Consider the following 70003-nt stretch of genomic DNA (forward strand, 5'->3'; position numbering starts at 1 on the left):
AGTGCACTCATTTACTATTTAGTTATTCTAGAAATCACATTTTGGATTTCTAAAAGTATACTAATTCCCTACGAGAATACTTTGGGAATCATTGTCATTATTAATTCTACCAAGACTCCTAATCCCCTATAAATACTGGAGGTTGTCAATGGATCAAATACTTCATATTTGAATGAAAATGAATTGCATCTTCTCTTTTCTAGTCTCTTTCTCTAATCTCTAATTTGACTCCTCTCTTTCTCTCTAATATGATTCCTCTCTTTCTTTCGTCTTTAATCTCTTATCTCACACTTCTTTCTTTCTCTTCGCCTCTCTTTCCTACTCTGTTCTACATCACATACTCAAACCTGAGCCATGATCATTCTCATCTTGAGAAATTTGAGTAAATCCTGCAAATTAAGTACTACATTCAACTGCCCCACAGGGAGTATGACTCTTTCATGTTGGTCTTGGAGCATTAAAATTCAGGAGTTTTAGTGAGACAGTCCAAAATAGTTGAATCGGGAAGGCTAAATCTAGAACTTAACTAAACCCAGATGAAAAGCCAGATGACAAGGATCACACCTAAATAACAATGGGGGAGATCATCCATCAGCAAGATACAGCTGAAGTGAAAAAATAGCAAGTACATAAGCACCCTTGAAATGTATTAGATAAAACTACGCATCTCCAAGTAGGTAACTGCTAACAACCTCTTGGAAGATATATACAACTGAAGATTACCATACATGAGTTTGGATCCCAATATCGATGATATTGTGGACTGGAAAGCAAACCACAATCAAAATTCCAAGAAAGGTGGTGTGGTCCTGGTAAGTATGGTTGTAACACATAAGCACAAAATTTTCATGCTCACAATGATTCCCAATCCAAAGGATATCTCATTTAACTGATAAATACCAACTCATGGCTCATCAGTTGTTACACTGTTGGTGCAAATAAATAAACAAAAGAATAATCTTTTATCATAATGAAATAGTCAAAGGTTGACAAATGTGTGAATCCTTGTACTTGATCAACTATGTACCAACACATCAATACAGGCATAGAATGCGAGGATTAAGGAAACGTAATTATAACCGACAAGTGATCTGCAACTTGGTACCTCATTTAACTAGAAGGACTCTTATTATGGTTGAACACATAACCTACAAATAAAACATACTATTACAGACTTAAAAAACTCCAACGCAGACCAGAGAAGAAATCATAAACAAAACATGAAGAAGCAGAGTGATGCAAGTTTCCGATCTAAAGATCGAGATTTGCCCAAAAGAAGTAATCATCCCAGCTTATCATTCCAGGTGTAATTATCTACAAAAAAACATGGAGATAAAAAAGAAAAGTCTCCTAAAACTGGCATCAAACAATAAACTGAGGCATAAAGCGAATTCGATAAGCCAGGAAATAAAGACCTAATAATCCGAACTAGCACCATCTTCGATAGATGAAAAATTAGAACAGAAAAGTAAAGATTAAACCCCTAAAAATTCAATACTACCAAGAAGATGATAATATGGAATCCCAAACAAATTCGACTGCAGACCGAACCAACCGATCAATCCAACAAACAGAGCAACGATGAGATACCTAGCAAAAGGCAAAATTAGGGATCGAGGGATCGAAATCTGAGGAAATAATTCCTACAAATGTCGACCTGTTGGTGAGAGATCGACCCGAAGAGGAGACTCCCGACTGGGGGAGACCAATTTGTCGATGCAAGGCAGGGAGAAAGAAGGGGACGAGGAGAGGCAGAGGCCGCGGAGTTCGAGGCTTCGAGCGGGGCGCCAATTTATAGTGTAGTGTTTTTACAAATCTATCCTTGTATTTCAAAAATAACTATTTTTGTCCCTCTTAAAATATATAAAATTATAAATTACCTATATATATATATTCGAATATTCTAAACTAATATTTAGAGGAATGTGTATGTAAATTACTGATTTTCGAGGAATATATATATATATATATATATTTATTTATATTTATATTTATATTATATGAATCTAGATTTCGTGACGAAGATTTTATTTGATTTGGTTCGACTAGATGTTGCTTGGGTCGAAAAAAAATGATTTTGGCTTACAGAGATAATCTCTTATGAATCGAACGAAAATCAAAGATCGTAAGCTCGGTTCGATTCATCAAAATTTACGATCTATTTCATCTCTATTATGTCACAATGACTTTGGAATATGAAATGTCAAGTGTTACGCTGAATCTACTAACGAAAATTAAAAATATGATAATTATATTTAGTTATTTATTTAATAATTACATGAGCTAATTTTACTGCCATCTTTGAAGTATGTTTCCTCCGAGCAAGAAGGAAGTATGATCTCATTAAAATCTAGCAATAATCTTATTATATTGAGGGTGCATTTTGGTTGGATGATTGGAACATGTAGTATAGATTATACTATACTGCCAACAAGAAAGAGTTTAACTTGTAAAAAGCAAATCAACAAGTAAAAAATATTAAGGGGTTCTGAATCTCATGGAATCCCATTGGAAACTTGAAATTGTGTTATTTATATTTTTTATTTTTTTCATATAATAGTTTTTACTATGCAATATAAGGATTGGTAATACATTTGCAGGCAATGAATTATGATTTCTCCCTTCATAGGACTTCATACCATACAATGCATAAGCTTAGTTAAACTAATCATCATATATAACTTGAATCAAATTGGATTTTAGATGGGTTCGGATCAGATTCAATTTAGTAACAACCATATTCCTTACATTGAATTGATAATTGGCATCCATAAAGACCCAAAAAAATTGTATGCAAAATGTTTCTAAATAGACCAAAATCAATGAAATGAATATTTAATTAAATTAGATCATATTTTCTTCGCATGAGTGTTATGTGCACAGTTGGTATCGTGTCAATTTGATGAAAATACGAAGCATAGCCGAATTCTAATTGCAAGGATAAGCTTACCTTTATTATGGAATGCAGGGCTTAATTATAAGGGATTAAGCTTGTCTTCTTAGTATACGAGAGAGAGAGAGAGAGAGAGAGTATGCATTACACATATGGGTTTCAGTCAAGGCATAGAGTTGCGAGAATCATTTTGAAGAGGGCAATCACGATGAGATCTCGCTTGTCTTGTGAACCCTTCTCTTCTTTGCAAGACTGTGGTCATCGTTTTGCTGATCTCTCCACCTGAACAGCTGCTCCATCTCTTCAGTTCCGACCACGATCAGTTCCGGCTCCGACGACCAGTGCCTCCTTTTGCATGGTGCCGACCTCCTCGTCTTCTTCGGCGCAGGCGGGCAGATCCGCGGGAAGACCGGCAGCCTACTCTCTTCAGACGTCGGTGTGTGGCATTCCTCGTCGTCCTCGCCGCCCTCCATCGAAGCGTCAGTCGAAACAGGAGTTAGCTTTGGGGAGGCCAACTGAACCCTAAGGTTTACTAAAGAAGGTGGAGCTCTTGTGAAGGATGTTGTTGGTTGGTGTCCGTTGGCCTTCTTATCTCTTCCACTCATTCCAAGCTGATGTCCTCAAAACTTTTACTTTCTCAAAGGTTTCCTTTAGGATGTCTTTATCTTCTACTCTCTCTTTTTCTGCTTGTCATCATCTACCAACCGACCTTCACCTGAGAAGCATGCAGCACACAATAACCAGGTTGGGAATGGGCACTTCAGGTAGAGCTTCAGTGAGCATGAAAAGTTAGAGTACTCCTAGAACATGTTGTTTTCTCCGACAGGTTTCATAGGATACCTTGCGGATCATGAGCCAGCATATCCCTCGAGGGTAGGGAAATTAGTACTCACAGGTAATCGAGTGGAGAAAGAGGACCACCCTGTTTCTGCGTCTTCGGCCTTCCATGGAAGGGAACGCATCCATGCACGTGGAGTTGGCGAGCTCTGCCAAAGGGTGTCAGCAAAGCAATGGCGACTTCTGCAGTGGGTTGTCAGGGAAGTGTCTTCCCTGACATGATTAACAAATCATTCGTAGCTGCTGAGCTTTTTGGTGCTGTCATGGATGTCACTGAAACGCTTGGTTTCTCGCATTGCGTTTGGCTGATTTGATCTCTTTATGCACCATGCATGTTGTACAATTGGAAAACAAAGATAAAGAGTTTACTGATAATAATTTATATTGATCCTATTGATCCCAAAATTTAGCTATTAGAAGGAGATCCAATGTATCATAAACTCCATCACACCTCTCAATAATCGTATTTCACAATAGACTCGTGACTTAGGACAGGGATACCAGGTAGGGCAAGTCAACGTCAACGGGTTTTGGATGGATGACTATAGGCGGCGGGCAACTTCCTGGAGTCGACGAAGTTCTTGCGCTGGGGCTCGCAGGAGGACATGTAGTCCAGGAAAGCGGCGAAATCCGTGTCCACGTACATCCTGGGGTTCCCTTCGTTGACGAGCTCCGGCGACGGCCGTACGACGCTGTCGAACGGGAGGCTGTGGAGGGAGGCCACGGACAACCGCGACCTGGAGGAGTTGACCAGCACCCGGTGCAGCACGCTACTGTATCTTCCATTGCTAAATATCTGAAATATCATCGATTTGGTGCATCCAGATTCCTATTAGGTTCATCCTTTTGATTGGTACAGATACATATAATTGTTGGATTGAAAAATGTTTTATGATTTTTAGAGTCAATATCTCAAGAGTACAAGGAATCATAGTAAATATGAGAGAATAAGATCTAACTTTCTGTGAGGGAAAAAGAAGATATGAGTAATACTTTGGGTGCTATCATGTTTCTAATAAATATGAAAGAAAATGTTTAAATTTTTTGTGGTTAATTTATTGATATCTGAATTCTTTTTATTTTAAATCTTTCTCTCTTTTCCAAAAATAACATACTAAAACATTTTGGATTCTCTCCATCTGTCATGTGTTAGAGCGATTCTGAATTTTATATATATATATATATATATATATATATATATATAATTCTTTGATCCAATTTAAGACCTACGTAAATGCATGGGAGCATGCAGCTTCCTCATTGTTTGGCAAACTGATGCAACAGGTGGTTCAGTTTGAGCTGAGACCTCGGCATGATGCGATAGATTTTGGTTGCGTACTGACCTCAAGGTGATCGCCGACGTTGACGACAAAGGCGTTCGGGACGGGCTCGACGGTGATCCATTCGTCGCGGTGCAGCACCTGGAGGCCCTCGACCTCGTCCTGGAGGACGAACGTGAGGAAGCCGTAGTCGGAGTGGGCCGGCATCCCGAGGGTAAGATCAGGCTGTGGGCACGCTGGGTAGCAATTCAGCACCATGAGTTGTGATCCGGCGTCGAACTCGTCGAGAGCGGAGGTTCCCACACCGAGGCTCTCGAGGACGGCCGCCATGACGACCAAGAACAAGGACTTGACGTGCTTGGCATATGAAGCTGCTTCCTCCCTGTAAGAGCAGTGACACGACATTAGTAGCTGCATGCCATTAATACAAATGAGGATATATATGTTCTCGTCACCTCAAATCCGTGGGAGAAGAAGGCCAGTGTGGAAGAACAGTGTCGTGAGGATGGCAGCTCAGCTTCAAGAAGTCCCTCCAACAGAACACTCGATCCTTGGTCTGGTTGAAGCTGGTCCCGTACCTCACTGCGCTCCTCACGTCGGTCGTCATGTACCTCTCTCTCTCCTCGAACGGAAGCTCGAAGAATCTCTTCCCAACGTCGATCATTCTCCGAATAGCCTCACCATCTACGTCATGATTCACCACCTACAGCAAAAGACCATGTAGATCATTACATCAACGTGTCAACCTACAGAATGAACCCTTCACGAGTGCAGTTAACGCACCTGGAAGAAGCCATACTCCTTGCAAGCTCTGTCTAATGTCTCGAGGACGCTGGCGCGGTCGGGTGAAAGCAGCTGGCCGATGTCGACGACGGGAAGCTGGAGATTGGGTTTACGAACGGCCGGCGCGAGCTGGGGCCGATCGGAGAGGGGCAAGACGTACCTGGGAGGGATCCTTGTGATGCCATTTTCACAGAGGTACCTCACTCCCTTCATGGCTCTTTTCTCCACCGTTACGTCCATTGGCACTGCCTTGGCTCAACGGAGATAAGTCGATAAAGTGGAGAAATGTGTTGAAGGGATGGGGAAGACGGTGAAGAACTTGTGAGGTTGATATACACAACGCAGAAGGCTTGCGTTGGAGGTCGGCAGACTGCATGTCCATTGACTCGATGGTTGGTAATGGTGGCCGACAACCGGCGATCTGGAAAGTCTTCAGCTGAATGGGCGATGGCGCCTGCAATTTGATCTCTTCAAATCTCAATGAGAGAGAGAGAAAGAGAGCTTTCGACGAAAAAGCAAGCATGAGACAAAACCCAACAACTCAGCTGGTTCAGATACAGAACAAAATGTCTAACAGATGGTTCTAATTTAGAGAAACTATGGAACCTAATAAAATTATAATTACATAATTATCATCATAAAGATAATTTTTATTTTTGTTCGTAATTAATATGATAAATATTTCAAGTTAATTAAAAAACTCGATATGCATAGTCAAATCACATGAGCTAAAAGAAGAATGTAAAGTTTTATTCTTATTTCTTCCGTTGGTTGTAGTTGACTGGAGAATATTCGGATGCTGATTTTATATGTGATATTTTGAAAAATACTTTTGACCTTTTTTTTTAATTGATTAGATCTACAATGGATTGGAATAAAATCTTCCAAATAATATAATATTAGATGCTTACGTGCCTTTAGTGTCAACATCTTTACGACGTGGCCTCGGGGCTAATACGATTGGGTTCGGATCTGAATGATTGAAGATCTTTCTGAACGACCCTTGAGACTACTGAGGTAGCCGATCGCGATCGTCCGATCTCGACGGGGTCACTGTTTTCTCCGGAGGGGGACCCCTTGCTTGGGCCTTCGGTGGGAGGCACTCCGTCTTCGTCCTTGTACACAGGTTGGGTCGGGAGAGCTCGGCCCGACCCCTCTAACGATCAAGTCAGTCGATAGTCTCAGGAGGTTTTTCTTATTTTTCTCCCTCCCTCTTCGTTCCGAACATGAGGGTTTTTATAGGGAAAGTCATCGTTTCTTGATGTGTCCGCTTGCAAGGAGCAGAGTCGTATCTTGGATAACGTCTGACACCGGCATTTGCGTTGCGTGAAGGACCGAGCTCCTACAGGATGGTGATGTGCCTCGATCGACGTTTTGGTCTGCTTCGGCCAGACGTTGTCAGGTCAGACCGAGGCAGGCGACCCCCGCAACTCTTCGATCTGCATGACCTAGGAGACGTCACCCGGGAGCAGATGACATTAGTTCGTGTCTCATCATTATTATTACCCTTTATCACCTCCCAGCTTGTCCTTTTTTTCTTTAAATAGATGCAGCCAAGTAACGAAGGATCTCCTCAAAACTTTTACTTTCTCAAAGGTTTCCTATAGGATGTCTTTTATCTTCTACTCTCTCTGTTTCTGCTTGTCATCATCTACCAACCGACCTTCACTTGAGAAGCATGCAGCACACAATAACCAGGTTGGGAATGGGCACTTCAGGTAGAGCTTCATAGAGCATGAAAAGTTAATAGTACTCCTAGAACATGTTATTTTCTCCGACTTTTAAATTCCAAGCTGATGTGAGTACTAATTTCCCTTCCATGGAAGGCCGAAGACGCAGAAACAGGGTGGTCCTCTTTCTCCATTCGATTACCTGTGAGTACTAATTTCCCTACCCTCGAGGGATATGCTGGCTCATGATCCGCAAGGTATCCTATGAATCCTGTCGGAGAAAATAACATATGTTCTAGGAGTACTCTAACTTTTCATGCTCTCTGAAGCTGTACCTGAAGTGCCCATTCCCAACCTGGTTATTGTGTGCTGCATGCTTCTCGGGTGAAGGTCGGTTGGTAGATGATGACAAGCAGAAAAAGAGAGAGTAGAAGATAAAGACATCCTAAGTTTTGAGGACATCAACTTGGAATTTTGAATACAAGTATAATGACATTGAAACTCATACTAATATTAATTCATACCCCTCCAAAAACATTATAATTATAAATAAATTAACTAACTGATGGAAGTAATATTTGATGTTTGAGTTTCTTGGAATATTGATTTATTTTAAATTCACAAACCATGATATATAAACTGCTTAAACATTTGATGATTTAAATTTTGGAAGAGATATACAAACAATGTGAATGCTGAGTCAACTGGATGAGTTCCATGATTCAACCAATCAACCTTCCATAATGTCAGCCAAGATAAATTTTTGACTAGGTGCAAAAGTTAGACCGTTGATTGCTGATGGAAATCCTACTCATTGAAAGATTATCCATCTCATTTGTGTTCTTTCTTGTAAATACATTCTTAATGGGATCGGATTCATATACATATCCCTCAAAATGTTAGCTATTATCATATTGCCTCGAACACTTAATATAAACCCACCCCAAAAGTATTGATTTTTTGTCATTTTGAACCAATTGAATTAGATGTTACTGATCACTGCGTAGAACACACTCCAGAAACACCATCTACAATCCCTGTCGACGCATGGTAGAATGCCCCAGAACGAAGATTGACATGGTTAGGGTTAGTGTTAGGGTTTACATGAACTCAGCCTGCAGCCACCACCAAGTCAGTAATAGAAGCAACTCCACCATCAACCTCAAGAACACAAGGTTGCACGAGGAGGAGGAGGAGGAGGCACTCTGCTGCTTCGTGGCTTTGTTACCAGTTATGATCCAACATACAAGAATTTAATCTACATCAGCTCCACAAATGAGAAACAGGAAGTACAAGTCAAAGTCGAATCTACAAATCAGAAACTTCTGAGGTCAACATGATTTATTCGCACTATTTTCTGTGTTCCTATTTCTTCCTAACAAGACAATACCTCCGGTCAACATTTGCTACATTTCCTTCTCCCTCTTTGTTTGTTTTACTTAACGAACATGGATGATCATGCACTTAACTCCTTAATCATTTATTATTATGACATCTAAAATATTGATTTAATAGTGGTGTTTCATACCTATCTATCAAGAATTAGAGGATTCAATATCTCATCTAATAATTTTTTTTTGATGATATATTATTTTTTAGGTGTACTATACCAAATTAGTTATCAAAGATTGAGAGACCAATATCTAATCAGACAAATTTCTTGATGAGGGTAGCTAATCTACTGTAATTTGATTGCAACAAAAAAAAAGGCATTAATATTATTCAAAGTTATTATTTAGTATTCTACTGTAATTTTTCTTTATTTTTTTGGAATGACATACTCTTTTCAAAATTTCCATTGGGTTCTTATTATTTTCTAATACCTTAAATGTTCATCTTCTTTTTTCCAACAAAATAGTTTCAATCCATACTATATGGACTGATTCATAGGATGAATTAGTCTAACTCGATGACTCAATCTATATATTATAATAATTTTAATTTTGGAAATGAACCAGACTTTACTCCTTTACAAAATATCTTATGAACTACTCCATCAAATGTGAATGGAAACTATTTTATTGGGAACGGAGATAGAAATATAGAGTATTAGAGAAAAATAAGAGCGTCAAAAAATCTGAAAAAACATAAAAATCGTTATTTTTTCTCTATTCTCTATCAAGTATGGATCATTTACAAAAATAAATTGGCATCTTAATAATTAATATACGACATCACCTTTAATAACGTTTGATTTCATCCCATGACGCACCATTGGACCGGACAGACGCTTCACAAGTGGACCGGACGAAGCGCCGCTTCTTATTGACTCGAGGCTGAGCCCAACAGGAAGAATTTGATATGACATTGGGTGGGGGCCGCGCGGACGCGTACCCCCGATACCACAAATTACGACGCCCACTCTCCCACTTGGGGAGATGGTAGAGCAGCTCACCCCCCCACGTGCAATGGGGGCCGCTGCCCTAGGCCACGTGCCTTCTTGATCACCCGTCGACCCCGTCCAGGTAAGTATGGTTTTAACGTTGCCGGAAGCCCTATCTTATGCTTCTCCCTTCTCCCTCTGTCTCCGTGCCTTGCCGATGTGGGACCAAACTTCTGCTACGTGTTTGATTTCAAGCTACATTACACGCAGTTAGCATTGGCATTGGAAGAGTTAATACTCGTTTTGATTGTTATTTTTGATTGATTGATTGATTTAATTTGTTTTGTTATGGTTGTTTTTATTTTGCCAAGACAGTTACGAATTGTTTTAAAAAACAAAACAACACAATAAAAGCAGTTCCCTTTTTTTTTTGTTTTTGAAAATAGGGAGAAGAAGACACATAAAGCGAGGTAGAGAGAGAGAGAGAGAGCAATCGGGTCGATGGAGGTTTACTGGGTGATGCGGCGTTGGTCGCCCGCGAGATCCCTCGGCCTTCTTATAGCCGGCGTGCGTCCCCCTCGGCCCCGACCTTACATGGCGATTCGCTCAGGTCCTCCTTTTTATCGACGTCTTATTCGGATTCCATTCTTTCTGCCCAATTAGTGCTCACACCGTGAAGCCGATGGCGGCGACTGAGGCGAGACTCTGGTTCTCCTTGTGCAGAGTCTTTCTGTGATCGGAGGCGGCGGAGGGCGTACGACGGGCTGCTTCTGGACGCCGGCGGCACGCTTCTCCAGCTGGCGAACCCCGTCGAGGAGACCTACGCCTCAATTGGGAGAAAATATGGTGATCAATTTGTATTGTCTCACAGGAAAAGAAATGGCCTTTGCTGCTGAAAATCAAGTTTTTATGAATTTTGTTCGTTATATGAATCCTCTATATATCTAGGACTGCTTGCGACTGAGAAGGACATAAAGCAAGGTTTCAGGAGGGCTTTTGCCGCTCCATGGCCGGAGAAGCTTCGCTACCAGGTTTTTGCAATTTGTTGTATTGCACAGTTTAGTGACCCTAATTGTACGTTTATCAAGTGAGATAGAAAAGTGAGGGAAAGAAAAAACTTTTGGGGCATTGTCCAATTTAAAGAGAAGTTCTGCTTTTACTCAAATGCAGGGTGACGGGCGGGCATTCTGGAGGCTGGTTGTATCCGTAGCCACCGGTTGCAGTGATAATGACTATTTCGAAGAAGTATATGAGGTAAGGCGCGGTAAGGTACTAAATTTATTATGACCCTTTTCAAGGTTTACTCTTTGATCGCAGATAAATGCAGCAGTGTCATTGGAAGAAATATAATGGTTTGTGTAGAGAAATAGTAGTAGGATTGCTGCTGATGATCTTGAAGTCTCAACCTCAATTGATTTCAGTTCTTTAGGGTTAACTTTGTATTTGTGTCTTTTGGTAACCATATGAAATTATCTACAGTGACCTTTAATGTTTTATCTTTAAGTACAAATTTAAATCTTGTAGACTATTTATATGCATGAGAGCAAGAATCAATTATACAGAATAGCAAATTTAGTAGGATGACACTATGCCTTAACCTAATTGGATGTATGTAACAAAAATGAAACTTACTGACTTGAATCACTTTAATGATATCATACATTTCATTTGGGAAATAAGGTCACTAATATTGAGGGACTCCTCTATGTGAATTATTTAATTCTGTAATCATAGAGGTTTTGGACACCATAAGAAATAAGGAGTTTGTTTTGCTCTATCTGGCCATCTCTAATCATCTTTGATGTTTTAACTAAAAAACCAACTGAAAGCAAATCAAGTAAACCTTATTATTAACATTCATGCTAAGTAAAGCTTGTCCAATTCTAGAAAGGTGTTCTTTTGCTATTGTTGTCAGGTTCACTATTTTAAAGTATGCTTCTGTTCCGGGATGTTCTTACTGGTAGGTTGATTCATATGCATGTCTATGGTTTGGTGATTGAAGAGGCATTTAATTAAACGTCACCTGTTATCCAATGGTACAAGTTTTTTTATGTAATATCATGGTTATGTCTTTCATCTTCTCCGTTTATCTTGAAATAAGCCCAGATCATTGTCATGCCACAGGAATTAGTCAATTTGTTTTAATTAGCTATACATCTTCTCTGCCAGCATTTTGCAAACGGTGATGCATGGCACCTACCTGCTGGGGCATATGAAGAAATGTGTTTGTTGAAAGATGCTGGAGGTCATATAAGCCAAGTATTCCCACCATTTTTCATCATCTTATCCCCAAACATTTCCTTTTAGTGTTTCCTTACCATTAGCATATTGCATACAGTTAAGCTGGCTGTTGTCTCTAATTTTGACACCCGCTTGCGCAAACTGCTGAAGGACCTCAATGTTGCACATTTGTAAGTGATAAATCCAATTCCCACTTTTTGTTGGTCTCATGATTTTTTTCTTCTGCGGTATGAAGCATACTTTAATTCATATCACTTGCTTTTCCTGTTCATGGGTTGTATATGATACCAATAAGGGTCATGTACAACCTGGATACTTCATGTAATTTTCAAGTTTTGATTGTGAAAGAATTTAATATTTCAAATACCATCATGTTTCTTCCCAGATTTTCTTTGTAGAGCTGATCTTTTGTAAGTTTTGAAATTTCAAATGATGAGCAAGATGGCCCATTGTCATTGCGTGGGGTTTTCTGTTATAGCCAAGATATGCATGATGCCAAGAAAACTTCTTTTATTTGGAATTATCTTGCATTTGAGACCTCGGTGGCTGGAAAACTAGACAGCCTACCCATTTGCAACGAGTGATCCAGCGATCCTGAAGCACAAACACCTAGGGATCATGGTTCCTAAAATCCGACCCAATCTCACTAGTCACTACAATGGCCTCAAAAAAGAAAAGGGGCAGTGGCTGCAAGAGACTAACGTAGCTGCCACATGCCTTCCACAAAACAATATGAAGATGAGAAGAGGAGGATTATCCACCAGACCTATGTCTCACCACACTGCCATTGTGACATTGGCTTCATGCCTCTGCTGTTGCACCATCAGGGGATCAAGGATGAGCCAAACCATAGGAGCAAAGATGAGAAGGGAGATGAACTCCTGTGCTTTACTGGACTAAGATCCTTGATGCCATCAATTCACAAGTAAAAAAACAAAAAAAAGGAGAAGACAAGAAAAGAGGAGAGGAGATGAGAAGGATAACATTAGAAAACAGAAAAGAGAGTATGCGAGAAGATAAGAAAGAAATAACAAGAGAAGAGAAGAACGTAAAGAGAAAAAATAAGAAAAGAAAAAATAAAGGAGGAGATTTATTTCTAAAAATAATTCTAGTTATAATTGTTATTTTTGAATGATATATTTTTAATATTTATAAAAATTATATAATTTTAATATGCAGACATTTCCCAAACACTTCATGCCTTTGTATTTTTAGACCTTGTCTCTTCTCTAAATCCACCTGCATCTACTCCTTTATGTCTTTGGTACTCTTTTTATGAATTTGCATTACTCAAACAAATACGTCAACAGTTAAGCATCTGGTTAGTACAGTTTCTTTATTTGATGAGACTTTAGATTCCTAAAGATACAAGTATATGCTACCATACCTGAGCAGAGCTTTTTGCATAGTTTGTGGCCTCTATGAACGTTTTGCATGTACGCTGATGATTATTCTGCTTTGTGTACTAGGTTTGATGCCATCATCATCTCTTCAGAGGTTGGGTTTGAAAAGCCAGCTGCAGAGATATTCAGAGCAGCTCTAGGTACAAAATAGCTGTTATTTATATGAAGAACAATATTATACGTAGAGTTTTAGCTAACAAACTTTGATATACTTTTTAGGACTGAATTACTGATTTTGGTTCTATATTCTCTAGTTCTTTAGGTATGTCATCTTCTCACAGAAACGCTAGATGTCTGTCAACAGTTACCATTTACATGTGATACAACCATTAAGCTGTGAATACTTTTGGAAGAAAAAGCTCATGAATGTTTCTGAATGTAGACACAGCATTTCCATGTCTTGACAGTTACAAATTTTTAACATATATGGGAAACTGATGTGTTTTGTTTAAAAAGCTAGGAGTTCACAGACAGATTTCTGATTCTCCTTTTATTTCTTTAAATTTCACAGATCAAATTGGTGTCCAGTCCAGCAGAGCGATCCATGTTGGAGATGATGAAAAGGCAGATAAACATGGTGCCAATGCCATTGGAATTCATTGCTGGTTAGTGCATCCTATATTATTTAACTCATTTAGCGGATCCTTAAATTTGTTATAGCTTCTCATCTTTAGGGGCTTTATTTTTCCAAAAGAGTCATCAATCACCACTTACTAACATGATGTGCTTTGGCACGTGAATTTCGTTAGCCACTTGGTGAAAGTGCCTGCAATTCTAGGTTGTATTATGTTCTTGTTTGCTCACTAAAACAATGTGCAATAAAAAAAGGGGCACCAACCCTTGATGGTTTTGATGCCACAATAGAAATTATGGTTTCCTCATTAGTTCATCTGAAACATCTCAGCAATCTTGATTTCTTTCAGGTTGTGGGGATCAGATGTGAAGTCATTTGCTGAAATCAGCAATGGGATTCTCATACCAGATTCAGAAGAAAGAAACTGAGCTCTAACTGAAAGCTTGTCAACTCAGTTCGATTCAAGACACTGTACAACATTGTATCTTGTTTCACTAATAAGTTTGAAATTGTTTTGACAATAATCAAGCTCCATTGTTCTTACATTTGCTAGAGAAATTGATTTCCACTATGAACAGCCACTTCCAAGTAACTTTAAAATCATGTGTGCGTGATTTTATTTTCACTATGATGTAGGAGCTTCTAACAAATTTTAATTGCCATGATGTTGGGAGACCTATGTGGTTTGTATTTGAAAATTGCATGGAATACACGGGTACAAAGAAATGTGTTTCAGATCATTCAAAAGAACATAAGGTTCTAAAAATTTTGCAGGAGATAAAGAGTCATTTAAGAATGCAGCTTGACTTTTTGTTTTTCTTTTGAGACGTCTGAATTACTGTATTATTGTGCAAGTGATATTTATCAGGCTTAATACATTTAATGTAATTTCTTTTCTTTCTAAAGAATGGAATTTGTTGCTCTTCAGCTAGACATTCATTCAAGACCCTTTTTTCATGTTGAATTAAGGATTACAAAGAGGGAGTTCTACCAACCATCTAAGATAGGAAGAACAGTTGTCGAGGTAGTAGACTACAATAAAAGTATTTTTTTTTTCTTTGTAACAAAAATGGAAAACATTTCCTTCTTTCAAAATAAGTGTGAACAACAAAGCTATATGAACAATAAAAACTATTTTTTTTAAAAGCACCAGTTAGTTTGACAGATAATTATTTTGTGAATTTTTGAGATTAAAATTTGTCTTCATAATTGATCTTTTACATAAAAATATATTTTTAAACTTAGATTTTGAATCAAAACTCGTCTTCACCATTATTTTTTGTTTAAAAAGACATAATTGATGTCGTCGAGTTTAATTTTGGATGATTAAATTTTAAACGACCAAAATTGGCTCTCTGTTTTTCTTTTATATATATATATATATATATATATATATATATAATAGGCTATTTACTTATAAGAAGACGACGATGATGATGAAATGAAGGCGAAGAAGAAATAATAATATTTGAACCGGTTTAAATCGATGGATAGATCCGGTAAGAAAACCCGATCCGCTACCACGCACGATTCGTTACGTTGTATGGAAGAGAAAACGAGACCCAACCCAAACGGGGCCCGCTTTTCCTACCAATAAGCTCTGACATCTAATGGCCTTTTTTAATCGCACTAATATGCATAAAGATTACTGTACCTGTCTTAATATTGGAGATAACATTGGCTCCACTCTTTATTTCGAATAAATAGACAGGTAAATATTCGGGTAACATAAAAAACTAGTTGTGAAGGTATTGCTCCATAGGAGCACAGCGACGAAGCGGGCACAACAAAACCCTAATAAATCATTAACCCACCGCTCCCTCCCCCGTCGTCTCCGTCGATCGCAGTCTACAGGGAGTTGCATCTCCTGCCCCAAACCGAGAAAGACCTAATCCTCGATTCCATGGAGACTGAGTCGCCGCAATCCTCTCCTTCTCCTACTCTTCCCGTAGCTACCGTGAATCCTCCGGCGCAGCCTGTTTGCTGGACCGAGGTGGTGCAGAAGAATCTGACGCCGCAGCGCCAAGAAACCATCTCCAACCGGGTGTTCGGCAGCTGCACGTCGAGCAAGGGGATCTCAGTGGCGGTGGTCGACGCCAACGCCCTCATCCACGGGGACAAACTCGCCGGTTACGCCGACAAGTTCGTGTCGGTGCCGGAGGTGTTGGAGGAGGTGCGCGACCCGGTGTCGCGCCAGCGGCTCTCGTTTCTGCCCTTCCCTGTGGAGACAATGGAGCCCTCACCCGAGTTCCTCAATAAAGGTGAGATCTTTATTTGTTCTTCTCCTTTTTCCTTGTCCTGCAGTATTTCTAGTGTCCCCCAGTTTCAATGGGAACTAAGAGACGCACTTTGAGAAGACTTGGGTGAAAGGAAGTAATCTTTTATTGTTTGTTGTTCCTCTGGAAGTTCATATACATTATAGAAACATGAGATCCTTTTTGTGGCAGCTAAGTTTGATGCTTCTGTGATCCATGGCTTTGTGATATCTGCACTTACATTCTGTGGTCTTCGATCGCTGATGTATGTGTTGGACAACATTTCATGATTAACTTTCTAGTTTCTGATGTTGATTTCAATTCACATTATAGAATTCTGTTACTTTTGTATGTATATGTGTATGAGGTATGTAAGGCGTGCATCTTTGACGTGCCCATTTATTTATTCATTTCTGTGAACCTTTCTAACTTGTGACTTTATTTCTTATGAGCTTAATGTACTAAATTTACATGACATGTCGCCACAACAGTTGTCAAGTTTTCTCGTGAAACCGGGGACCTGCACACACTTTCAGATGTTGACCTTAAGCTTATTGCACTGGCTTACATGTTAGAAGCTCAAATCCATGGAACTGATCATCTAAGGGACAGACCTCCTCCGCTTCATGTGGTGGATGTGAAGAATCTACCTGAGGCTCAAATGCCTGGGTGGGGTTCCAATGTGCCTAATCTGGCAGAATGGGAGGCCTTGGAACAAGCAACTGAGGGAGGCACTAATCATAATTCTAGAATACTTGCACTTAAAGATCTGAATGATCAAGTTGAACCTGAAAACAGATCTGGTCCCAAACCTAATGAGCAAGATGATGAGCATACATCTTTCAGTAGACCCAGAAGATTTTTTGCTCCAAAAAAAGAGATCAAGTTAGAGGGAAAAAAGATGGTTGCGGCTGGAATTGATGCTTCTCAAGGTGAGAATACTGAAAATGCAGATGATTGGCTCCCTGCAGTTAGTCGAAGCACTCACAGAAGATATTTGAGAAGGAAAGCAAGGCGTGAATTGTCCATGGCATCGGAGGAAAACAGACACCCATCCTCCAGTCGGGAAGCGGACACCGAAATATCTGAAGGCAACAATGTTCACTCTGATAGTGAGGAAGAGTTTGCTGAATTTGACAAACACAAAATTACTCAGGATCAATTTGAAAATGGGTTTTCTGCCAATGAAGAACAAATTGAGGGGGGCGTCGAAGATGTGAAATTGAATTTTGATACTTTACAGCCTTTACAAGAGGAGAAAGAAGATGACATACTCAGGACTGTTATAGGATCTGATCATACAGCAATTGAGGAAGATAGCTCAGGCAATGTACATGATTTTTTTCAAGGTGAAGAAATCAATGAGTTCAGTAAAGAATTGGATAGCCTAGAATTGAATAGTCAGTCTGATGGAAGCATTGAAACAGCTGACATTGATGACGAAAGCAGTGAGCAAAGTTGGATGCTGAAGTCCTTATCAGAGTCAAGTGTAGCTTGTGTTACTAGTGACTATGCTATGCAAAATGTTATTTTGCAAATTGGTCTTCGCCTATTGGCACCAGGAGGAATGCAGATTCGTCAGATGCATAGGTATGAAGCTAAACAATTGATTTGATTTGTTAGTTTCTTTGTTTTCAGACTTTGCCATTTTACTTGCAATGTTTCTTGGGTTAAATTAGCAACTTTTAATTTTCTTTTCCTGATGCATGGTCAGGGTTACTAAAACAATGGTGTAAGATAAGCTTAGTCGTCTGTCCTTGCTTATTGAGTAGTGTTAGTTAACATGGCTCTTGTGGTATACCAGACAGATGCTCTTAAAAGTACTTGGAATGTTACATACATTAACTGCAATTATATACAAACCAAGGATTTTAATTTTGAATAATACTGCCCGCTATCGGGCGGTACTATCTATTGGGGCTGCTTCTGCCCTGTTACCATCCTAAATCGGTCGATTTCGATCGTCACCGCCCGCTACCGGGTGGTATTAGCCGAGGGAGAGTCGAGGGAGAAGAAAGAAGAGGGAGAAGAAAAGGAGAACCTAGAGATCCGGTGCCTCTCTCCCTCGACGATCCCGATCCGTCGTCGCCCTCCATAGATGAGACGTTGCCTCCTCCTCGTCTAAGGCGACGAGTCCTCGGCGTCGTCAGCGACTTCTCCTCATCCACACGGGGAGAAGAAACGGAGCGTCGTCGAGGCGACGTTTCTTCTCCCCATGCGGGCAGAAGAAACGAGGGGACGAGGCGGTGACGTCGCCTTGTCACCCTTTTTTGCTCGGGGAGAAGGAAACTTCGGTTTCTTCTCCCCACGCGGGCAGAAAAAGGAGGCGACGTCACTTATATATATATATACCGAGCGGTATATCCTGATGTACCGCTCGGTACTCTGTATCGTACTGTACCAAGCTATGCTCGAAACTCCGGTACAGGACGAAATTACGATCCTTGATACAAACTATGCCAATTCAGGTTTGCAAGCTGTTGCAATTGTGGACATATATGAATAGCATTATCTGATTAAAATTTAAGCAGGATGAATATTTATTATCCATCATTTAGACAACTCTTTTATTCAAAAAGAGCATCTTAAGAAAAATCTAATATCAAGGTTTAAAAGGTTTAAGTGGTGTGGACAGAAACAGGCTAGACACCTGCTCTTAAATAGCTGTATATGAATTTAGTTGCATGAACCCCAAACTTTTGGGAGCCTATGGATTATGTATGCTTGATCATATCATAGCGTGCTCATATCCTTGTAAATTTACCACAAGCTATACTTATAATGGGGTTTCTTTATTTATTTTTTGTTTTGGAATCATTACTTCTGTTTACAAAATGAATAAGACGTAACTAAGTTGGACCTCTAATTTTTCATAGGTGGGTTCTAAAATGTCATGCTTGCAATAATGTGACACAAGAAATTGGGAGGATCTTTTGTCCAAAATGTGGCAGTGGTGGCACCTTAAGAAAGGTTTCTGTAACAGTTGGTGAAAATGGGATTATAATGGCTTCACGTAGACCGCGTATCATCCTTCGAGGCACAAAAGTATGTTACTTGTTCTTTCTAATGCTCAGCAATTTTCTCTTTTACTGCCCAGTTTTCTTGTTAATTGAAGCATATGTTTTATTCATGAATCAGGTAATGACTATGCTTGATCATCTTAAATTCACTATGTAAAAATATCACGAGACTTCACTTTGCTTTTACCATAATCTTTTGCGAGGCATCTTCAAGACATGACAAATGCTGAAATACATGATTTTCCTCGTTTGAGAATTAAGAAAGCAAATAACAAAACTTGTATTGTGTAGGTTATGGAACATGTTATTGGTAGCAGTGTTATAAGTATCTTTGGATGGAACAGTCTGTGAAAGTAGGTGTCTTTTAACATGCTGCAAAACCAGAGTAGAAGGTCATGGCTATGAGGGATACCCCTTCAGCAAGGGTATCAAGTTAGTTTATTACATATTTATGTTACGATTACTTTCTATCTTATGTCAATTATCTTATGATGATTTTTATGAATTATTCGTTAAACAGATTAAATTATCCTTTTTCCCAAAATTCTTTACCCTGAAGTGATTTTGCTTTTGTTTGAAGGTGCTCTGTGCAGCAATATAGGTTAAAGGTGAAGATTCTTTAGTTTTACTCTATTGTCATCATAGATTGATGTTTTCTTTACCAATTCTTCCTTCCATTCAAACATTACATAATATGCATACTAGAAGCTTATAGAGGACTTGAACTAAAGGCCTGTTAACTGTGCACACTGCACCTACACCACTAGGATGATGTTAATTGGATATTTTAGGGCCACTTCGATCACCTTTCTCGCCATTACTATATGTTCTAATCATCGCTTTTTCATTTCACCCTAATTTGTTGGTGATAGCAAAAAATAAAGATGCCATACTTGGTACTGCATATTGCCCATTTCTTGCAATGCTGTGCTATATACTGGTGTAGGATCATGTATGTACCTTGGAGACCACTAGACTAGCACAGCAAAAGGGGTGCATTCATACTGCTTGTTGGACTGATGCCAGAATGGTGTGTAGACTGCCACATTCGTGGTTTATTTCTTCAACTATAATGTTCTTGGGCTTTAGTAGTTGACATATGAAATCAGTGTCTCTTTCCACTGAGATGCCTGTAGCTTAGATACAACCTAATGGGTGATTATAATTCTTCATCCTTCATCAAGTTGTAGCTTAAGATACAACCCGATGGGTGATTATAATTCTTCATCCTTCATCAAGTTTGATTTACTGCTGCATATAACCTGACTAGCAATTACTTTGAGGTTATTTCTAGACTGAACTGCCAACTATTGATTTTTTTCTTTGTTGGGTCTTGAGTTACAAGATAGAATGATTCAGTAAAATTTTGTTATATTGTAGGGAATTTTTTATAGTCTATTTTGCTTGAACATTAACTATTCACTAAACTTAAAGGAGGATGACAGGAATTCTACAGATTACTTGAATTCAATAAATTATTTTTTTGCTAGTTTTACTAATTATATTGTTCTCTAAATTCTGAACAATGACAAATGTTAAATTCTTTTTCCAGTTTTCACTTCCGTTGCCTAAAGGTGGAAGAGAAGCCGTCGCAAAAAATCTCATCTTACGAGAAGATCAACTTCCACACAAGCTACTTTATCCAAAATCAAAGAAGAAAACAAACAAGCAGGTTATACTATTTTCATGATCATCTTTTGCTGCTACTGTACATCTACTGGCAACTGCATGTAGCTATAATTCATTTTCTTTCTTTTCATTTTATTCTGACCTGATAATTAGATCAATTTGATGTGCATGATTCTATATCATTGCAGGACGAAGACTTTCTGAGCGTAGATGACATCTTTTCTCACTCTGGCGAGAAAAGAGTACCACTCAAGCCTCCTGTGAAGAAAGCACTTGCTATGTTTAGTGGAAGAAGAAATCCTAATGACAATCATTTTTCTCGTCGTAAGCATTAAAAACTAGATGTTACACACCAGCAGTTGGATATATCTATCCTGGCAGTTTTGTTAAAGGTGTTCTCTCAATTAGGAATGGCATTTTTTCGAAAATACCGGAGTTTGTTCTACATGCCTGCTATCATGCTGAAATTTAGCTGGTGTTCATGGATTGGGATGCTTGTTTTACACCATGGAGTTCAATGTCAAACTTCAGTTTTGGATATGATCCTTCTTCCGGGTTGAAATTTATTTTGATGTGTTAATTTCTTTAGATTCAGCTGTTCTTGCACCACCACCGGTTGTTCTTTAGATTCAGCTGTTATTGTAATGGGTTAATTTCTTTAGATGCATCTGATTTAGCTGTTCTTGCACCACCACCAGCTCGACCATCTGGTGGGTTTCATGACTACTTGCTAAGTACAAGCTTGTCCCCACGGATTATTTCTTTTGTCATGATAGTTTTTTATGTGTAATATGCTTGCAATTTATGGGGCCATACCTGAAACCTCACATATGAACAACTTGAGAATAGAAATGTGATATGATATATTTTGAGGTTATGTGGGCCATCCCTGTATTGTTTATATTTTTAGTGATGCAAATGAAATCACCTTCTGCTTCCTTTTCTCAAATTGATATCTCAGCAACAAAAGATGTATCTAATCATACGAACAGATAAGCAGATTTAATTAAATAACACAAAACCTGTGACCTCAATCTTAAACTTTTTGAAAATATTTAAATGCAACAGGACGTATACGACATCAGTTAGATGATTAATCTTTTTAAAACGTATCGTGAAAATTATGACGCATGATTTAGTGCAACGCCTTTGTTTTCTTAATCTGTGCTTAAGTGTTTTAAATCAATGAATTAGATTCAATGGTTTGTCATGAATTTGGTTAGAAGAATGAATGATAAACAGGTCTCGATATTTTGAAAGATAATTATTTTATAAATAATTTAATAAATATTTGGTGTGCAAGAGAGAAAAAGGAGTAAGAAGAATAAACATTTCTTGGTAGGTTTTACATGTGATCTTGTAAAGTCAATCAACACCTAATGTTATCCCAAACTCCTATATAGTCGTGAGTCACTCGATTTTAGAGTATTGAAATTGATTGATGTTTTATATTACGTCGCCAGCCTACAGACAATAGGTCTTGACATATAAAAACGGGATTATTTTGAGATAATTTTACCTATTCCGATAACGATCGCTCTACAATCATGCAATATGCTTTTGCTCATAATTTTCAAGCAAGAATACATAAAAACAAGACAAAACATATTGCCAAACTTATATACAAGTAAACAAAAATGACGAACGATCCATTTACGAAGTTGTTACGGGTACACGACGACTATTCGGGATAATCCTCCCTCACTTAAAATGTCAATGTCCTCGTCGATGCTTAATAGTAGGCTTTGATGACAACTTTTTTATGTCATAGAGTATCTTTAGGCTCCCAATTGGCTTCTATCCAAGGAAGATTTTGTCACTTCACTATGTACTTGATTTGTTATGATCAATTATGTAGCGTCGTCTTTTGATATACTAAAATTGTTTCAACTCGTTTTTTGTAAAAGGCTGGGGTAGTTGAGTTGAAATATTTTGGGAAGTATCTTGTGGATTTGAATGGTAGACTTTCATGTTACTTGCATCGAAGATATTGTGAATTTTGAGCCACATTAGTAACTATAACTTGTGGGAGACATTGTCTATCCTACTTATAATTAGGAAATGCCTTTTATACTTGTACACTAGCCCCTTATGCACTTTATGTCTAAAAAACTTAAGTAATGTTGGTTAGAGTTTCACTAGCACCAAGTCATCGACTTTAAACTCTTATGGTTGTCTTCCCAAATCTGCCCACATCTTCATCTTTTTTACCATCTTATCTAAATATGCTCGAGCAATATATGTATTTCGGTGCTACTATTTTATAAAGTGATATGTTGATGGGCTACTTCTGATATAACCGATCACCAATGTGTGAGGAGTTAACGATAACTATCTAGAAATTCGTTAAAAGTTGTAAGAGAATTAAGTTATATCTAACAATTTCACCCAATCCCATTGGTTGACACTTATATAGTACTTAAGATATTACTCAAGGAGCGAATTTATTTTTTCAATTTAGTCATTTGTCCAAGGGTGGAGGCTTGTGAAGAAGTATAACTTGGATCCCAACAATTTGAACAGCTTGATTCAAAACCGTCTCAAGAATCGCACATCTTGATCGCTGATGATATTATGTGGAACTCCTCAATACTTCATCATATTCTTCGTTATCAACTTGGCTGCCACATTCGTTGAGTAGTGTAGTGATGTAGAAATGAATGTTGCATATTTTGAAAACTAATCGACCATCACAAGTATCGATCCAAGTCCTTCTGTCGCCAACAAACTTGATATGAAGTATAAGAAAATGCTCTTCTATGATCTTTTTAGTATGAGCAACGACTCGAAAAGTCCCATTTACTTCTGTTATTCTATTTTTTCTTGTTGACAAGTAAGTATATCTGAATATATTCCTCTATATTCGTCCTTATCTTTGCCCAATAGAAGACTCTCTTTATGAGAGCCAATGTTCGATGAATATTCGGATGTCCTACCAAAAGGGAATTATGATACTCTCTGAAGAGTTTATATTTCAAATTATCTATTAAGAGAATATAAACTTCATTCTCTTTGGTATAGACGAGTCCCTCTTGGACCCAAAATTATCATGTTTGACCTTATTTAATTAGTTGCATCAAGGTTTTTCCTTTGGGGATCACGTACAGTCCATCCTTAATTCTAAAAAGAAAATTAAATTATAAATAATTTGCTTGGTCTTCACTTTCCACTTGTATGACATTCACCAACTTCACTTTCCTACTTAATACATAAGTGGCATTTGCTCTTTTGATCTTGTACTTTATTATCATATCAAATTCAACGAAGAAGTTCTACCACTATGCTTACTTTAGGGAGAGCTTTTTCTAAGTTTGAAATTAACTCAATATGATATTGTCTATCCTTAGCGCAAATCGTGTTCCAAGAAGGTAGTGCTACCATACCCATATTGAATCTCGAATTTTGATGATGAAACCAATTGATAGTATTTATGATTTAATCTGCATTTTGAGTGACGTAGGAAGCTTCGATCAGGGAGAGATAATTAAAGCAGGAAGAGTCATGTTGGGCCAGAGAAAAACATGTCAGAAGATTAGACGTCGTGCCGGAGGATCGGTCGACATATCAACAGAGGGCTTCGAGCCATGGTTTCGAGCATCGGGCCAAGAAAAGCATATATTGCGCCAAGGATATCTGAGTTGCGAAGGTCAACTGACCGATTGAGTAATAGGCTGCAAGAGAGGACAATGCGTCGAAGAATCGGACGAAGCATCGATGGACTAATGACATGCCAAACAACATAATTCATGCTTAGTAATAATTGTCTAGATCGAAGTTGGTTTTTATGTGTATAGGATTAACTACGATAGCAAGATATAAAACAAAATGATGTCCCAGAATCAAGAACGTGATTTCGTTGTGAGTTTGAGAGTTCGTCGGAAGTCCGGACATTCGTCGGAAGTTCTATCGGAATTGATCGAGAAGTCCTGGAGCTTGCCAAAGAAGCTCATCGAAACTCGCCAAGAAGATCGTCGTGAAGTCCTGGAGTTTGCCCAGAGTCCGCTGGAATGTTACCGAGAGATCATTGGAAGTTTGTCGGAAGCTCGCCGAAAAGAAACCTAGACTTACATACTTATTTAGCTTAGTAAATATCTTAAAATTCATATTTAGCACATAATTAGGATTAGAATTGGGCCAACCTAATTAGGGGACAATTGGGCCCAAGTTTAGTCGTGTTGGGCCAAGAGAAAGGCCCAAATAATGACCAAACAAGTAAAACCGTCGTGACACAGTCTCCGAGACTATGTCAGGCGATGATACCACCCAGACATAGTCTTCTAGGCAGTGGTACCACCCAATGCAGGTGGTGGTATTGCCCGTACCCTAAAATTTCGGAGGATTTAAATTTTAGTTCCATTTTTGAAGCCATTTTGAGTCTATAAATACCTTAGCTATACCTACATGGAGAAAAAAAAGTGAATAAAAACTATGTGTTTCTAGAGTTGAAAACCCTTGTAAAATATAGTGTCCCTCCTCCTAAAGTTTAGAGACTATTCTAAGGGAGAGTGTGAGGGAAGCTTTGTAAAAAGGGGGTGTAAAGGTTTTCTCCTGAGCCTGCAAAAGGAGAATAGAGTTGTAAGAAGGAGGTTGATCTTCGCCTATTAAAAGAAGATTGTTAGTGGATGCTGGTGGTCTCGACGGAAGAGGAATCGGTGGAGTGAATGTAGGTCACGACGACTGAACCACTATAACTCGGTTTGTATTTACTTCTTGCAATTTACATTTACTACAAACTGCCCTTCTTTACTTCCTTTACATCCACTACACTCTTCTGTATGCTTTCAAGTTAACATCTTCCGAAACGGATTTAATCACAATGAGATTTTCAAACCGATATAATTTTTACCGCTGCACTAATTCACCCCTCCCCGCCTAGTGCCAACTTGTTCCTAACAATTGGTATCAGAGTCACATTTTTCTCATTTGGTTGAGCACCCAAAGAGAAATGGTTGTTTTCGGCTTTCAAGATGGTCACTCTCTCATTCGTCCTCCCATGTTCAATGGGGCGGACTTACACCTATTGGAAAGTGGTTTTTTTTCAAGAGGCTTTCAAGAGTTTTTTTGCTTTCCTTGGATTTGAATTTACAGAATATTATCGAAAGTGATTTTCAAAAGTCTTCTACTCCAATGAAAGAATGAAATGATTTGGAGAAGAAAATTTTTCTCTTAAGTGCTAGAGCTATGAATGCTCTATTTTACGCTTTGGATAAAACTGAGTTTAATCGGATTTTTACTTGCGAAATGACTTTCGATATATGACGCACTCTCGAAATCATACACGAAGGCACTAGTAGAGTAAAATATTCTAAAATAAAATTTTTAATACATGATTTTGAACTTTTTTGAACGAAGCCAAGCGAAATCGTTGTTGACATGTACACCCGTTTTACAGATATCGTCAATGGTTTAAAAGCTCTTGGCAAATGCTTTTCGAACCTTGAACTTGTAAACAAAATTTTATAATCTCTTTCTAAAACTTGAGATCCTAAAGTAATGACCATTCAAGAGGTCAAAAATTTGAATACTTTTTCGATCGAAGAATTTATCGAGTCTTTGATGACCTACGAAATGGCTAATGTGGCACAAAATAAACATGAGAACAACTTTTCAAAGAACAGAAAGGATTTGACACTTAGAACAAATGAAGACCACTCGAGCGAAAGCAAGTGACGATGAACTTGAACTTCTCAATATAAAACTTAAAAAAATTTATTAAACAAGAATTAAAGAATAAAAATAAATTAAAAAGAAGTTATCAAAGAAGAAGAGAGCACTCAAAGTGACTTGGGATAAAACGAGTGCATCCGAAGACGATGAGCCAACCAACAAAGGCAAGGTGGCAAACTACGTCTTAACGGCTTTCGACAATAAGGTAACCAAAACCCCTTTACCTTATTTCGAAATCACTTGATGCTTTTTCATGAGTTATTTTTAAATTAGTTAGTAAAAAATAAAAAAATAAAAATTATAAAAAGGTTATATCATTGCTTCATTTTATTTTGAGAAAATGATCATAAAAATTATATATTTTATGATAAATGAACAAAATGTTAATATAATGCTTGTAGACCTAGTAAGATTAACTTTATGTACGTGTGAAGCATGAATGTGTATCTAAATTGATGATTTCCGAATGTGATTAAAAATGCTTCATGTTTAGTGAAATCATGCTTAATGATTTAATAATATATAATGATCGTGTTTAATAAGTTTATATTTCGAAATTATGCATGATAATTTTTGTGATTTATGGCTTATCGGTTTGTACCATAATAAAAGTTACTTTTCTAGTTTTAAAAATAATATATTTTTTGATATGACATAAAAGAAAAGGTATGCTTATATGAAATAATGTAAGTATCATGCTTGACGATTTTAGATTTAAATTATGTATGATGATTTGAAGTAATGATGAATTTTGGATAAATTATGGTTTATTGATCTTGATGATTTTAATGATGAGATTTATTCTTTCGATTTTAAACCATGATGTATGGTTTTCATATGAAAAACTTGAGCATGCTTATATGAAATCAATTAATTAAATTAAAATAACTAAAACGAGGAAAAAAAAATTTTAAATTTTTTTTCTTTATCTTATTGATTTTGATGAATCTATTTGTATCATTTTTATGAATCTCTTAAAAGTGGCTTTGTTGATTTAACAAGTTAAATGATTTGAAGATAAATGATGATTTTTCTCTTAATTATAACTTATGATATTTTTTATATGAATCATCATCTTGATTTCTTTATATTTGATACATGAGATTTCTCTATGAATCAAGATCTTGTTTCAGCACTCCTATGTTTCTTCTTACCATTTTTCTAAAAAGGAGAGATTAATGAAAAATGATTTTGATTTGATGATTTGAATTTGAACGAGCTTTATCTTGATTTTTTGATATTTATAACTAGAGATTTCTTATGCATCAATCCAGATATTATATTATTTTTCTCGTATGTTTCTTTTTGACAATTGCTAAAGAGAAAATAAATGATCAAAATCTTGATTTAATGATGAATGTTTGGTACCAACAATCATGAAGTGATAAATACTTCAAAATATTGATTTAATATTTGGTATCATGAATGCTTTATTATCATGCATGGGAGTAATGATGAAGGTTTTGAACACCAATGTTAGTATCATGTATGATATGATGATTGATTTATTTTTAGTATCATATATATAGTAAGGATGATATGTAAAGTTTTGAAATTGTGTATGTTGTAAATTGAAACTATAATGATGCACAAATATATTGAAATAAGATTGATACTTTATCTTTGTCATGCTTTGAAAATTATTGTAAAGGGAAAAGAACTACAACATTGTATTCTTCCCTTGTTTTAGACAATGACAAAGGAGGAGATAAAGTTTGCTAGCTTGCATATTTCAAGGAGCAAAAGTTACTTTAAAAGAGAAGCAAAGATTGCTAACTTGCATATTTCAAGGAGCAAAAGTTACTTTCTTGAACATCTCAAATATTGTTAGCTTATATTTTTTAAAATGATGTAAAAATTTACTAGCTTGTATGATGTAGAATTTGCTATCTTAAACATCACCAAGACTTGCTAGCTTGCAATCTCAAGAGAAGCAATAATGCTATGTTGCCTATCTCAAGTAGCAAAACATGCTAAATTTGCACACATAGCAAAATTTATAAACTTGCAAAACTCAAATTTTTGCTAGCTTGCACGATGATAAAACTGAAGATTATATTTATAATGCAATCATTTGAACTATAATGTCTTAAACACTTGATAGTTGAACTTCTCCTTTTTATTAATGATAAAGGGGGAGAAGTATGATGATATTATACATAAGTTTATGATAACATGTTGCTTGGATTTTTGAATCTAAGAGTTCTATCAATATGACATATTGATAGGGGAGTTAAGGTTAACTTCATCATCAATTGGTTGTCATCATCGAAAAGGAAGAGATTATTGAATCTCGGATTTTGATGATAAAATCAATTGATAGTATTTATGATTTAATCTGCATTTTGAGTGACGCAGGAAGCTTCGATCAAGGAGAGACAATTAAAGCAAGAAGAATCATGTTGGGCCAGAGAAAAACACGTCAAAAGATTGGACATCGCGCTGGAGGATCGGTTGACATATCGATAGAAGGCTTCAGGCCATAGTTTCGGGTATCGGGCTAAGAAGAGCAGATATTACACCAAGAATATCAGAGTTGCGAAGGTCAACTAGCCGATTGGGTAATAGGCTACAAGAGAGGATGATGCACTGGAGAATCGGACAAAGTGTCGATTGACCAATGACATGCCGAACAACATGATTCATATTTAGTAATAATTGTCTAGATCGAAGTTAGTTTTTATGTGTGCAAGATTAACTACGATAGCAAGGCATAAAGCAAAATGAAGTCACAGAATCAAGAACGCGATTTCGTTGAGAGTTCATTGGAAGACTGGACGTTCATCGAAAGTTCTGTCGGAATTGACCAAGAAGTCCTGGAGCTTTCCAAAGAAGCTCATCAGAACTCGCTAAGAAGATCATCGTGAAGTCCTAGAGTTTGCCGGGAGTCCGCTGAAACGTTGTCGAGAGGTCATCGGAAATTCGTCGGAAGATCGCTGGAAGCTCGCCGGAAAGAAACATAGACTTATGGACTTATTTAGCTTAGTAAATATCTTAAAATTTATAGTTAATACATAATTGGGATTATAATTAGTCCAACCCATTTAGGAGACAATTAGGCCCAAGTTTGGGCTATGTTGGGCTAAGAGAAAGGTTCAAACAATGATCAAACAAGTGAAATCGTCGTGGCACAGTCTCCGAGACTATCAGGCGGTGGTACCACCCAAACATAGTCTTCTAGGCAATGGTACCGCCATACTGGGTGGTGGTACCGCCCAGTGTCAGGCTGCAGGTAGTGGTACCGCCCAGTGCAGGCGGTAGTACCGCCCGTACCCTGAAATTTCGAGGGATTTGAATTTTGGCTCCATTTTTTAAGCCATTGGGGGTCTATAAATACCCTAGCTTTTCCTGCATGGAGAAAAAATAAAAGTAAACAAAAACTCTATGTTTCTAGAGTTGAAAACCCTTGTAAAATACAGTGTCCCTCCTCCTAAAGTTTAGAGACCATTCTGAGGGAGAGTGTGAGAGAAGCTTTGTAAAAAAGAGGTGTAAAGGTTCTCTCCTAAACCTGCAAAAGGAGAATAGAGTTGTAAGAAGGTAGTTGATCTTTGCCTATTAAAGGAAGATCATTAGTGGATGCTTGTGGCCTTAACGGAAGAGGAATCGATGGAGTAGATGTAGGTCACGACGACCGAACCACTATAACTCAATTTGCATTTACTTTTTATAATTTACATTTACTGCAAACTACCCTTCTTTACTTCCTTTACATCCACTACACTCTTCCGTATGCTTTCAAGTTAACATCTTCCGAAATGGGTTTAATAACGACTAGATTTTCAAACCGACGTAATTTTTACCGCTACACTAATTCACCCCCCCCCCCCTTAGCGCTGACTCATTCCTAACAACCCATAGACAGTGGACTACCGTTGTTATCTTCTCATGCACTGTATACTATCATTTGATCTCGTTGAGCTATAAAGCTTTTGTAGGCCACCAAATGACCCTCCTACATAAGTACTTATCTAACAATGAAGTTTAAAGCATCTTTGTAGACTTCAAAGGGCTTCCTATAGTCCAACAATTTGAGTATCAATTCTTCTATCTTTAAGTCTTGGAATGTTACTTCATATTTAGTTGATTGTTGCCAAGGTTGCTTCTTCTTTAGTGACTCTATTAGTGGAGCTATGTGCTTTGAGTACTTAGATGTGAAACGTCAATAATAGTTGACAAAACTAAGAAAAGATCTCAACTTTGGTATCTTCTTTAGTGTTTGCACTCTATCATGATCTACACCTTCAATTTATCTATCTGAATGGATCCCTAAGAATCTTGAAAATTATTCGAAGGTATTTGACATGCTCCTCAAGCATTTAATTGATGACCAAAACTTGTCTAGATATCCTTGAACAATTAATTTATGAGAGTGTAGAATGTGGTTAGAGTGTTGGGTAAAAAAAATGCATTAACAAGAACTCGAATGCTCCATACTTGATCACATAAGTAGTCTTCACTTCATTGCCTTCAGCTATGTACACATGCCAGTATCCTAATCAAAGGTCAAGTTTGGAGAAATATTCACCTTACCCCATTGGTCAAACATGACCATGACAAGTGGGATGAGATACTTATTTTTTACCATCACATTGTTTAGAGTCTGATAGTCGGCACATAATCGAAGGTTCCTATCTTGTTTCTTATGAAAGAGAACTGAAGCTTTGAATTGTGCTTTAGAACTATGGATGAGACGGTCGCTTAGCAGTTTATCTAGCTACTTCTTAAGCTTTACAAACTTTAGAGGGGTCATACGATATATGGTTTTGCTCGAGGCTTCACTCCCTACTCTAACTCGATATGGTGATTCATGCCTCTATACGGAGATAGAGTTTTCGACAACTTACATAACATAACATTTGCGAACTTCTTCAAAATATTCACCACTACAATAGGTTCATAAGTGGGCTCCATATCAAGTGGCTCCATCTTTATTACAGTTATAAAATTTAATTTATCTTTTTGTATCTCTTTCTTCAATTGTAAAGTTGATATTTATTATACCTTGATTCCTCCTTAAGAAACTAAAATCATGCAAGAGTCGTGGCCTCCTATTAGGCATTAGAGGTTTAAGAACAATGATTGGTACCATCTTTGTTGTAATCACATCAAATATTTAAGTTATGAATTGATTTTCTTTCCTTACTTGTTATTATTATTTAAGAAAATCTTAATCTACTTCCTTATTTGTTGATATGAATTAAGGAAATAACTATTAAGTATTTCAAATATGATGATATCATATTTGTTAGTATATTAAATAGAAATAATTTATATTAAATAAATATAAAAAAATTAAAATGAATTTTCCTTAATAGAGGCTCACCTCCTCCTATTTAAAGGGAGGGATTTCTCTCCTTCGTTCCTCACCTAGTCGAGCCTGGCAGTAGAAGGAATGAGGAGTTACACCATATTGACAAGAGGTAGGTTTCCCTACCTTTCTTAAATTTAAAAGTTTTAGCTTTTATTTTGATTCTTTAAATGTTGAAAGTTTTATAGTTTGAAAAATATGTATCAATTCTTTAAATGTCAAAATTTTTGTATTAAAGTAATCAGTTAAAGTTTTCATAATATTCTTTGACCAATGATTATGGTTTTTATTGTAGATTTAAATATGTTAAAAATATATTTGTTTTATATGATATTTCCTGCATTACAATTTATCTTTAATCTTATCTGGATTAAAATCTTGTTAGATTAGAATATGTTATCTAAAATCTTTTTTTTGATATTCTTTGATATGAAATTTAAAATATATTATTCTGAATGATTTAAAATATGACTAGAATATGTTAAAATTTTATATGTGTTGAAAACATGATTTTTATTTGAATTTAGAAGGTTATTTCCTTGTATTAAAACTTATCTCCCGGTCCATCTTTTAATGTCTTATGATTTCTAGTCAAATTTAGAATGTTATTTCCTTGTATTAAAGCTTTTCTCCTCATCTATCTTTTAATACATTATTATGTTTTTATTTATATTGTTAATGGGTATATGATATGATATGAAATTGGATATTAATTGAAATGAAACTGCTCACAGGCCAGGCCTAACCCACGGGTCAGGCCTTGGCCCGTAGGCTACCCCAGCCCAACCATTATGGGCGGTCATATACGACGCACATGACTAGTCCATGGGCCAAGGCTGGGTTAGCTTTGTGTAATGCATGCTCAATCATGTATAATGCACATGACCAGTAGATGGACTGGCTCAATCTAGCCCAATATTATTGTTGAATTTGAGCCTAAATATTGATTGAACTAAACTAGACTTGATTAGTCTAGATCAATTCAGGGTGATTCCGAATTGATTGACTTATTCAAGTTAGTTTAACTTAAATTAAACTTAATCTAGTCAAATTATACTAGTCTAGGGTGGTTCCAGACTAGTTAAATAAGGATTAGAGATCGGTTCAGTTAGGCTCTAGTAAATCGAGTTTAATTGAATCAATTAAACTAGAGTTCAAGTCGGGCTAATTTGTATTATTTGATATTGATGATATTTGAAAGAGACACTTTAAATATGTTATTTCATCCCGAAATGGACATGACTAGTATGAGATTATATTATTTTTCTGTCGAGAGCAAGTAGGGTGATTCCCTTCGGGGATTAGCGAGCCGTCAAGCATGGCGGTTGGACGGTTCCTCCATCCGTTGTTGGGAGGGACGTGTCCCCACTTTGGCGAGTGTGGGATACCACTCCATCCGTCGTTGGGAGTGCGATATGATTGTGCCTCCATCCGCTGTTGGGAGAACACAAACTCATCCCGTAGGATAAAGTCTCTCCATCCGCCGTTGAGGGAGTGCTCCTTCGGGTATTTGATATACGCCAATGGGATGATTGATTGAATTTTGATCATGTATTCATTTTGATTTGACTTTTGAGGTTTCTACTCACCGTTGCTGAATTTTCTTTGTTTTTTATTTTCAGAGCAGCCTCCCTCTAGTACTAAGTCAGATTCCAGTGGATAGCAGACCTTCCTCTACTGTTAGGTAGAGTTACTTGGATGATTCTTGAAGTTAACATCACTATGTTTATTTTTCTATTTGTAATTTGATGAATAAATAAATTATAATAAATGGTTATAAAGGATGAATAAAGTGATGTTTATCTATTTAGCCTGAGTGTGTGGAAAGATACGAAAAAAAAAAAATATTTTCAGGATGTGACATTTGTCGCGTGCATGAACTCCAATTTAAATATTGTTTCAAAGTCATCCAATGAGACCGCCATTATGCTTGTGCTTATGCTCCATGTCTTGATTTTGACAGGGACACCCTTTCTTAACCCGGAGATATTCTTAGCTTTTGAGTTCACAGCCTTCATATGACTTAGGCTCTTCCCTAGTTTAGCCTAAGTTGCTTTACTTCTTATTTGATAATGAAATTGTGGGTAGCGCCTATGTTTACCATCATATGAGTTATTTAGTTATTTAGCTTGATGTCCACATAGATCAGCTTATTGCTCTCTGCTTTCTATTAGTTCATCTTCACGTTCTCTCCCACTTGAACCCACAACACATTTAATAAATGCATTACTCCCATCCAGGGTCCTTGCGACTCCACATTGTTACCGTAGGATTTCGAATTAAGGGCAATGACCTTGCCCTTATCTAATCTAGGGGGATAGATTGATACTATCAGCGCATTGAGTACCTATTTTTGTTAGCACTATCTGACCATATGCGATCATTCGCATAAAAAGCATCTACTAGGTTTTAGGGCATTGCCTTTTGAACTTGACTCTTTGTGAGAACTTTTTTCTTTTGCTTAATTAAGATTGTTTCTTCTTCCCTGATTCCTTCGAGTGACTAAAATCATGAGCCTTTATGTAGCTGTGACTGTCCTGACTAGATCATTAACATTCCTTTGATTGAGTTCCTGTTGTGCTCATGACTTTAGGCCATCGAGGAAACTAAACAATTTATCCTTCTTGAATATATTTTGTATATCCAGTATTAGTGTTAAAAACTACTTTAGTAATCTTAAATGAAAGTGCTTTAATGAAGTTATCTTAGCTTACTTTTTACGACGAACTCGGTGTTCTCAAGTGGCAATTGAGTTCTAAACTCCCACTTTAAATTCTCTCGTGTCCACTTCGACCTTTTGGATCTCTTCTAAACATATTTGCTACCAAAGTTTTACGTCCCCATTTAGATACATTATTGCTATCAAAACTTTAGTTTCTTTAGAGTCGGGGTCTTATAGTTCAAAAATACTATTCCATATCAAACAGATAGTTCATGAGCTCCTTTGTATCCCTGGAACCCATATAGCAATGTGGATCAAGTGCCCTCAAGTCTCATGGCTGAGTAACATGAGTATTATTCCCACTCACATTAAGAGCCCTAATGAGTAATGTAATTCTATATGCGAGTTCCACTACGACTTTGTGTAGGTGTTGTACGTAGTCTTTGGTGTCTTTTGTTAAATGATCAACTCATGACTCGATCTTATCGATCTGAGGTTTCGCTTCCTCTTATAAGTTTTCTATCCCACGAAGCCTTTGTTGGCCTTAGTAGAACTCCTCAAGACTCACTTCAAAAACATCAAGGTGAGTTTTTGTAACTATAAGTCTCTCCTCATGGCTTTTCTTTTCGATTGGTGCTTCGGATTGCACTTCCTCCGCTCGTGAAGAATAGTCAACTTTTTGCTCGTGATTTTTGTTGTCGTGCTCCTCTTGAGTAGCTCTAATAGCTTGAGAGTCACTTTGCATTTGTAGCTCACCTACGACTACTTAAGGCAATGGTCCAACTTATCCCATCTTACTCAATTCGTCATGATGCTTCGCTATAACGAGATTATAAACTTTTACTATTTGCTCGAATTGCTTGCCTGCTCTGATACCAAAATGTCATAACTTAGTTGTAATTACCTAAGTTATGAGGCACTTTTGTGTTATATATCCGTGAAGGATCAACTTATTGTAATATCGCTCAAGTTTCGAAACTTATAAAAGAGCAAATTGATTAATTCAAAAAATGAGCAGGTAATTTTACAAGTAATTCAACAAACACGTGTGAAAGAGAGAAAATAGAGAAAAAAAAATCAATGACTTTAGAAAATTAACGAACAATCACAAGTCCATAAACGACTCATCAGGTGTGACGCATTAGCAAGTTCCCGTAGACTTTACACGTGAACTTATGAATCTAATTAATGCCCAACACTACCTTAAACCCTCATCTAGCCTTGTGCCACCCAAGTGATTCTAAAATACTGAGATGGCTGATGTTTCACCTCACACCACAATCAATAAAAAATAGGTCATTACATATAAAAACTGAATTATTTTAGGACAGTTTTACTTATTATGTACCACGGTGGCTTTTCAAACTTGCAAATTATTCCTACTCATAATTTTTACTTTAAAAACATATAAAAACAAAACTATTCCAAAAAATAAAACAAAACATAAGATATAAAAGCAAAGAAAAATGACAAACGATCATTAATAAATCAATTATTTCATCTGGTCATGACTGTTCGTTAATAAGTCAATTATTTCATCTGGTCATATCAATATTTCTGATCTATTATAACTGAAGCAGTCATCATTTTATTCTGCCTGGTATTATAAAGAAGCAACAGAAACAAAAACAAAGCATCACATCTCATTCAGGAAAGAAAAAGAAAGCTGTTAAGTGATGCCAAATCACAGCAAACCTTTATAGACCTATCATCTCAATGGTTTGCCAAACAATGAAGTGTACACAATAAAATCTTTCTGTACCCTTTGCATTCACTTCTACAGCTTCAGCAGGCAAGCAACGGATTGTACATCGAAGGAAGAAACAGATGACCAAGTGAAGCTGGAATAAGGTATTTCCTGTGTGTGCTGTGTGGATTTACATGATGGGGAAGGGTTGCAGCTATGAAGACAAAGCTAGCTCGGCCCATGCCAAAGAAGACTCCTTGAGAATGGCAGCTGCTGACAAGTCAATTCCATTCTCCAACATGGCACTTACTGTTTGCATCGACGGTCTCTTCACGGGATCAGATTCGAAGCAGAGGCTCACCACACTGCAGATTACTGCAAGGTCTTCTGACTTCACATTTTCCAGTTCAGGGTCTACTAGCTTTCCTATCTCTTCTGGGTGTTGAAGATACTGTGTTGCCTGCAGTAAATCGGAAACCATTACATCATCAATATAGGATACTGGATGATGCAGAAGAAAGCAGTAAAGGTTATAGCAAACATCAATCATATGGTAATTCATAATTAAATCATCAGCAACACATGAAGCAAGTTCTTTAGAGAAAAGTGAGATGCAAGTCTTGCAAGTATAAATGATCTATTGGTTAATTGGCTTTGTTATCTAAAAAACGAATCCTCTGTTACTGATTTTGATTAGAACGCAATTAAGTTCCAAGGTTCATTAGCAACTTAAGATCTAATCTACATGGAAAGGAAATATTTGCGTTGCAAATACAGCTTTGCAGTATGCATTATGTAAGAGCATCATGTTAATAAGGAAAATTGGGGTTTTTGATTCAAGTAACAGTACTAAATAAAATATGCCTTACCCAATTTACCAAACACCCTCTTTCTTTGCAATATGGAGGCCTTCCACTAATTATTTCCAGTAAAAGCACTCCAAAGCCAAATACATTTTGGCGAATTTCCATGTCTTGTTGCTCTTGAGAGTCCATGTATCCAGAAAGAGGGTCTTCATCTGGGATGTAACTCTCTCTATTCTTGGATCTTGAGAATATCATATTCCAACTCTCAAAATCGACCAACTGCAAAAGCAAACTTTAGTGAGGTTTTAATGTTCTAGAAAACATAAGCTTACATATCTTTGGAAACAAAAGTTAACCTTTAGCAAATTTATGCTTTTGTGAAATATCACAATAAGTCTTCATACCTTTGGCGAATAATCTTCAGTAAGATATACTGCATTAGAGCTCAGTTCAGACATTATAAATGGTGGTTGCAGTTCCGTGTGCAAGTACCGCAACCCACGAGCAACACCTAGTATTACCTTCATGCATCTAATCCAAGATAACTGGGATCTTTCACCATCTAAATTTAAGAAGCTATAAGATGACTTCGATAATTATCCTATTCTAATATACTTGATCACATAAATAGGATGGCATGTTATCTGACTTACAATGTAGATGCTCATATAATGTCCCATTAGACGCATAATCAAGTACCAGCATTCTTGAAAAGGGTTCATTTTCTTTGCAGTAACCCAGCACTTTTGCTATATTCTCATGATTTAACCTTGCCAGATCTGCCACCTGAAAAGCTATAAGTTTCATTGATGTTCTACAGAAAATTCTCCTATATATCAAAATAAATTGAACAAATTAATTACCTTGTTGTGAAAGGAGAACTCGAGATAGTTTGTCCACTGGTCCTCCAAGATGCATAGTGAGGTGACAGCAATTTCAGTCCCATTCTTCATTGTTCCTTTGTAGACTACACTGTCTGGAGAAGATCGGATTATATTGCTGAAATCCTCACAAGCTGTTTCAAGGTCTTCTCGACTAAATCTTGGGATGTTTTTCAACAATTCACCATCTATTTTGGAACAATTAATCAGATTTGTCAGATACTGATATTGAAAGCTATGCAACTCAGCAAAAGAGTATGAAAACAGTACAAGGTTATGGCTAACCTATTGATATTGGTATGACATCCTTCCAATGCCTAGTTTTCTTCCAGGGAACTTTTACAGAGGATTTTAGCTTACAGCTTTTAACAGCAGTAGATATTCCTGTAATAATGCATACAACTACAAGAACTCCTGTAGTGACCTCTAGAATCAGAAGCCATTCTGGTTGCCGTGGACTCTTGTGCTTGTGCCCCTCAGTAGATTGTTTATCTGTCTCCTTGGTCATCCCCTGGCTTTTGTTTGAGCCACCTTCATAAGATATATAAACTACCATTAAACAACCTCTCAAATGATACCACGGCAAGCAATTAATTGATAAGATGTACCAAAATATTGTTCCTAAATAAATTTTAAAAATTATTTCTGAGAAATTAGCAGGATTCTGCATTCCACAAACTGCAAGAAATAATTCTCAGTAGATGTATTGAGCCACTTCCGCTAACTCATATATATAGATTACAGGAAGTTTTTGACTGACAGTTTAGACATTAGTATCCAACCAAATTATGACTCATCATTTTATACCTCAACTGCTGAAGAATTCCTATAATCAATCAAATATGATAGTCAGCTGGTCTGTATTAGAGAAGTGCAAAGCGATTTTCAGAGTCTTGTCATCCATAAGTACTGCTCGAGGTTCAAAACAAAGGAAGCAGATGAACTACGTAATTTGGTTCATCTGTTCCAGTCCTCTTAAGTTTTCTTTAGAAATTTATGCTATAGTCGTAGCGCCAGAAGACATGGATGGACATGTAGATTTAAACTTGAAATATGATATATGTTTTGTATATCTGGTCTAAATGTATGCACATGCTAACTGGAGCATACCATTGAAACATATTTGAGTAATCGGAGCTTAGTGGTTTTCTATATCTATAACAAGAAGTTCAGGGTTTCCTCAGACTTGTCTTACATGCAAACAAAAATTTTAGAAGTTCATTTTCTCTTGATCATAGTCACTGTCATGAAAATGCTTGTGAAAGGAAAAATACAGAAGCGAAATGGTACTGCTACATGATTGAGGAGTACGCTGCAAAACTGAGTATTTATCACCAAAACAGTTTCCTTGGAAGCTTGACCTGCAGATGGATCCAGGAAAACTTGTGAAATTTAGATAAGATAAAAGGAATGATTAAAAAATTGATTTACCTTGGAAGATACTTCAAGCATGATGGTATTTGTCCAACTAAAAAATTGTAGGAGAAATCTCCAGTTCTTAGTTTAGTTAACTGGCAAAGGTCAGTGTCGCTGTCGTTAGATGTGTACCTAAATTTATTAGAAGTAGACATTAAAATCATTTAAGAGCATATGAGAAATAAGTTGATAGAAACTAATCATTGTCAAGTGATTGCATAGTCGGGGATATCATGTTTATACTTGTACCCAAGGTTCATCAGTAATATTTGTTTTGGAATGTGGATATTCTCTAAGTAGGCATAATTTGAGAGATCATATATATATGTGATTTTTCAGCTTTGCTATAAAAACTTTAACTCTGAGTTCAAATCAGAGAATATACTTCTTTCTTTAGCATACCTTGGAGAAACTTTTTATCCAAGTTTTACTTTTTCATGACAAAGGAAGAGTGGTTAAAAAAAACCTACGACTAGAAATATGAGCTTAAATTAGTGGTTAAAAAAGAACTATCTCTTATAATGTGAATTATAATTGAAATTAGATACATTCTCTGTAACATTTAACAACCTCTTGAAATTTATCTTTTACATTTCAAGTATTAACTCGCTTTCTTACATGTAGAAGACTAACATCAGATGAGCCCTCAAGTTCTAATTATAAGATAGGTTTTAAGTTTCATGCAGCTCTACATGGCACATGTTTACCAGCTAAAAACTCGTTATATATGTGTCATATAAAAAATTATAGAAAAAAATTTTCAACCACATTGAATCGTCATATCGCCAGCTTTTTTTTTTGTTTACTTTACAGTTCCAAATGTCTATATGTTAGACAATCTTGTATATGTCAATGATCACTCCAGAAGAATGAATTTTATTAGAACAAAAAATAGAAAAGGCATGGCAGAGAAGTCATCTCAACTATTTTGGGTCGGCTGCATCTTTTATTGCTTACACAAAAACAAAGAAAATTTATGAGTCAACATATATCACAGAAAAAAAGTATAACAAAATGTCACTTACATGCCATGCAAAGAAGCAGAGGAAGTTGAATTGGTGGTTCCTGGAATTTGTCCCTCAAGTCTGTTTCTATCCAATCGCAACTCCACAAGATTCCCCAGATTACCAAGTTCTGGTGGTATATTGCCGGTCAACCCATTGGAACGGAGATCTCTAAAAGTAAGAGAAAGGAACACTATCAAGCCAACAAAACATAAATTAAACAACAAACATAGATTATCCAAGAATGAAAGAGTGACCGATTCATACAATTTTATGAAGCCAACAAAACCTAAATAAATCAGAAAACACAGATCATCCAAGAATCAAAGAGTGACCGGTTCGTACAATTTTATGATGCTTGTCAATTCTCCAAATTTAGGGGGAATAGGACCAGTGAGTCGATTCACACTCAAATCCAACACAGTAAGGTTCTTCAACATTCCAATTACTGTTGGTATTGTGCCTAAAAGCAAGTTATTGTTCAAATACCTGCATAAGAAAGGCACAGAACATCAAGAACTAGTAAGTGCATAATGCTACACCAATAGAGCACATACAGTTCTTGCAGGCAACCAAGAAATCTTAGTTCTGGAGCAAGAAATCCTTTTAACGATCGGCCGGAAAGGTTTCTGCAAAATGAAGATAAGTATCAAGAAGATTTCACTGTAGATCTAATTGATCTCCCAAGTCTATTAGACATAACCCTAAAGAACTAACAGAGCAATGCGCCAAACATGTTATCCTATGGGAAGAAAACACCAAATCAACCAGAAATTTCTTACAGCGAAACCACACAATCCTGGTTCCGGGAGCAGATCACACCAGTCCAGTTGCAAGGACTTGCATCAATGGAATTCCAGTCGGACAAAACTGAGAAAGGGTCTTCAAATGTAGCCCGTTTGAAGGCGGCCAGTGCAGAAACTACAAGGAACCACTTCATCTCCGTAAGCACATACCGAAACCAACTCATCCTGACCACAACAAAGACTTACCTTCATAGTGAGGGAAGGAGTACGCAGGAGAGAGAAGAACTCCCCATTTGACAGCAAGAAGAAGAAGGAGGAGAAGACGCAGCAACTGGAACCCAGCAATCGGTCTCTTCATGTTTCACCACACACTGCCTCTAGAACCTCCCATGAAGAAGCGAGAAGCCAAGACTGTGCGTGTCAGGAAGCGCAGGGAATCGGGAGAGGGGATCTCAGCGGTGAAGTACGGGGGGAGGAGGAGAGAGCACAAGTCATGGAGTCGGTGATGGTGGGCTTTAAAGTAGCAGCTGGCAAGAGGAAGGAAGGGGGGAGGAGAGAAGGGGAGAATGTCTCCTGTTGGTTTTGGTACCATTGAAGGCTACCATTTAAGAGGAGGGAGAACAAAAGCACATGCAATCCACTTTGTGTTCATCAACTGTTGGGTTTCTCATGGGGACATCACCATTACCACACTCTCACCTTTAAATTCATCATGTTTTATTTGCTAGCATTATAGATAATAAATTTTGCTATGCAATGGGTGACATTTTGCAAAGTTTGCAACTCTCTTCTATGTTGATCTATAAAATTCTTTTGAAATGATGATAATATTGTGGGATCATTTACATGAATCTTTCGTTTTTTCGACTTTTACCACGAAACTCGACTTATAAAAATATAAATTTTAGATTTTTAAAAAATTTAAAAGTTACATAATTTTTTGGATTCGAACTTAAATGATTATCGAAAGTATTTTTACGAGTATTTTTTAACATATCTCAATGGTAAATTACGAAAATTACTTCTTTACGAACGGACGATCAAAGTTTAAGTTGTAAAAATAAATTCTATACTTGTAAAAATAAATAAAAAAATCCATTATTGATGAAAATTTTATGCACTAACTTCATCCTAACTCATGAAATTTGATCTTATTTAAAGTTTGTACATTAGCTCATGGGATATATTTTTTCTTCTTAAAATTAAGTATGAAAATTAAGATGTCATAATTTTCTTAGCAGGAGATCAGATTTGGCCAAATCTGACAGCAGTACCACTTTTGGGAATGCATCAAGAGATCATATTTATGTGATTTCTTTTCCACACTCTCAACACAATGATATGTGCAAATGAAAGTGATCCAATATCTTTGATCATTCAGCGAGATGAGACCAAATAGCATGTGCTATCTTAATACAATAACAGTGAGAACCAATCATTCATAGTTGGAGATTGAACTTAAACCAACATATAACATGCATATGCTTGCAGTGAGCAATCAATACTAATCTATCCATTCTCATTTTGTTTCGATCATGTTAACTCCGAGGTTTCAACATTATCCACTTGTACAATCATAATTGGTACGGTGAGTTAGAAATTGGATATTTAGAACATAACATGAACTTAAAAGTGTGCATTTAGAACTTATGGTCAAGTTCTTCTATAAGAAAAAAAAGATGTCAAATTTCCTAACAAATAGTAACTACAAGTGTCATGATGTCTCCAAGAACTTCAAAAATACTAAGAATAATTATTATTTCAATATCATAATTATCGAGATCCATATTTGAATGAAAGTCATAGGAATCTTGAAAATAAGTACTTAGAAAATATTTCTAAGTCCATAATATGAAAATAATAGAGGGATCATATGATCAGCTTAAAATTTCAATGTTAAGAGTATCCCTTATGAATTAACAGTACTAAAAAAGATGTAAAAGGTATCATTTTAAATGGGTGTATTATTAGTAGTAGAAAAGATAACATTAGCAGAGAAAGAGAGAGGTTGGAATACATTACACATTTTTCCATGCACCTGTCCTACAGAATCTTAAAGTGAGTGGATCCTTACAAGAAAGTGCAAGCTGTCCAATATTTAATTGCATTTAGTAGAGCATTAATGATGTCTTACCTCCATTAAACGACCACAATCAAGAAAGCTGAACTGTGAAAGAGGTTTCTCCCTTCCCACACCAACTGTTGAGTGTATCCTCATCAAAGTACACATAGAGTATTTGCTGTGGCAGTATTCAAACTTTTCTATGTTTTTCTTTTTCTTTTCTTTTCTAATGAATGGAATGAGGATGAAACAAGCCAACTGCTCAACAAAATCTGGCTCTAATTTTTACTAACATAATGAGACTAGGAAAAGATTAAAGCTGGAGAGAGAGAGAGAGAGAGAGAGAGAGAGAGAGAGAGACCACCATGTAAATTGTTCTGATCTCATAGAGAGCATCATTTGCTGAAATGAAGGAAGGAAGCTTCTTGTCTACCAAACTCATCACCAACTCCTAAAGAAATAAAAGTTAGCTGCCTCAGCCCCAATAATTTAAGGAACTGAAGCCCATGGATTCTTCTTTTTATGCCTTGGGTACCAGCAGTAGGATTAGTGGAGATCTAATCATCATTTGGACCTTCAAGTGACCTCAGATTCCACTGTTGCTGGTTTCAGAGAGCTTTAATGGAGAGGTGAGCACATGTGAGATGAGCAATCCTCACAAGATCACATAGATGTCAGTGCAAGGACATGAGCCTCACATGCCCCTTTCTCTCTCTACTGTCCCACAGTAATTTCTTGGGGGCTGTACAGTCCTGACAATGATGCTGATAAACAAAGCTTCAGCAATGGCAGAAGGATGGGGTCAGACCTGCCTACATTGCAACAATAATTTATCATTTAATGCACCAGAGATTAAGTTTGCACATTATGTCACACATTTAGGACATTATGTTTGAAACACTATCATTATCAAACATCATTTCAGGAGTCTATATATAAATGTAAATTCTTAAAAGAAAAGGCAACTATAATATTATATCCTTTGAGGAGTTGGAAGAGTATGGAGCAAAGGAAACATATCAACCACTTCTCATGTGTAACTACCAATCTTTAACTCTACAAGTCATCTCATGGAATCATCAAAGATTGGCAGGCAAACTAATCATTAAAGTTGGGTCTGATACTTGGGTGGATAGCAGGTAGAAGTGCATCCAAAGCTTTCAACCATCATATCCCATTTTGGATATGGTTGTGTGAGAGTAGCAAGGAGGACTGTTGGGTCCCAATTTCTCCTCCAAGTCAATGCTTGAGAGCAACAACAGCTGAAACAACTCAGTTCCTGGATTCCAGCTCTCATGATGCAAGGCATGCATCCAAAGTTGCTGCTCCTAGGCAGCAATTGTCACACCCCATGTTTGCTGCCATGGTGACAGTCTCAAGACATCAGGTGATCTGTTGCTTTATGGGGACCCCCCTAGACCATCATCTTCTTCCTTCTTTCACTGTGCAAAATGAGTGCAGAGAAGTAGACACACTGTTCCTTTCATCAGTCACTTTAGAGAGCACTAACAGAAAAGTTAAGAGAGAGAGAGGAGAAACCTGCACATCTTTGTGGTCTCTTGCGTTAACAGTTCTTCCAGTCTTGGCTTCCTTGCCAAGGTTGCATTGCTTCATTTGCCGTTTCTTCACTTCCAAGCTAAGATTAAGCTTAGGTTTTGGCCTTCTACAAGTAGGGTTGGCAGTGGAATCACACAATTGGTTTGTCTGGATCTTCCTTCAAATCAAATAATTCACACACACATATATATATATAGTAAAGTTGTTGAAGAATTTTTCCGATAAAGAGATAAAAAAGAAAGTGAATAGAAATGAGAAAAGAAAAAAAACTTATAACCAAGTCAAATATATTTATGAAAAAAAGGATACTGAAGAATTGTTCGATACAGATATCAAACGAAATTTAAGTGATTCAATTGAAATTATTATTCTAAGAATTACTTTATAATAATAATAATAAAAAAGCAAATGAGGAAAAAATAGAAGGTAGAATTCAAAAGTTGAAGTTGCGATGATAGGAGGGAGAAGAAGATTTAGGAATAGCAGATGATAAGACATGATAAGATTTATGTGGTGGTGAATCAGAATATGACGAATGGTAGGGATGGTGGATGGATTAGAAGTATGTATGATTATATTTTTTGATTGACAAGGTCCTTGGTGGCATCTTCTATTCGTTGATGCCCTATATTAATGGAAGGTAATTACAAATTATCTTAGTTATCTTTAGAATTATGATCCTTATCTTTTTAAAATTTATATTAAAATATATATACTTATGAAAATAAAACATTTAACCCCATTGCTCTAATATAACGTCTCTCTCTCTCTCTCTCTCTCTCTCGACTTTTAACCTTATAATATTATCCATTTAATCCTATATATGGATCTCAATACTTTATTTTCGTAAGTATAAGGATCTCAATAAAATTTTTGAAAGTATAGGAATCGAGATGCCAAAGATAACTAATTACAAAGGATAATCTATAATTAACCCTATTAATTGTTGAGTTGGTCATCATAAGTCCCATCAATTATATTCCCACCTTTTTTCTTAACCCACTTTTGATGGACCCAATTGAGATCCCTCAAAAGAGGAGAGAGAGAGAAACAATAATTTCGTAGTAAAAATATTATAAAATTAAAATATTCTTATAGATAACTAAAAGAACAAAAAAATAAGAGATATAAATTTAACTATAAAGGTCTTTGTTCTTTGGCACATAACCTTTGTCTTTGGATTAGATTTCCATCATTTAGCATTTATGTTCTAGAGGAGGCTCAACTATTAAGTAAAAGGCTTCATTGGGCTGTCAACAAGCATGTGAACTAACATAAACATGTGAGAAGCTCTCACAGATACATAGATATAATAAACATACACACAAAAAAAAAAGAAGAAAAAATTAAAGAAGTAAAACCTTCCTCTTTGCATTTTCCTTGTGTTTCCTGCAACTTCAATGGAGTCACTGCAATTCAAAATCAAAGAAAATAGAATCTAATAAAAAATGGCAGAAAAATCTTCTGATGACAGATCATGTTTTGTCCCTCACTTCAAAGAACAAAGTGATCAGATGCTTTTGCAGTCTGATTCCTACTGCTTTGTTCCAGAATATGATGCTCCACATATATTTACTTTCATAACTTTCCAGTAGATTTGGTTAAAGAAGACATTCTCAAATCAGATAATATTTGACTGCCAAAGTGATCCATGAAGTATTTGGATATGTATATATATAATCTGTTGTTCACTGTTGGAATGGAACAGTTTGGAAAGAGAGATGGCTGTTGGAATTCTTATCCTTGACATTGAGGTTTTAATGAATGAAATTGAAGGTAGAACAGTAGGTCTTCATCTTCTGGTGAAGAGTGTGTGGTTGTCATCAAGATTTTTGTCAGCCATATTCTTCTTGTCTCTCTTATGCCACCCACCAAATAATCTCTGCTCGATTAAATTGCATTCTATGGATGCATTGTCAGAGAGAATGGTTGATATCAAATGAAGTTTAAAGTGCTCATTCTACTTGATCTTAGTAGGATCTGTGTAAAACCACCATAATTAAGAAACAAGTGATTAGCTCTTCATGAGTTAGTCAATTGGAAAACAACTAGAAAGGTAATAAATTTCAATAATTCATGGAAAAAATGATAATAAAAGATAACTATAATCTTCTTCACCTGTTTTTATTTGTGTTCTTCCACTCACAATTAGGGGTTAAGAATAGGCTAATCCTTTACATCTTAAAAGTAGTCAAAGTTTAAATTATTATTATTTATTAGGACTGATAAATATTTTTATTCTTTAATTGAAAATAGATTTCTTGAACCGCTCGTAAATTAATATCTTATGTATCTTAAGATTTTGACGTATACAAAATTTTTGGGATTATGATTTTGGAATACAAAATTTTTCTCTTTATATTTTATTATTCTTATATACTAAAAAATAAGTATTTTTATTTTTCTAGGTAAATATAGGCAAACGATACGACGATGTTAACTTATGTTTATTGATCAAATACATTTTTTTATTTTATTTTTTTGACTAGTTTTAGATTTATATCATGTTCTATTGATTCTCTTAATTGTTCTTTTTTTTTTTTTTTTTTGGTATCATGTGGCTTCTTCTTCCATCTCTAACTTAGTCATCTATTTATTATTTTTGCTATTTATTTTTATTTCTAAGGTAGTCATATTATATTATTGGGGACTTGCAGTTGTACTAGTTCCACCAATAAGATTCTGCCACCTGGTAGGGCAAAACGATATGAGAGCTCCAAGAACATAGAGGCAGATGAGTGGCCGCGTATGAGAGCTCGCTTCGGTTCATGGAGAAAGTGACAGGCTCACCAAACTATCCACCTCCTCCTCCTCCCATGGCTGTGAATCTATCACTGACATGTCATTTGCTGCGGAGATCTTCTCCGGCACCTTTCAAAGCTATCAAAGCTGGGAAATGGACTCCCATATAACTCACAATCACATAGACGCGTCCGACATCTTTCAGTGTGCACGGTCCAAGTTGGACAAGGAAAAAAGAGTTTGCTGAGAGATTAACGCAGCTGTCTTTAACGTCCTTCATGGTGATCCAATTTGGACAAGGAAAGAAGAAGAAGAAGAAGAAGAAGAAGAAGACAGAGGTGTGACCGAGGGAAAAGAGCTCGCCGAGAGATCAATGCAGCTGCCCTTCGTCGCCATCCAAGTCGGAAGAAGAAGAAGAACGGCTGGAAATGGTTGTGGATAAGAACAAGACGTGTGACAGGTCTGCGTTCTCCCACGTTACAGCAGACGCACCACCAAAGAAGCAGCCCAGAGGAGGAGCCGCCACCACCCCACAGCAATCAAATCCACCTGATCCCACACACCATAAATATGAATATGAATAGAAGAAAGAAGAAGAAAAAGAACCCTCGAAAAGTGTTCCTTTACATTGCTTCTCATAATCAACTCAATCTTATCATGTTGCTTTTGTTATCTGTGCATATTTAGATAATTTCTCTACTTTGTTCTTTTTCTGGTTTCTGTAAGAAAATAAGAGTGAGACAACAAGAGATCTATCTATAAATTCAAATTAGTAAACACAAGATGTAAAAGTAAATAACTTCTTTTTCAATCTACCATGAAATAGAAACTTTCCAACCTTTCTATATTCATTAGAGAAATTGACAATTATAATTTCTTTCTCCTTCAAGTAACTTATCATTCAATCATCTGAAAATTTACTAGCTAAACCCAACATAAATTATATCTTGTTTGAATCTTCACAGATAGTAAATCACTTCAGATTGAAGATATTATATCTATAGAGTAAATAATTTAATTAAATGTTTGTGAAAATTATTGGTGCCAAGACACCATCTGTGAATGAACTGCTGCTACTTGATGATACTGTCTGAAACCTGTGTGTGTGTGTGTCTCTCTCTCTCTCTCTCATGGTGGAATGTTGGAACACCAGTGTCCACCCATCTCCTTTGTGTGGCCAAGTTGGTGATAGCTCCACATGAGAAGGCAGATTTGTGGCCTTTGGTTGCAACATTTGTTCACCTGTCAAAGCTCCATGCAGTGCTCGAGACACTGATGTTGCTGCTTTCAGACCACAGAATCAACCATCCAACAAAGCTCGAAGCTTTGGCAAACGGCTTCCACTGTTTGACTTTTTCTCGACGAGGCCATTGACTGCAACATTGATCTCAGGACGTAAGTAAACACTCCCATGTCAATCTATCATTTACCTCACCAGAATCCTTCAAACGTGCTAACATTGACCATTCCCCACAAGGATTATATCCTCTAAAAACATCCAAGAATCCTGAATAAGGCATACAACCCAGGACGGATCCACGGAGTCAGAAATCTCCCACCAGTATCCCCCACTTGTCATTGGCCCTCAACCCCTTCAACTTGCACACCAATCGTTTCAGTAGCATCAGCGGTCACCATTCCTCTATGAATGGGCAATGAACCATTTCCCAGCAGTCTCCGGTCCGCCGCAGGAGCCGTCGGAACAGCAACAGCAAGCTGCACATGAAGAGAGAGCTCGGTGCAAATGGAACTTCCGTCTCTCGGCTGCTGTCTCCCCGGCGGCCACCGGAGCCATCTCCGACGCCATCGGCACCGTCGAGTTCGACCCCACCGACCGCCTCCTCGCCGCAGGCGGCATCGCTAGAAAGATCAGGATATACGGCCTCCGCAGCTTGCTGCCGGAAGAGCGCGGTCCGAGCCCCACCTTCTCCGACCACTCGACTGCCTGTCGGCTGTGTATCTGCACGCCGGCCAAGCTCAGCAGGTTGCGGTGGCGGCCCGACTCGAGTGGCCGCATCATTGGTTCCGGCGACTACGACGGCGTGGTCACCGAGTACGACGTGGAGCGGGGCTTCCCCGTGTTCGAGCGTGACGAGCATGCCGGGCGCCGCGTCTGGTGCGTGGACTACTCCGTTGACGGGGCCCTCGGCGCTTCGGGGTCCGACGACGGCACCGTGCAGCTATGGGACTCGAGGTGCGCCGACGGCGGATGCACGGCGGTCGCACGCGCCGACGGAGCGGTCTGCAGCGTGGAATTTGACCCGGAGGGCGGGCCGTGGGTCGGGGTGGGGAGCGCCGACCGGCACGCGTACGTGTTCGATCTGCGGGCGGTCTCTGCAGGGCCAGTGGCGGCGCTCAGAGGGCATGGGCGGACGGTGACGTACGTGCGGTTCGCGCCGGGAGGGCGGCGGGTGGTCACGTCGGGGATTGACGGCTCCCACCGACTGTGGGACTGGGCGGAGGGGAGGCAAGTCCGGGCGTACCGAGGCCACGCCAACTCGCGTAACTTCATCGGCATGTCGGTGTGGCGCGGCGCGGGGCTCATCGGGAGCGGGTCGGAGAGCAACGAGGTGTTCGTGTACGATCTCCGGTGGGGGGAGCCAATATGGGTGCAGGGCTTCGGGAACCGAGGGGAGGAGGGGCAGAGCCGCGACGGGTTCGTCGGGGTGGCGAGCTGGAGGCAATCGGCGGCAGGGGACGGCGAGGGCGCGCTCGCCGCAGGCGGATCCGATGGGGTGTTGCAGGTGTTCGTTGGGAGGAAGATGACGGAATCTGACTGATACAAACCCCCATACCAGTGCTAATTCTTCTTTCACTTCTTTGATGTTTTGATGTTAGCAAGTTCATTTCATAGCTCATACAACATATAAAACAAAAGATTTTCCATTTAAGCATTACTATCATACTGTGAGCACAATTGGAGAGGATTGATGATCCAAATTTGATAGGATTTCTTCTGTTTCTGGCTACATTACATTGAGCAATAAGATATATTTGATCTCTCTCTCTCTCTCATTGAGGTTATTTATGCAAAGAATTCCAGAAAATAATGGAGTAAAGATGGAAAAAGAAAAGAAGTAACTAAAAACGGAAATTAGGGGCGTTGCGAGAATCGAACTCGCGACCTCTCGCACCCAAAGCGAGAATCATACCACTAGACCAAACGCCCTTCGATGATTAAAGGTTCACATAAATATATTATATTCTTAAACTAACTGTATTTAAGTAGAAAGTCTACATTATTCTGTGAAAGTGCACCTTAAATTATAGAGAGTACAAACACTCTACACCTCCAGGTTTAGTCAATGTGATGCAGATAGCAGATATGTTATTTTACCTGTTTTCCAAATGGATCTGTGTGTAGTGGCCAGCAAATTTCTTGTTCTTTGTTCCATCAAAGCAACTCCATGGTTATGACTGCCACTAAAAGTTTGAACTCAAGATGTTTCTTTCTGTTTCCCTAGTGCTTGGTCACCTTCAAGAGGCAATACAACTAAGGTTGGACAACAAATTAATGGGTAATTTTGGTATATGATTTAGTTGTTGCTACCATTATAACAAAAACTGGTATCCACTTGGGATAAACTATACATGCAATTGATAAGAACTGAGATGTGCACTACAAACAATGCCAAGTCAAGGACAGTGAACATTATGTTCATCATACAAGTAGTTGACAATCTGTTTACTGTTGCAGAATAAGTTGTAAAAATGTTGACCTGTTTTCAGTTTAAGTCTCCTTTATGAACATTCTTGGAAAAAACTGTATGTCATACATTATCCTCCCAAGATATTTACAAGCCATGGATTTGTCTTTTCAGATGGCATTCCATCACAGTTAATCTTGCCTATTCACACTTGCTAAATGTTCAAGAAGCTAATCATCGATTCTTGCCACTTCCACAATATAGTGAGCAGTTCAGTCAGTACAATCCCAAAAAGAACTATGAAAGAACAATCACCAGTTTACAAGCAACATCTGAAGGTCATACTTTGTCTATTTTGAAGGCTTTATTTGGTACATAATAATTATCCTCATAGATGGAAATACAAATACAGTCGTTGAAATGGTTAAAACTTTGTTGTCATAAGCTCATTGAATACAATATTAAATTGAACAATATGAAACTTCTTGCTATAAGCTCATCGATTAATTTCCCAGAAAGAGAGATCTGCACTGTGCTGCTGTATCATCTGGACTTGTTACTGTGCAGAAGGTGAACAACAATAATCAGTAGAATGTACAAACAAGACAATATTTTGTAGAAGTGGTAGAAGAAAGACTAAAGTAGCCAATAATAATCAACCTTATCCTACCTAACTGAGGAAAACTGCAGCCGAGAAAAGGATGGACATTTGAATTAGGACTTATAAGAGTGGTAAAGTTACATGGAACAGGGTTCAGAAGCTATGATTTTACAAATAAAATTGTTGTTCAAGCAAATAAATTTTATGTGAATACAGTGACAACATAGAAGTCCCACTTGGTCACAAGTTGGATGTTTTACATTTCTAAAACAAACATCATACTACCAAGCCAAGGACAACGACAGAGAAGATAAAGGAAAATTGGATTGAAACTCGAAATAGTACAATTAAGGAAGATGTTATGTCTCAACTAATTAGGGTTCACTACATGGATTTTTTGTGACATTAAGCTTTATACAAGACAATATCTCTAGTGTAACAAAAACATTCATATCTCGTTATATTGTTTCTGGTAAAATTTTCTCATATCTCCCCCTAATTTCCTCATATCATAGTAATAATTGTCTCACCTTGTCTAGCCATAGTATTTATAGGTATCTTTTTACTACCATCTTAGAAAATTCATCTTGTTCTCTATTGGAACATGCAAGAGTGTCACATTTAAATTAAATCAGAGTTGGTAAATTACATCACTTGTAAGAATTTTGTTTAAGAAATCAGGTACATGTAGTTTAGAAACACTTATTAAGAGACCATAGAATGACAATTAGAAGTGCCAAGCTGGACATTTACATTTCTCAAAAAGTTATATACTCCCTTGACATATTGCTCTTTAAGCTAAACAGAACTGAGCAGTTTAAAGAATATCCTCCATAATTTATTCCAACCAATCCACAAAATGATGACTAAGTAGTTGAAGGTCCTTGATCAGAACTACAATCTTAATTTTACTTGTCAAAGTTACAGGTGTATTACAACTTTAGGTTCTCAAAAGAAAAAATAATGTTGAAGCTTTCTTGGATAAGTCTCCATCACACGCTTTGATAATAAAGACAAACACCTCAGATCTCATGAGAATATAAATGAGTCATTTTACCAATTCGAGTCATTTACAAAGTCAAAGCATACTATAGGGATTAAAACCATATCAGAAAGCATACCTGTATGACCAACAGTTCGTTTCGATTCATAAATTTCATAGTCATTTCCCCCCTGCACATAAAAGAAGCAGCACACTAGTTACATGAAGACAAAACCACTCTAAAAGTATCTGAAATTTTTAATTTAGCAAGGCTAGGTTTGAGGACAGAACAAAAAATTAGAATTCCATTTATAAGATGGGGAGCTAATCTGCCTAAAAACTACATGAAAGAAACTTAAGAAGATCAATGTGCAAAGAAACAATTTTAGACAGACTCATCAAAATTGCTAAAGGTGTTTTACAATAATTCATCAACATGTACCAAAACATCATGTGATAAATCAACAAATGTGCTCTATTCAAAACTTAGTAGTAGAGCTGCTAAATTTTCATTTATACATCAAACTGATTTTTGAAAGTATCAATTCCATCTCTTAAGAAAATAGAGCCTCTACCAACATAAACATGCAGGTGAATACATGTAACTATCGATGATACAAACACTAAGCATTAACTGTTAACATCTTCATTGTCAATTCTTGCATGCTAGTCACATTTAGATCAAAAGTGCTTTCTGATCAATAAGTACTTCATTAACCCAAAATCAAGTTAACTGGAGTTCATGAGCAGATTGCACATATGAATTGAAAAGCTTCCATACAGAAGAGTTAATGAGTTGAGTGGAGAGTAGAAAAAGTCATCTGCATCTACTTCAGCTAGTGTGTCTAATAGCAGCTATCCTATACAACCCATAGACTTCGATTGAATGTAGTTTTCCCAATTTGACATGGTCAAGCATCATCCAAGAAGAAAATTCTTTAGAGACTACCTTGTAGGTTTTGTCACCAAAAAAGTGGATTTCTTGAAATTCACCAAGGTATTTTAAACTGTAAGTCTTGTCCCAGCCTCGTGGGAAAACCTGCAACAAGAAGTTCACAGCAGCATAACCAGATGTTATCTTGAAATCAAATTTTTTTATGTACTTGTAAAAATATACATACATACATACATATATATATATATATATAAGAACTAACATCAAAACTTATTTGTCCACCAATTGAAAAAGTCAGATCCATATGTGCAAACTTTTCACGTAGCACAGAGACCATCTTTGGCCGTATGTTGTGAACCTAAGAGACAATATATCACACAATGTCAACAATTTGAAGAGGTACTGACCAAGTCTAAAACCAAAATATCAAGCATCATGATTAGTTTTACCAAAACCACTACATGCCTTATCATATTTTTCAAATTCATAGCGCTCTTCTTGGCTGCAATTCCTCCCTATTGGAGAGACATTAAGCATTCCACTACGGAACTCAATAAATGTCCCCCTAACCACCAAGGAATAACCAAGAGCTTTGAGATTATGCCAGATAATCTTTTTTTTTATTAATCTCTAGAAGGAAAGAGATTCTAAAAAACCTTTTTATTGGGATATCCAAGTCGGCAATGTAATGGAGGGTAAAATTGATGAATTCCTGCATACACAATTCAATTTAAGCTCTTCTCAAAATGCTTTAGGAAATGCAGATGCAAAATTATACATCTCACCTTTAGTTTATCTTCACCAAGAAATGACTTCAAACTCTGTACACATCAAAGAGTATTTTTTGAATCTCAATTATCCGAGGAAAGGGGAAAAATTAATCTAGTAGATAAAACCAAACTATCAAAGCCATAGACATTTACATTTGGTTGGGAAATTTTTGCAAACATAAGGATAGCTAATCACAACCATAGTTGCAGCACTTGAAGTTCCAATTCCCAGCCTTGAAGTAATTCAATACTAATAATAGTCTAAATTGGGCACTATTCCTTACCATTATTACAGTCAAATCCAAATTTCATAGATGATAACATTACTCAAATTACTAATCCTCTATGTTTTGGGGAATCACGACTATGATTCGTGCTTGACAACAAAAAAAATTTGGATAAAAATATTCCTGGAGATTCTCTAGTTTATGATTGAATATCAAAGCTTGGACAATCTACATTTCCAAAATGCTACAGAAGAAAACATAAGGATTCATTTGTAATTCTCATCTGAATGAGATCAAATTCATAATTGCATACGAATAAGAAGAATAATCAACTAAAGGGAAAAAAACATATTGTTTCAATTTAGATCAATCACACTGTGAATTGATGGGAAAAAAACTAATTTTTCATTAGGACCAAAATTCAATTCAATCAAGTTCACATGCCAATTTCAATAATTTCATGTCATTTATGGTTTATGTCATTAATTTAAATACCAATTAAGATGGCACCAGGTGAACTGCTCTCCACTGTTAAAATTTGAAAAATAACCTTCAGAAATATGAGATATGCTATCATTTCATCATGAGACAATGGGATCACAAGCTACAATGACGTAACCAAAAATTAGATATGCCAAGTATAGTGTCATGAATTTTCCCATTCTGCTTTTCTAAAATTAATTGGTTCAATATCAGACAATCCCTTGGTTACTCTTAATATGCAGCATGAGTGACATCTCTAAATGTAAAAGTATCCTTGGACATTTTGCTAATATGAGTCTGAAAACTAGACATCATGACTTTGCTTAGTAAAAATTGAGAAATTTCATAGGAAGGCCAATCAAGGACATATTGGCAGACTTGGATAATGTAAGAAATTACAACTTCTGCAGAAATAAGAAATAAAGCTGATAGCTTGTATGCACTCCAAAGGGTTTATTATTGTCTCAGTTATTTATTAAAATATAAAAAATAATAATGAAGTTTCTAACACTATAAAAAATCCATTTCAAAGATGAGGATACAAAAAAAGGTGAAATGAATCAAATGATTGCTTCTATTTATCAAGATTTATTTATTATGAGATCTTAATCACAACAAACATTAATTTGTAACTTATCCAAGCTAAGAAACTACAATTTGCAGATGCAATTATCTGCCTTCCATTTTAGTTCCCCCTTTTTTAACAAGAAGTCAATTTTCCTACAATTAATCATATCAAGATTTTGTTCTCCTGAGATCTTAATCACAAAAAAAAAGAACTTCTCTGTAACTTATCCATGCAAATAAAATACAGCATAGAAGATGCAATTACCTGTCGACCAATTAGTTCCCCATTTTTGTGAGCAAGAAGGCCATTTTCTGAGAATACATAATCATAGTCGTGTATAACTGCATAGAAAGGATGATCACAAGGTGCGCACCTCATTCGTAAAGAATATTTAGAAGACATATAGGGCAGTCATGTGGTCTTAGCCACAAAGAAATTCACGAAAAGTAGAATCTAATTTCATCATCAATTCAAAAGAGATTAATATACGTCCCCATTTTTAAGTCAATAAAAAATCTGATTTTTGAACTCAGTGCTTAATTGGGTAAGTCTAAGGATAATAGGTATCTCTAGAGGTTTTAGCCCTACCAAGAAGAAGAGATACACATTGATCTTATTCATCATTCAAGCAGCGACTACCTCATGGAGAACAGTTGCTGTAGGCGCTTTAAATTTTTGTTAGTAGCAAAGAAAAGACAGTAGACTGGGAGAAGCTCTAACAGTTCAAATGCATTTCATTTTTGCATAGTTGGTAGGCCATGTTTCTGTTGAAATACATGACAATTTTATTCTTAAAATCCATTTTAATCCTACAGTTATATGTAATTCAATTTTTGGATATAGTTATAGAAGAAGAAAAATAAATTAGATTTGTACTTTTTGATATAAATCTAGATCTTGTTATGATGGTTATTTGATAGTCCAGTTTTCCTAATAAGCAAAAAGCACGACCAGATCTTTAGTATTAGCTTAGAAGAATTATTGGAGTAGAAAAAGGGAAAAAAAGCAAACACTGTGGTGATGAATAGTTGGAAGTATATGCCAATATGCACCAGTAAAAGGTGCACATATTATCTAAAGATTGAGTAGACCTGTTTTTCCAAGTTGCTCTGTTATCTTAACAAGGTCCGATCCTCCAACAACACCTACAGTTACAACCTGCCCAAGCAATGCAAACGCATCAACAAGACTGACGTTCTCTATGCATGATTAGCTTATCACATTATATGCCACACAATAAAATTCTGGATTTGATTACCTCCCTGAGTTCCCGCATGAACTCCAGCATTTGCGGCGTGATCAGCTAACAAAAGAAATCACCACCAAGAGAAAGCAAGAGTCAATTCCACAGGAAAGGAAGATCTCAAGGCCACGAAAGTCGAGTCGGAAAACCTTCCGCGGGGCGGTGAGCGTTCCATCGACGTCGAACAGCGCGATGACGCCGGGTTTCCTCGCAGCCATGCTCCCAATTGATTTCTGGAACGATGAATCTCCCAATATCACGATTTGATCACGACAAAGAATAGTGGGATCTCGGACCGATCTGGCACGAGCGCGGAACCGCTGACCCTCGTGGGATTTGGCACCAAGATCTGGAGAAGCATCAGTAGAAGAAGAAGCAGGTTGAGATCGGTTCGAATCTAGAGAAAACGATTAGGAATAAGAAACTAGGGAAGGTGATTCACGTGAAGCAAGATCTGGCCGCGGAACGCGGAGGGAGAAGAAGAGCGAGAGGAGCAGCGCGACTTGTACTGCGGTCGGCCACGGCGAGAGCAGAGGACGCGTCGGCGACAAGCGGCCCACCGAAACGCCGGCGATTCGCCGAAGCCAGAGCTAATTACATATTTCGCCTCGTCCTGGACTTTTGAATTTTAAATTGAGATCCAATAGATTCGAAAATACTATAATTTACTCAATTTTTAATGATACCGTCTTTTTTTTAACGGAATTCTTGCAGATAATATCATCTGCTGGTGATTAAGTGAAGGGTAAATATATCATTTCACCCATAAATTGGGCAGTTGATTTTGAATGTCCCTGCGTGGCAAAGTCCACGCTGACCGCTGACCCATTCGTTAAGTGAAGCGGTCAGCAGTCCTTCTCCTTGAATGACGAGGTGGCGTCCGCCGTAACTACCAGGGCGATGATCTGATGGATCTGAATCGCCTCCGCGAGGTTCTTTCGCAGCTTGGCCTCCGCCACCTCCTCCTTGAACTCCTCGGACTCCTTAAGAGCGGTACGGTTCATGGGGATCCCCATGGCATCCGTGATGAGAGCTAGCAGACCGTTTGCGCAGGACCGGTCGGACTTGTGCTCCTGGATGACCGACTCCACCTTTCACAGGATTTCCTCCTTGGCGGCGGCGAAGGCCAGGAACTCGGCCCAGGCCATGGAATCGGCTAGCAGCTTGGCCTTGTCAGGGATTGCGGACGAGAGATCAAGAGAAGTGAGGGGGAGGAGGTTGATGGCACGGCCATTCTTCCTGGTGGCGGACTCGAGGCGCGTGATGATGCGGTGACAGTTCAGGAGGAGTTATACGCGGTTGTGCTCGTCGCAGTCGAGGCAAGTACGTGGGGAAACATAAACATGTAATTAGACACTGAAGCGAGCAAATTTAAGTGGGCCGGGTGGGGATCCAATTGGAAGGTTTTTTAATTAAGCCAGAAAATGGTTCACCCGCCCCTTACCCCTGCCATGTGATTGGCTGGAGGGAGGTGTACGGCTATGGCCCACACCTGGGTACCGGATGGGCCAGCTGTTAACCCAAGCCGGGGGACGAAATAAAGATCCGACCCGATTCATGACAGGGTCAGACACGGTTGGGTATTCGGTTCAGTTAGTTTCAGATCTGGTCGAATCAACTTCATTTTTGCATATAAACCCTTAAACATTACGAAAGTATGAATACATTAGTGATTCCTAATCTCTCTCTCTCTCTCTCTCTCTCTGTCTCTCTCTCTCTCTCTCTCTCTCACTCTCTCTCTGTGTGGACGCCAAGTCTTTTTCTCGGGCCGCCATGGCTCCCAGGAAGACGAAACTTGGCAGAGGATCCAAGGCCAAGGCGCAGCCCGCCTCCGCTGCTCCTGGGGTTGCAACCTCCGTCTCGGTAGATGATGCCTCGGCTGGTGTAGAAGTCATAGACGAAAGGAATCTGGATACCCGGACTCTGCTGAAGCGCAACATCGACCTTTTACGTGTTGGTCTCGCGACTTCAACCACGGCGATCGAAACGCTCGAGATGTTGGCGGATGCGGATAAAGACGAGAAGTCAATTGCCATGATCGTTGGTATCTTTGGCGATCTGGAGATGCTCTTCTTTGGTTACAGCAACAAGATGAAGCAGCTGGCCTGGGAGATTCAGAGCCGATTCAGGGAAGAAGAGAGCCATGTCTCGTGAGGCTGGTGGTGCAACGAGCACTTGAATCCTCACTCTTCCTCTCTCACGATTGTTTCTTGATTCAGTGGCTTGGCTGACAAATGATTTACTGGGTTTCTGTTCTTGTTATGTGCCTGTAGAACTTGAGATCCCCTTGATATATCCTCTCTTGGGATCTGCACTTCTTGTTGTCAGGTGCAAGCGTTATTGATCTTGGGTATGCTGTTACAGTGCATAGTGGTGGCGTTCTTGTTGTGTTCATAAGATTGAGGCAACGCATTAGATGTGTTCATTTGGATCCAAAGTTTTGAGAATTGTTTGGGTGCTTTGTTGATATTTCTTTATTTTATAAGCTTTGAATAATATTTTATTGAGTTTATCTAATTCAGTAAAAATCAGATAGAGATTTATTTGATATTTAACTAATTATTAAGAATCTAAATCCTAATAGATTCAGGATGAAACTCTATAAATAAATAAGGATGAATCTTTTTTTTTCATTAATAAAATATTATTTTAATCTTTTGATAAACTCTTGGAGGTTGATCTCTTATCAAGGACTATAATCCTCTCGAAGTGATCATCTTTTTTCTCTCTCTCCTTTTATTATACCTAAGGGTCTTATCATGTCGAAACATGTTTATAACTTGCAAACGAATTTAGTAACTAACCTCAATCAAATATGTGCCATGGTATTATTATAATTTAGATAAGAAATATGGCATATATATATATATATATATATATATATATATATATATATATATATATAGCAAATTAAAAAAAATTAATTTTTATTTTTTTGTAAAGCATATTTTATGTTATAAAATATGATATTTTATTTAAAAAAGTAAAATTAATCCTAACCTATGTCCTATCGATCATTATCTCTGTCTCGTCATGATGCTCTTTGTCCCTCGTCATTTCTTATCGTCTTCATCATTTCAAACTATGTTACAATGCCTCTCAACTATAATAGGGCCTCGTCATGAAATCCACATTGCCTTCGTAATGACCCACCGAGAGGCTCAATCACCTTCGTCCGCAAAGGCACTCTTCGCAAGCTCAGCCCTACCCCACATGAAGTTTTCCTCATGATGCTGAATTGATAATTGAGGAGTTATATTAATTAAAATTATATATTATTAATTTTTAAAATAATTATATTCAGAAAGGGATTACCAATAACAATAACAATATCAATGTCCTTGTTTTAACTAGAATAGAAGAACCACTATCCAATAAGAAAGGGCTAAACAACAGGAAGAACAGAACCGATCCAATCTGTGACACTGAAGCGATCGCACGCGGACAGAGATAATTGGGGCGAATTGAGTTGGCTCGGGCTCGGTTAGCTTAAGATTGGGTCGATCAATTAAAATTACATGTAAACGGCCGACAAGTCAGGAAATTATGAACTTACGGATAAAAAATATCAAATTGTTACCATACAATTCTCTGTAATAAATATTCGTCAAAGAATTGTTACCGGACAATTCTCTGTCTTGGCGATCGCATGGCGCCCAAGAAGAACCGCGCTCGCCTCATCGAGGCCAGGAAGCAACTCTGCCCCTGTAGCAGGGCAGTCCAATCCCCGCGCGGCGGTCCTCCGGCAGCGACCTCGGAGCTCCCCGGTCAATCCGTCACCCCGCGCCTTTCCTCCACTCGTCCAACCCAAGAGACACCATCCTCTCAAGAAACATTCTCGGTGCCTCACCGGGAAGGAGAACAAAGCTTCGAGTTTGTCAATTTCATGGACTCCGGTGTGGTTTGGATCGACCCAGACCAAATGGAAAAGATGAAGGTCGACTGCTCGTCTTCACTGAAGCGTGTCACGTCTCAACTACTCATTGATATGCCATACGCAGAGGGGATGATCGACGAGCTGCAAAGATTGGTGGACGGAGACAAAAGCGAGGAGGCAATGGAGCATATCAGTTATCTTTCGGAGGCTCTGGAGGTGATCTTCTATGATTACAGCTTCGATATGAAGCATCTGGCATGGAAGTTTAAGCGCCAACTTGGCGGGCGGTTCCTGCAGTGATCGCAGAGAGGAAAGGAGCGGCCCATCTGGTGGCGGCCGGTCGCTGTGAGGGTGGCGGTGTCATGCGCACTTCAATACTGCGCCTCTCTCTCTCTATCTCTCTCTAGAGGGCAGTTCTTGATCTTGGGATCCTGTTCTTGTTGTGTTTCTATAGGACTCGGAGATTTCTTGTTCTGCTGCAGTGTGGCTCATAATGTGATGCAGTTTTCTGTTGGCAAAAAATACTACAAAGAATTGTGTTCTTGTGTCTTGTGGTTCTCAATGTGATGTAATCGCTGCAATATTATCTCAGTACAAGTTTTGCTTCTTGGTCATGGTGTTCAAATAATTAGGTACAATCTTGCTTGAATATAAGACATTGTGGGAGAAAATGTACATCAAATTACTTAGATAGAGAGACATGAGACATATAATGTCTTTATTTAAACTTGCTACAATATCTTTCAATTACATGCCATCCAACACAAGTAAGTTTATGACGGTACAAATCGAGCCACTTGGTCACATCGATCCAAAGGATTTGAACTATTTTATTAGCATAATTTCTCTTTAATTTACAGGAAAATTATATATATTATATATATGTAATATATATATATATATATATATATATATATATATATATATATATATATATATATAAACCGAAATCCAAACCCTCTCTCTCTCTCTCTCTCTCTCTCTCTCCATGGATTCCAGGAAGAAGTGCCGCATCGACTCGAAGGCGGAGAAGCAGCCGGCCTCCGGCAGTTCCGAGGGTGCAACCGTCTCCCCTGTGGATGATGCCATGGCCTTCGATGTTTCTGCTGCCGCTGCGGAGGGCCGACGCAAGAAGAAACAGGACATCCCGGCTTCGGTGAAGCGTGCCACGGGCTGTCTACGCCAAACTCTCCCCACTGTATACTCGGCGGTCGATGCTTTATCCGATTTGGTGGAGGAAGTCGAAGACGAGACTGTGGCGGCCATGATCGTTGGGGCGTTGGGCGATCTGGAGACGCTTTTCTTTGTTTACGGCAACGCGATGAACCGGGTGGCCCGAAATATTCAGCAGGAACACAGGAGAGAAGGCGGCGGCGAGGCTGGTGCCGCTGCAACTGGTGGCCGCGAGGCTGGTGGTGCAACGAGAACTTGAAACTTTGGTCTTCCTCTCCCATGAGCGTTTCTTGATTCGGTGTTTTGGCTGACAGATCGAGTACTTGCTTGCATTACTAGATCTCTGTTCTTGTTCTGTGCTTGTAGAACTCGAGATCCTTTTGATGTAGCTTCTCTTGGAATCCTGCAACTCTGCCTATTTCTGAAGGATCAGTGCTAGAGTCTGCAGCAATCTTGTTGTTTTGGATCCCATGCCCACCAAGGTTGAGATTTCTTGTGCGTTCTTGTTCTGATGAAGCAGGGGTTACATTGTCCTCATCTTACAAAACCACATCTTTAGTGCTAGCTTCTTGATGATCAAGAAGAATTACTACTTCAGGGATTTTCCAACATCAATCAATGTCAAGTCATCTCTCTCTCTCTCTCTCTCTCTCTCTCTCTCTCTCTCTCTCTCAAGAAATGGTCTTGAAACACCTAAGTAGTCTGGCACTCAAAATCACATGACACAGACAGTCAGACTCATGAACAGGAAGCAAAATAATATTGCAGCAAAACACAGGCAGCACTGCGACATTTTTGGTACAGGACAGAAGAACACAATTCTTGGTATTATTTTTTGCCAAGAGAAACTAATGAAACTGTCAGATTAACTGCCACTGCAGTAGAACAAGAAATCTCTAAGTTCTTTTACAGACAGAACCCCAAGAACAGATTGCTTGCACCATCAACCAATCACCCCAACTTCTGTACACTGAACAAGATAACCCAAGATCAAGAACACCACATCGAGAACTTCCGAGAGAGAGAAAGAGGGGGAGAGGTTGAAGACTCAGCACACAGCAGTCAAGTGCTGGTTGCACCGCCAGACTCACCGCCACCACCCGCAGTACTGCTGCCACCGCCACCACCACCCGCAGTACTGCTGCCACCTCCACCACCACCCGCAGTATTGCTACCACCGCCACCACCACCCCTAGTACTTCTGCCACCGCCACCACCACCCGCAGTACTGCTACCACCGCCACCACCACCCGCAGTACTGCTGCCACCGCCACCACCACCCGCAGTTCTGCTGCCACCGCCACCACCACCCGCAGTACTGCTGCCACCGCCGCCGCCAGATGCACCGCCGCCGCCTTCTCTGCGGTGGCTGCGTTCCTGCTCGAGAATCCTCACCGTTCTCTTCAGCAAATTGGTGTAACCTCTGAAAATATTCCCCACAGCCTCTAAGGATTCGGTGAGATCAGCCATTACTTCCTGTCTTTCTTGGTTATCCGGCAAATCTTCTAACTCTCTGGTCATCGACATTAGCTCCGGGAAGGTGGAACCCAGCGTGCCAATGCCACGCACGAGCCATCCCAGGCCATACTCGTCGGCGACCGTCATGTTGTCTACAGAATCTGCAAGAGCGGCCATCTGGGGATCAGCCTCGTCGACGCCTCTTTCTTCTACTACTTCTTCCCCTTGCGAGCGGGAGTGGGGGCCGACGGATGCGACTGAAGGAGACGCGGGGGTTGCACCCTCGGGGGCGGCGGAAGAGGTGGGTTCTTGAGAGGTGCTGGCTTCATCGTGGAGCTCCGTAGTGACCGGGGGAGAATCTTGGGGCGGAGACGGGACGGTGCCGCTGGAGGAGCCCGGCTGCGTCTTGGACTTGGAGTCCCGGCGACGGTTCTTCTTCTTCTTGGGTGCCATGAGAGGCAAGAGAGAAAGACTTGCTTCTCACACTGAGAAAGAGAGTATTTAAGGCTGTGAGAAATCCATTGTTTTGCTAATAACATTTAAGTGTGTATAATAGTCATTTTGACGGATGATAGACCGTATTTTGGTCCTACGTAAACCACCGACCGACTCTGCAAACTGACGCAACATCGTACACCTCCAGAACCGTGGGGTGCATGCCACGTCAAGCTCCAACGGTACGACTGTGCAGCCTAACCACGCCAAGGGCTGGGGGCGGTGCCGTCTGCTGTTAGGGCAGTGTCGTCTGATGCCGCTCAAGCACCCCTAAAAACGTCATCTCGTCAGAGAGGTTGTTCTGCCCCCAGAGTCAACGGCCATGTCGGACCAAGGCCCAACCAATTCTTGCACGCAAGTATAAATACCCCCGAACTGATCCAAGAAGGGGAGGAGAAAAAGATCAATTGATCACTCCACTGACTTGCTCATCGGAGGGGCCTCGTCGGGTGATCCTGATGAGGGTCATTTTTGTAGGAAAACGCAGCCACCTCATGAAGACAAGCTGCCAACCACTCAGGAATCGTCATCCAGTGCACGAAGGAGAACAGCCAATCGGTCTGGATCCTGACCAACGCCAACCAGCACTCCTTCACGAGGACATGACCACCTCACGAAGATGAGCTGCCAACCACCCCGGAGAAGGAGAGACGCAGCTCGGCATACACGGTGCCCGGATTGACACACCAAGGAACGCTGATCAACACCCCATCGCGAGGGCCTGATCGACCTCAGCATTCAGCTCAGTCGATAGAAGACTTCTGACGTTGACCCGTGGACCAGGTCGTGTTGACTCACTAGCCATGACACATTTGTTCACTAACGGATAAATGAGAGAGATGATTTGACATTGATTGATGTAATTCTTGTTCATCGTCAGGAAGGTGAAATGATTGATGTGGTTTCGTAAGATGAGGACAATGTAACCCCTGCTTCAGCAGAACAGGAACGCACAAGACATCTCAAGCTTGGTGGGCATGGGATCCAAAACAACATGATTGTTGCAGACTCTGGCGCTGACCTTCAGAGATAGGCAGAGTTGCAGGGTTCCAAGAGAAGCTACATCAAAGGGATCTCGAGTTCTACAAGCACAGAACGAGAACAAAGAGCCAGTAATGCAAACAAGTACTCGATCTGCTAGCCAAAGGACCGAATCAAGAAACGCTCATGGGAGGGGAAGAGCGAAGATCGAAGTTCTCGTTGCACCACCAGCCTTACCGCCACCAGATGCACCGCCGCCTTCTCTCCTATGTTGCTGCTGAATCTTTCGGGCCGTCCGTTACATCACGTTGCCGTCACCAAAGAAGAGCGTCTCCGTTGTTGGCTTGCTGCAGAAATTTGATGTAGAAAAGGAATAAGATAATAAAAGGAACTAAAAGTATTTTTATATTTATAATAAGTGTATAAAATTTATCCAAAAAATATCTTTATATTAACCAAAAGAATAATGTAAAAAAAATTAAATAAAAAAATTAATCATAGCCCAATAACCATCCTCATCCTCATCTATGCATCGGAAAAAACTAATCTGTCACCTATTTATCTTAATCTAATTTTTTATTTTTTATTATATCTAATCATAATTGTTTAAATTAATTTTATCATACCTCCTTAATTGAAAGTACTTGTGATTTGAAATTATTTTTAGGAAAAATAATTTTTTTTAAATAAAACTTTTGTAAACATGTCAATAAGTTGATTTTAATTTTTCTTTATCAATCAGTACACAAATGAAGTGACGATGAATTTTCACGTGTTTGATGCCCCCAAAGATAGGATTCATCATCAATGTAATAATAAACTAGTTGTTATAGTAAATTTTAGTTGGTCTATTTTGTTTTTCTTGAAGATCTATTAGAATTCTTAGAAGCTAAATTGTTTGGCATGTCGAACTTGTAGTCAAAATATACTTTGCCTCATAGCTTAAGAGAGTACATTCTTAATTTTTTTGTTTTTTATGAAATCAATCTTGAGCCAAGGTTGAAGTATTTGTCTTATTCATATGCACAACTAACTTAATCACTATTAATATAAGTCTTTATCAATCAGTATACAACTTAAATTTTTTTATCTACTCACGACGGATGTTATAATTTAGAGTTCCCTTGATATATCTAAAACTTTTTTAACTACTCTAAAATAATACTTATTAAGGTTATGAATGAATCTAGACAACAAACTATATCAAATATATGATATTGAATGTGTGAGATAAATTAACCATTTAATTAAACTTCTATAATGTTTCTCATCTATTTTTTCAACTACATCATCTAACATAATTTATATTTATTTGAGTATTTGCAAGGTATCATATCAAATATTTTTGATAAAATTTTATTTGCATCTTGAATAATTTTTATTTTTAAAAAATAATAATAAAGCCCCAAATCAATCATTTCAAATTTAGATATCATATATTTTTTTAATTCAGTAAGCATATATGATGAAATTTTAATATAAAACATATCATCCATATACAAATAGATAATAAGACTTTTCATACTTTAGGCTTTTGTATATAAAGTTGGCTCATTTAAATTTTTAAAAAATTATGTTGGAAAAAGTAGTTGTCAATTTTATTTTACCATACCCTTAATGCTTGTTTCAAACCATATAATGTTTTATCCAATTTGTATATTTTATCTTCTTACCCTTTAATTTCAAATCCTTTAAGCTGCTTTGTATGAATCTCTTCTTGTAACTTTTTAGTCAAGAAGTCTGATTTGACATCAAATTAATAAATTTATTATTTTTTTAGGTTGCCAATGCTAATATTATTCTAATTGTATAAATTGTAGCAATTATAGCAAAAATATCTAAAAAGTCGATACCAACTAAACGAGCTTTATGTTTTTGCAACGAGCCATCAACATTAAATTTTGACATGTTTACTTAATTGAGTCTAATTGCTTTCTTTCTTGGGGGCAAATTTATTAGGTTCCAGTCTTATTTTTTTAATAGCTTGTAATTCATCATTTATTATTTGTACTTATTCTTCCTTCTAAGTTGTAACTTCAAAACGAGTATGTTCCAAAACAAAATATACAAAATCATGAGATTGATGTATCTCTAAAAAACTATAAAATTTTCTTAGATATGTTTTAGTATCACTAGAATAATCATTCAAAATAAGAAGATTCAGGTGAGATATTAACAATTGGCAATGTATTATATTCCTTTCAGACTTCTTCTTTTATAACTCATATTGTGAGCTTTTTGCCTAAATTGGCAATGCATCTTATTGTACTCAGAGCTTTTGCCTAAAACTTATTTGGTATTATTTTTTCTTTAAGCATACACTTGATAATCTTGTCCATACACTTGAAAGTGAATTTGCCGCTTCTATCAATATATAGAGTCTTAATAAAACAACCATTTTATTTTTCTACATATACTTTGAAACTTTTGAAAAAAAAAATTCAGCTTCTTTTTAGAAAATATACCCACATCATTCTTGTGAAATTATCTGTAAATAACATAAAATATTTACTTCTACCATGTGAGATAATCCGCATTGGCCCACAAATATTTTTACGCACTAGTTTCAACCATTCTTTGGCTCTCCAAGAATAATTTGTTTAAAAGAAATATTTTTATTATTTTTCAAAAATATAATATTCACAAACAGTATTTTATGTTTAATTTTAGATAAACTAACTATCATATTTTTTTGATATATCAATTCTAGTCCACTACAATTCATATTATCATATTTTTTTAATCATAATATCGATTCATTAATAATAGTAACAATGAATGCATATAAGGAGGAATTAAAAATAATAATAATAATATTTTTTATCATCCATATAGTTGTTATTAATTTTTTAGTTTTCTTATCATAAATCAAATATTTTTATCATCAAGAATAGTATAATATTATTTTATCATCAATTGTCCTAAACTAATGTGATTTTATTTTAAGCTAAGAATAAATATCATATCATTAATATATTTTTACTATATTTGGTGTTTATAATAATTATTTATTTTCCTTTCACCTGATTTTTACTGTCATTTCCCATATGCACTATAGATCTAAGTGAACCATTAAGTCTTTAAAATAAATTTGTATCTCATATCATATGATTACTGTGTCCACTACTCAAAAACCAAATAGATCTAAAATATTCTTCACTAAATATCATAAAAAAATATATTATTTTAATTATTTTTATGATAATTTACTTAATTTTTATTTCAATAAGTTTTTTTTAATGATCATATTTTTTTATTATAAAAACAGAGAGGAACATTTGGATTTTTATTTTTATACCAAGAATCAATTTCAATATGTCTAAATTTTTTGTTACAAAAATATTGACAAGTTTCTTTGTTACCTTCATTGGAGTTCTTCTAACTCTTATTTGATCAGCCTCGCCTCCTATCTAGAGTACTAGATCATCCACAACTTCTATCATTTTTACCTCTCCCTTAATATGTTATTTCTAAACTTTTCGTCATTCTTTTAATTTATCTTCATTTAAAAAGTATGTTCTGAAGTTTCGTATGAAAATTTATTTACTTTTTTTTCTTCATGAACTAAAAATGAGCCTATTAATTTCTATAGTAGTAGAAATCATACTAAATTTTAAAGATAAACTCTATAAAAAAATTTCTACTACTAATTGATCTTTTAGGTTTTCACCTCATTTAGTTTAAAATAGAAAAAACTTTTGAGAAATAAAATCTATAATAGATTCAAAATCTTTCATTATAAAAGTTTCAAATTTACAAGTAAGAATTTGAAGATTTAAAACTTTTATCTTATTTGTACCTCCAAACATACTTTTAAATATTTTTCAGACTTTTATTGATATTGATGTCAATATGACTCAGAGAAATAGTGGCTCATCTATTGTTTATTATAGCATCTAGAGAGTTCTTGCATCTTTTCATATATTTTCATTCATTTAATATTTTTTATCTTTAGTAACATTGAGATCCTATATATCATACGTAATAAAATTATTATTTTTATCAAATTCTATAATCTTGAAACAGATAGAATTCTCATTTTAATGATCTAAAAATAATAATTTTCATCTTTGAAAATTATAAACACTTACTTTAATGCTTATCATCCTATTTTTTTTTCTTCTAGATCTATCCGTCTCTCTTTCTTTTTTTAATCTATATATTCATGTTGGTGTTCCTTTGTTAATTTTGATATCATACTTTGTTAATTTTGGATAGAACTTCAGGGGAAAAAAAAATAAAAAATAAAAAATACTTTTGACATGTAGTGTGTTTGGACTCATCAAGAACATATATTTATGTTAGACAAAATGATAAACTATAGATTTTTAAATAAAAAAAAATCAACTATGACGTAATAAATCTTCTCATCCTCGTTGATGAAAAAAAAAAAGAAGAAAAACCACTCATCTATTTCTCTAAATCTAAACCAAATCGCCCAAAACATCAACGGTCACGGCCGCCACAGTCTCGTCTTCGACTGCCTCCACCAATTCGGAGAAAGCATCGATCACCGAGTATACAGTGGGGAGAGCACGGTGTAGACAGCCCGTGGCACGCTTCAGCGAAGCCGGGATGTCCTGTTTCTTCTTGCGACTGCCGTTCGCAGCAACAGCAGAAACATCGAAGGCCATGGCATCATCCACAGGGGAGACGGTTGCACCCTCAAAGCTGCCGGAGGTCGACTGCTTCTCCGCCTTCGAGCCGCTGCGGCACTTCTTCCTGGAATTCATCGAGAGAGAGAGAGAGAGAGAGAGAGGATTTATATTTCGGTTTATATATAATATATATAATTTTCCTGTAAATTAAAGAGAAATTATGCTAATAAAATAGTTCAAATCCTTTGGATCGATGTGACCAAGTGGCTCGATTTGTACCGTCATAAACTTACTTGTGTTGGATGGCATGTAATTGAAAGATATTGTAGCAAGTTTAAATAAAGACATTATATGTCTCATGTCTCTCTATCTAAGTAATTTGATGTACATTTTCTCCCACAATGTCTTATATTCAAGCAAGATTGTACCTAATTATTTGAACACCATGACCAAGAAGCAAAACTTGTACTGAGATAATATTGCAGCGATTACATCACATTGAGAACCACAAGACACAAGAACACAATTCTTTGTAGTATTTTTTGCCAACAGAAAACTG

At 37.5% G+C, this 70003-nt stretch overlaps 8 protein-coding genes, 1 long non-coding RNA gene and 2 other non-coding genes across 14 annotated transcripts in view; 3 read left to right on the forward strand and 8 right to left on the reverse strand.

Annotated features, from left to right (window-relative positions):
- Window positions 1-1756, reverse strand: part of LOC108951245 (uncharacterized) — a 5665-nt gene extending 3909 nt beyond the window's left edge. The window contains exons 1-2 of the long non-coding RNA XR_010479772.1: window positions 1591-1756; window positions 1106-1148 (exon numbers count right to left, since the gene is read on the reverse strand). This is a non-coding gene — a long non-coding RNA (uncharacterized LOC108951245). The remainder of the gene's footprint in view (window positions 1-1105; window positions 1149-1590) is intronic.
- Window positions 1757-2932: 1176 nt separating this feature from the next.
- LOC135593679 (probable 2-oxoglutarate-dependent dioxygenase SLC1) lies at window positions 2933-9918 on the reverse strand. The gene is made up of 5 exons (XM_065083902.1): window positions 9642-9918; window positions 5794-6247; window positions 5466-5713; window positions 5074-5392; window positions 2933-4526 (listed from the first exon to the last, which is right to left on the reverse strand). Exons 2-5 carry the CDS (start codon window positions 6031-6033, stop codon window positions 4251-4253), a joined length of 1083 nt encoding a protein of 360 aa, XP_064939974.1. The 5' UTR covers window positions 6034-6247; window positions 9642-9918; the 3' UTR covers window positions 2933-4250.
- On the reverse strand, window positions 3097-3366 carry LOC135594137 (cyclin-dependent protein kinase inhibitor SMR1-like). The gene has a single exon (XM_065084551.1). The coding sequence runs from the start codon at window positions 3364-3366 to the stop codon at window positions 3097-3099; it is 270 nt and encodes an 89-aa protein (XP_064940623.1).
- On the reverse strand, window positions 9775-9936 carry LOC135594541 (U1 spliceosomal RNA). Its single transcript, XR_010480098.1, has one exon. It is a non-coding gene; the product is annotated as a U1 spliceosomal RNA (small nuclear RNA).
- Window positions 9937-10238: 302 nt separating this feature from the next.
- On the forward strand, window positions 10239-14581 carry LOC135593680 (uncharacterized). Of its 2 annotated transcripts, none has more exons than XM_065083903.1 (9): window positions 10239-10396; window positions 10510-10632; window positions 10735-10817; window positions 10957-11055; window positions 11956-12031; window positions 12125-12197; window positions 13497-13570; window positions 13942-14035; window positions 14354-14581. In XM_065083903.1, the coding sequence occupies exons 1-9, from the start codon at window positions 10288-10290 to the stop codon at window positions 14430-14432; spliced, it is 810 nt and encodes a 269-aa protein (XP_064939975.1). In that variant the 5' UTR covers window positions 10239-10287; the 3' UTR covers window positions 14433-14581. The 2 variants fall into 2 exon arrangements, with proteins under 2 accessions (XP_064939975.1, XP_064939976.1); XM_065083904.1 differs by having other exon boundaries at window positions 10957-11040.
- A 1194-nt stretch (window positions 14582-15775) lies between these two features.
- Window positions 15776-21448, forward strand: LOC103998779 (RNA-binding NOB1-like protein). Its single transcript, XM_009420360.3, has 5 exons — window positions 15776-16265; window positions 16751-17849; window positions 19136-19304; window positions 20832-20951; window positions 21097-21448. Exons 1-5 carry the CDS (start codon window positions 15908-15910, stop codon window positions 21241-21243), a joined length of 1893 nt encoding a protein of 630 aa, XP_009418635.2. The 5' UTR covers window positions 15776-15907; the 3' UTR covers window positions 21244-21448.
- A 14771-nt stretch (window positions 21449-36219) lies between these two features.
- LOC135593681 (probable LRR receptor-like serine/threonine-protein kinase At1g63430) lies at window positions 36220-41723 on the reverse strand. Of its 3 annotated transcripts, none has more exons than XM_065083907.1 (13): window positions 41332-41723; window positions 41122-41260; window positions 40897-40968; window positions 40685-40828; window positions 40361-40510; window positions 39351-39467; window positions 39231-39280; window positions 38205-38450; window positions 37902-38107; window positions 37692-37824; window positions 37443-37600; window positions 37102-37317; window positions 36220-36692 (listed from the first exon to the last, which is right to left on the reverse strand). In XM_065083907.1, exons 1-13 carry the CDS (start codon window positions 41441-41443, stop codon window positions 36447-36449), a joined length of 1989 nt encoding a protein of 662 aa, XP_064939979.1. In that variant the 5' UTR covers window positions 41444-41723; the 3' UTR covers window positions 36220-36446. The 3 variants fall into 3 exon arrangements, with proteins under 3 accessions (XP_064939979.1, XP_064939977.1, XP_064939978.1); XM_065083905.1 differs by having other exon boundaries at window positions 39213-39280; XM_065083906.1 differs by having other exon boundaries at window positions 39216-39280; window positions 41332-41721.
- Window positions 41724-48760: 7037 nt separating this feature from the next.
- Window positions 48761-50448, forward strand: LOC103998782 (WD repeat-containing protein RUP2-like). Its single transcript, XM_009420364.3, has one exon. The coding sequence runs from the start codon at window positions 49102-49104 to the stop codon at window positions 50224-50226; it is 1125 nt and encodes a 374-aa protein (XP_009418639.2). The 5' UTR covers window positions 48761-49101; the 3' UTR covers window positions 50227-50448.
- Window positions 50449-50543: 95 nt separating this feature from the next.
- TRNAP-UGG (transfer RNA proline (anticodon UGG)) lies at window positions 50544-50615 on the reverse strand. Its single transcript has one exon. It is a non-coding gene; the product is annotated as a tRNA-Pro (tRNA).
- Window positions 50616-51426: 811 nt separating this feature from the next.
- On the reverse strand, window positions 51427-57497 carry LOC103998783 (phosphomannomutase). Its single transcript, XM_009420366.3, has 12 exons — window positions 57305-57497; window positions 57012-57211; window positions 56878-56922; window positions 56711-56777; window positions 55884-55960; window positions 54357-54392; window positions 54228-54283; window positions 54037-54136; window positions 53834-53929; window positions 53626-53715; window positions 52816-52867; window positions 51427-51652 (listed from the first exon to the last, which is right to left on the reverse strand). Exons 2-12 carry the CDS (start codon window positions 57078-57080, stop codon window positions 51597-51599), a joined length of 744 nt encoding a protein of 247 aa, XP_009418641.2. The 5' UTR covers window positions 57081-57211; window positions 57305-57497; the 3' UTR covers window positions 51427-51596.
- A 5477-nt stretch (window positions 57498-62974) lies between these two features.
- On the reverse strand, window positions 62975-63823 carry LOC135594138 (glycine-rich RNA-binding protein GRP2A-like). The gene has a single exon (XM_065084552.1). It carries the CDS (start codon window positions 63821-63823, stop codon window positions 62975-62977), a length of 849 nt encoding a protein of 282 aa, XP_064940624.1.
- Between the last annotated feature and the right edge of the window lie 6180 nt (window positions 63824-70003).

Source organism: Musa acuminata, chromosome BXJ1-9 (genome assembly GCF_036884655.1).
Source record: "Musa acuminata AAA Group cultivar baxijiao chromosome BXJ1-9, Cavendish_Baxijiao_AAA, whole genome shotgun sequence".
Classification (NCBI taxonomy): domain Eukaryota; kingdom Viridiplantae; phylum Streptophyta; class Magnoliopsida; order Zingiberales; family Musaceae; genus Musa; species Musa acuminata.

Bases quoted from the DNA above. Each gene is read 5' to 3' on its own strand.
- LOC135594137 (XM_065084551.1), bottom strand. From the start codon at position 3,366: ATGGAGGGCGGCGAGGACGACGAGGAATGCCACACACCGACGTCTGAA.
- LOC135593679 (XM_065083902.1), bottom strand. From the start codon at position 6,033: ATGGACGTAACGGTGGAGAAAAGAGCCATGAAGGGAGTGAGGTACCTC. The intron at 5,714-5,793 runs GTGCGTTAACTG...CTTTTGCTGTAG, and splicing joins AGGAGTATGGCTTCTTCCAG to GTGGTGAATCATGACGTAGA. The intron at 4,527-5,073 runs GTCAGTACGCAA...ATGATATTTCAG, and splicing joins ACGTCGGCGATCACCTTGAG to ATATTTAGCAATGGAAGATA.
- LOC135593680 (XM_065083903.1), top strand. From the start codon at position 10,288: ATGGAGGTTTACTGGGTGATGCGGCGTTGGTCGCCCGCGAGATCCCTC. The intron at 11,056-11,955 runs GTACTAAATTTA...CTTCTCTGCCAG, and splicing joins ATGAGGTAAGGCGCGGTAAG to CATTTTGCAAACGGTGATGC. The intron at 13,571-13,941 runs GTACAAAATAGC...TAAATTTCACAG, and splicing joins GATATTCAGAGCAGCTCTAG to ATCAAATTGGTGTCCAGTCC.
- LOC103998779 (XM_009420360.3), top strand. From the start codon at position 15,908: ATGGAGACTGAGTCGCCGCAATCCTCTCCTTCTCCTACTCTTCCCGTA. The intron at 17,850-19,135 runs GTATGAAGCTAA...AATTTTTCATAG, and splicing joins CAGATTCGTCAGATGCATAG to GTGGGTTCTAAAATGTCATG. The intron at 19,305-20,831 runs GTATGTTACTTG...TTCTTTTTCCAG, and splicing joins TCATCCTTCGAGGCACAAAA to TTTTCACTTCCGTTGCCTAA.
- LOC135593681 (XM_065083905.1), bottom strand. From the start codon at position 41,443: ATGAAGAGACCGATTGCTGGGTTCCAGTTGCTGCGTCTTCTCCTCCTT. The intron at 39,468-40,360 runs GTAAGTGACATT...TAATAAATTTAG, and splicing joins TCTGCTTCTTTGCATGGCAT to GTACACATCTAACGACAGCG. The intron at 37,601-37,691 runs GTAAGTCAGATA...TCTTAAATTTAG, and splicing joins ATTATATGAGCATCTACATT to ATGGTGAAAGATCCCAGTTA.
- LOC103998782 (XM_009420364.3), top strand. From the start codon at position 49,102: ATGAACCATTTCCCAGCAGTCTCCGGTCCGCCGCAGGAGCCGTCGGAA.
- LOC103998783 (XM_009420366.3), bottom strand. From the start codon at position 57,080: ATGGCTGCGAGGAAACCCGGCGTCATCGCGCTGTTCGACGTCGATGGA. The intron at 54,393-55,883 runs GTAATTGCATCT...TGATGTGTACAG, and splicing joins GGGAACTAATTGGTCGACAG to AGTTTGAAGTCATTTCTTGG. The intron at 54,284-54,356 runs GTGAGATGTATA...TTGTGTATGCAG, and splicing joins TTGGTGAAGATAAACTAAAG to GAATTCATCAATTTTACCCT.
- LOC135594138 (XM_065084552.1), bottom strand. From the start codon at position 63,823: ATGGCACCCAAGAAGAAGAAGAACCGTCGCCGGGACTCCAAGTCCAAG.